Here is a 71,578-nt window from a genome sequence, read left to right as displayed (position 1 = left end):
CATGCACACCGTCACACCCCATCTCTCGCACACTGCCACACAATCACTTGCTCGCAGTTCACACACATACACACTGTCGCACCCTATCACTTGGTTGGTCACACAGCCCATCACATGCTCATAGCCACACACACACCCTCACATCTCATCTCACACTCATTGCAACACAAAGTCACACACTGTCACCTGGTCACAGAGACACAGTCAGACACTCAGAGTCTCTCTCTCTCTCTCACACACACACACACACACAAAGTCACACCCCGTCACTCACTCGGGCACATACCCCAACACTTGCTCATGACCACATACACTGTCACAGCCCATCTCTTACACAATGTAACACACAAGTGATCCATCACACAGGCACAGCCAGGCCTGCTGAGTGGGTGGGGCAGGGAGAAGGCAACTGTCCTGGGGCCCAGCAATTCAAAAGGGCTCAGGGCTCTTTAAATTGCTGCTGGAGCATGGTGTGTCCCTCGCCAGGTGATGCTCAGGGTTGCCTGTGTGGGGGCAGTGTCCCTTCTGCCTGAGGCCCTGCGCCCTCTGGGAGCCTGGCGCCAGGTCCCCACACATGGCCCCGGGCCCGGTCAGTTTGTCAGGCCCCCTGACAGTCACACACACTGTCACTGCCACACATTCACACCCACGCACTCACATCCCATCACACACTTAGTCATGCTCACTGCAAAACCCCATCGCATGCACGCCCGCGCGCGCACACACACACACACACACACGCTGCAACACACCCCCAGCCGCACAAACCACCACCCACTCTCATATGCTCCCAGTCACACCTCTTCACACACAGTCACACACCCTATCTCACTCACCCTACCACACAGCCTCACAAACCATCTCACATGCAGTTACACACACACTTCTTCACACCGTCTCTCTCTCTCTCACACACACAGAGTTCCCCACCCCGTCACAGTCGCACTGTCACACACACTCTGGTACAGGCTCATCGTCACACACTCTTGCTCCCAGTGTCGCATGCGCATGCCCAAACTGGCCGCGCAGGTGGGCTTGTGTGAGCCCTCCCTCCTTGGCCATGCCTAACCCCCTCTGGCTTCACTCGTTCTGCAGCCGTATTGCCCGCACAGGGGCCTGCCCATGGCCAGCCCTGGGACGCTCTGTCCAGTCTCCGTGTTACAAGCAGGCCTGGGCTTTGGCTCTGCCTCACTAGCTGTGCTGCAGGGGGGAGGGCCTGGCAGGTTTGCATCTGCTGCCTGCTACTAGGTCACCGGTGCGGGCCGCCATGGGTGGAAAAGGTAGTTGTGAACTCAGCAGGCAGGTTGAGGCCCCATAAAAAGCTCTGAGACTGGCTGTCACCAACCTCCCTCCCAAACCCCGAGCCTTGAGAGCCACCTGTCAGGCTTCTCTGCACAGGAGGGATGCCATGAGACAGGCCCCGCTGGCAGGAAAGCCCATGCCAGCCGAGCAAGCCAGTGTTAATTACCAGGTAGGCATGGGGCGCGGGCAGCAGCTCGCGGTCACAGCTTGGAGCTGCTCACTCACCCCACAGGCATCCTGCTCGCAGGAAGGAACACCCAGCCCCAGCAGATAAAAGCAGCCCAAAGACGCTCCGCTTGCCTGTCTCTGAGCCCTTGCCACGCACACACTCCCCACCCAGGATCGACTCTCGTCACGGCTGTGCTGGATACACTGGGAGAGGCTGCACGACCATGGCTGGGCGAGGGACTGTCCAGCTCCTCCTCTTGTCTTTAATGCCAGGTAGGCTCCTCTGAGGGACCCCTCTGGCCCTGCACAGCCCACAACAGGGAGCTTGGTCGGGAGGGCCCCGCCCTGGGTCCAGGGTGGATTGCAATGGGTAAACTAGTTGGCTGTAAAGGACTCTGGCTGGATGAGCAGCTTCACTTAGACCTACCTCAACCCAGCATCTGGGGGAGGTGGAATGCCAGTGAACATGGCTGTAACCCCACCCCACTCCTATGGCTTCCAGCATAACAAGTTAGGGTTGGGAAACTGCCCAGTATAGCTGGAGTGGAATAACTTCTGTGCTCTAGCCTGTGGGCCCTTGGAGCAAAAACCATTTTTTTGTTCTGCAGTTGTACGTCCTCTAGCACCAGGGGGTAGAGTCGCGCATGACCTAGATAAATTGGAGGATTGGGCCAAAAGTAATCTGATGAGGTTCAACAAGGAGAAGTGCAGAGTCATGGAAGAATCCCAAGCACTGCTCCAGGCTGGGGATGGACTGGCTAAGTAGCAGTGCAGCAGAAAAGGAGCTGGGGATCACACTGGATGAGAAGCTGGATATGAGTCGATAGTGTGACCTTGTAGCCAAGAAGGCTAATGGCACAGTGGGGTGCATTAGGAGGAACATTTCCAGCAGCTCTAGCAAAATTATTAGTCCCCTATATTACACACTGTTGAGGCCACATCTGGAGTATTGCATCCAGTTCTGGGGCCCCCAGCATAGAAAGGATGTGGATGCACTGGAGCAGGTCCAGCAGAGGGCAATCAAAATGACTAGGGGCCTGACCTATGAGGAGAGGCTGAGGGACCTGGAGTTATTTAGTTTGCAGAAGAGGGAGGGGAGATTTGATAGCAGCCTTGAACTTCCTGAAGGGGGCTCTAAAGAGGAAGGAGGGAGACTGTTTCAGTAGTGACAGATGGCAGAACAAGGAGTTACAGAGGTCTGAAGTTAGAGAGGGGGAGGTGTAGGTTGGTTATTAGGAAAAACTGTTTCACTGGGAGGGTGGTGAAGCACTGGAATGTGTTACATGGGGAAGTGGTGGAATCTCCATCCCTAGAGGTTTTTAAGTCCTGGCTTGTAAAAATCCTACCGGGGATGATTTAGATGGGGTGGGTCCTGCTTTGGGCAGGGGGCTGGACTTGATGACCTCCTGAGGTCCCTTCCAGCCCTCGGCTTCTATGATTCTGTGGGGCCTTGTCCCTCCCTGGGGCAGCTAGGAGCTGCAGTTGTACAGCCCCTAGCACCACGGGGGCCTGGTTCCTGGCTGGGGCACCTAGGTGCTATGTTTATACATTTAATAAATAATAACAATAATAGCTGTGCTGGAATAACTGCCTGGTGTGGACACTTGGGCTGCATCTACACGTCTGCTCCTTTTGGACGGGGCATGTTAATGAGGCAGTTCAGAAGATGCCACTGAAGAGTGGACATGAATATGCAGCACTCCATTAGCTTAATGGCGGCCGTGCACGATTCAAAAGTGCCGCTTTCGGTACGTACGCTGCCCGGGTAGATGGGGGCCTTTCAGAAGGAACCCCCACTGACTTTGAAAGCCCCTTCTTCCTACAACCAAATAGTCGGGGGGTCCTTTAGCAAAGCCTCCATCGACACAGGTGACGTGTGTTCTGAAAGTGGCACTTTCAAATCGCGCACGGCTGCCATTATGCTAATGAGGCTCTGCATATTCATGTCAGTGCCTTCTTAGCATCTTCTGAACTGCCTCATTAACATGCATGTATAGACACAGCCTTAGTACCAGACTAGAAATGAGCTCATTGTGGCATGGAGTGATTATGCTACCATACAATCTCGCACGTTCCATAGCAGTGCTCACATCAGGCAGTTTAACAAGCAGATGTGAGTAGTTAGCTCTCTATAGCCATGTTGTGCTGGTCATTTTACACCTATGCAGTCAATCCCTTAGTGCAGCGCCAAAAGCCTCCAGGTCCATAAGTCTGGCCTGGCTATCTCTTGCATGGAGCAGCAACAGAGACACTTCTTAGGGTCCATCTCCACTGGAACTGGAGGTGTAATTTGCAGCTCAGGAGAGTGTACATGGAACAGGGTTACTCGAGCTAATGTACTGCAGCAGAGGTTCTCAGCCTTTCCAGGTTGCTGTCCCCTTGCAGGTCACCAGATTTGACCCAGGACCCCAAATCTCATGTCACTTTAAAAAATACTTGCTTGCAAAATGAGACAGAAAATACCAAAGTGCCTCAGCCACACTATGACTCAGAAAGTGCCGACTCTCTCATTGCTACGCTATAATTGTCAAATAAAGAGGTAGCAAAATAAATATTGTACTTGGCGTTCCGTGTCGAGCAGGGGTCAGCAACCCCCCGACACAGGTGCCAAGAGTGGCACGTGAGCCAATTTTCATCAACATGTGAGGTGGGCACTCAGCCCTGCGGTGCTTGCTCAAAGCCTGTGGATTAACAAAAGACCAGCTAAAGCTACCAACCATCACCTGAGTGGTAAAGCTCTGCGTCTTCATGTATTTATTAATGAAGCTGTTGCAAGCAGGACTATTGGTGACTTTTAAAACTATCACCAGCACTTGGACCATCTGTAAAGGTCAAAACGTCAAATTTCAGCACTCCGCCTTGGAAAGGTTGCTGACCCCGGTGTATAGTGTGCAGGGCATCACAAACAAGCCATTGTATGAATGTCAGCGTGTACCAACGTTGCTACGTGTTTCCTGCTGTAAAACTAGGCAAGTCTCTAGATGAGGTGATTGACTCTCGGAAGGCCTCTGTGTGCCCCTAGGCATATGCGCATCCCAGCTGAGAACTGCTGAGCTATAAAGACCAGGGTACCTGCCTTGGCTTGTGTGGTATGACGCTCGGGCTAGCTCCTGGAGTGCAGTCCTGCCCAGGCCTTTCTCCAGGTGTCTGGCCCATCCCACAGCCTGTGCAACAGCACTGCTGGATCAAAGCTAGCCTATATGTTCCTGCCTGAGCCAGAATCGAATCGGCGCCTGTCTTCTGCACCTCTTCCCTTGCTGCTCTGCCCAGCTGCACAACACCCTCGAGGAGAGCCCTTTGCATCTGGGAAATGCTGCCACTAGAAAAGTGCTCTGCAAAGAGTCACTAATTAACTACGCCATCAGCAAAAACTGGTGAGGTCCTCTCAGGCTGGTAGCAACATGCAGCTTTCCCAGAGTACCGGGGCTGGGTGCGTTCAGCACTGAGCTGACTGATCCTCGAGCTGCAGTGCAAACACACCCTTAAAGGGGAGCAGACCTAACTCTGAGGACAACGCTGTGGACTAAAGAGGAAAGCTTCTCCCAGCTTCCAGCCACATGTGAGGGACACGGCCAGCCTTCCCTGCGCCTGTTGATCCCTGGCTGCTGTGGGTAACCAGCGCAAGTTGGAGCAGCCTCATTACGAAGCAGTGCCGTAATGACCCTATCCCCCACCCCTTGTTCCCCGCAGGACCTTTGCTCAATTCCCCCAGCAGGGGGTGAAACAGGCAACTTTAAAAAATCATCTGAGGCAAATGGCACACTTCCTCCAAGGGACATCTATATCTCGAAATGGAGATACATACATCTCATGGGACTGGAAGGGACCTCAGGAGGTCATCAAGTCCAGTCCCCTGCCCTCTTGGCAAGACCAGGCGCTATCCATAACAGGGTTTGTTTGGTTTTTTTTAAAAAAAAAAAAAGAAAAAAAGAAGAAACCTGTTTGCACCAGCCCTAAACAGCCTCCTCAAGGATTGAGCTCACAACGTTAGATTTAGCAGGCTACTGCTCAAACCAATGTTCTCTGGTGGCTGGAATATGCTTGGCACAGGCCTCCGCTGCACAGAATTTCCATGTCCCAAGTGTAGTGCCCCCTAGGGGCTGCCTGTGCTCGTTGGCATGAGGTAAGCTCTGACCGGAGAGCCCCTGTGGGACAGCAAAACTCAACCTGCTTTGTTGTTTTCTGATAGGACCACACAGGAGCCTTGCAGCCAGAGGCTGAGAGCTTGGCAATACCAGGCAACAGAGCCCAGCTCCAGTGAAGGGAGCTCATCTGTACCCAGGGCATAGACAGGTCCCTGCCCATCTCTCCCAGTAGATCTACTCAGGTCTCTAACATGCTGGCATTGCAGAGATAACACCCCGCCACGTGGCATCTTCCAGCACCTGATGGGACCCTCCCACCCAGCCCCTCATCTAACAGTCCCACACTGGCAGGGCACTGGACTGGCTCCTGCAGAGCTGGCATTCACGCCCTGCACCACTGATGGGTGGCTCTGGGCACTGCAGGAAGAGCCCAGCCTCGGCAGCAGGCACCTGGGGATTCCTCCTGCTCTTTGCAAACCTTCTCCCCACCACTAGCCTGTCTGTCCTGATGGGCAGCTCTGTCTGTCTGTCTCTCAGCTCTACTGGTGGCAGTGCGGATCAATGCGAAGGGCCAGCAGATGTTGTACCTGACTCAGGGAGACTCTGTGAAGCTGGGTTGCCCCTATGTCCTGGAGCCTGAGGACAATGGACCGGAGCACTTGGACATCATGTGGACCCTTTTGAACAGTGATCATAGGCAGCCGGTGAGTCTGAGTCCTGCCCATCACCCCACGTCCTTAGCAAGGTTCATCAAATGCCTTGTTGGAATGTGTGCTGGGATCGGGATGCTTGAGGTCTCTTTCAAAGCTGGAGAGACTTTGGCTGGGTTCCTGCCACTGACTTTGCCTCAGTTTCCCCCATGTATGGAGGTGGAGGGGGCTCACATGGACTGCTAACTGCTGCCCAGCACAAGTGCACTGGTGGGTTTTACTGTACATGCTTGGATTCCGTCTCCCGTGGGTCCAGGACAACTGCAGAGACCCCTGGGCTCTGCCGAGATGTCTGATAGCATCTGTCACCCTTCCTCCTCCTCGTGTGTGTGCACGTTCTCTCGAGCCTCCTCGCTCTGCCAGTCTGTCCCCTGTGCACAGGCTCAGCAGCAGGGCTGAGTCTCCCCCAGGGCCTAGTGATGTCTCCTGCCCCAGCTGTCCCCTGTGACTCCTGGGTCCTGTGTTTTTACCCTCCACATAATCCCTTACCTTCTCCTTCACGCCCATGTCTGGACACTGAGCTCACCTGGCTTGAGTTGGGTTCCACCAGCCTCTGTATCCACAGTTGGCCCCAGTGGGCCAAGGAGTCTCAAATTTCATTGCACCGTGACTCCATCCTGACAACAAAAATTACATGAGCCCAGGAGTGGAACTGAAACCTAAACTTACCCCAGCTCCACCACTCTGGGCTGAGGATGTTGGGGAGGAGGGAAGCAGAAGGCAGAGGGCTTCAGCCCCATTTGGGGATCTCAGGCTTTGGCCCTGGGCAGTGGGGCTGGGGCTGGGGTCCAACACCAGCTGTGGTGATGCCGTTAAAATGGTGTTGTGACCCACTCTGGGGTCCAGACCCACACACTGAAAACTACTGATGCAGCCCATGCATCTCTAGCAGCTCCCTGTACCAGCTGGTGCCAAGGACTCAGATCATCAGCCCCCAGTACATCTCTGGCTCAGTCTCCAGGCCCCCTTTGCTCACCACTGCTGCTTGCTTCCTTCCTCACCCAGCTCCTGACCTACCAGGGCCAGCAGGTTAGGTACGGCAGCATCCCAGGCCTGCAGCAGAGGTTGCAATTTGTGGCCGAGGACCCAAGCCTCCATGATGCCTCTGTCTACCTGGCAAACCTGCAGCCATCAGACTCAGCCTCCTATGAGTGCAGAGTGAAGAAAACCACCGTCGACACCCACATCATCACCATCAAAGTGCTGGGTGAGTTCCAGCTGTCGGCTGGCCCCTCACTCCAGCCAGGGGTGTACATGCCTGGGGCCGCAGCCAGCTGGGGCCCCAGAACAATTGGCACCCCCACACAAACCTGCTTTACAGCCAGGAGCACTAGGGTGATGGGGGAGGCAGGAAGGAGACTAGATGGCAGGGGTAGAGAGGGGTCTCCACTTGCTCTGGCCATGGGCCCCACAAGCCACTAATCTTCCTCTGATTCTGCCCATCCACTGACCAAACCGTGTCTCCCTGCAGGTCACCCTCACCATGCGAGGCATGTCCCCCCCTCCTGCTGATCCCCTCCCCTGCCCACTGACCCAGCCCCCCCATTGACCTAACCACAGCCATGCCAACACCCACCAAGTCACCATCGCTCAGCATGGTGAGTTCCAGGCCCCACCCACCAACCTGACCCACTAGCCCAACCCCCTTGCCACGACCTGCCTCTGCCTGCTGGTCCTGCCCCTTGTTCCTTGTGGACACATACTGCCTGCAGAGCGGAGCCCATGCACCAACCCCAACTGCAGGCCTCAGCCTTCCAGCCCCCCTACGCTGATCCCGGCCCACCAGTCTGCATATGCTGGTGACAATCCAAACGACCCTGCTCACCAGCACCCCTGTGCTGACCCCAGCCCACCGACCCTGCCCACCAATCCCCATGTGCAGAGCCCTGCCCCCTGACTCTGCCCTCCAGCCCCCCGCATGCTGACTGCTACCCACCAACCATGCCCACTCATCTCTGTCTGCCTGCCCATCAGCACCCCTCCTTCTCTGACACCCCATTTCAGAGAGCACTGCCACCCCGGACGTTGGACCCAGACTTTGCCTGCCTGCCCCTCTCTGAGCACAGCTGTGTCTGTCTGTCCTTCCCTGCTGCTCCTTGCTAGCTGCCAGTAACTGATGTGATTTGTCTCTCCCCAGAGGGTCCGGCTGCCCCTCAGTGCTGGGTGGATGGGGAGCCGGTCATAGACCAAGACATAGTGCTGAGGTGCTACTCTGATGGACGGACTCTGCCCATCTCCTATCAGTGGTCCAAGGTGGGAGGGGAGAGTGCCGCAGGTTGGCTGCCCACTGGGACACTGCAAGGTAAGCAGCATGTGTGTGTGTGTGTGTGGTCCCTGGGAGGTGGGCTGGTCCCTATGGAGAGCTCATTGGGGGTGGGGGTGCCCCTGAAGGGCACAGGGGAAATGTAGGGCTCCCTCTTGTGCTGAGCTGGGAACCTTCCCATGGCGATGGCAGTGCCATGAGTGAGCCTGTGTCAGGGGGGCAGGGGAGTCCCCTTTTCACGGAGGCACTCTTGGGGGTGGACCGAGGCATGGTCCTGATGTGGTGCCAGCGACTAAGGCCCTTCGCTGCCCCAGGGCCACCAAGGGTGCAGGACAGGGTTTTTTTCCTTCCCCATCCGGGGCGGGATAAATTTTGCTATGGGCACCAAGGCCTGCGTGAATGTGCACCGCCAATAGAACCTCCTTTTGTTCACTGTGAGTGGCTGTGGACGCTTTGCTAATCAGCTGAATCTCCAAGCGCTCAGCTCACAGGAAGGAACAGGCGGAGGCGCCGGTGCCACCCGCTGGGGGTACTTTGCATGTGCTCACTCAGGGCTGGGTCTCTCTTCCAGGGCCGGGCCCCGGGGACCTCACAATCAAGAGCCTGTCACAAGAGCACTCCGGGACCTACTGCTGCCGTGTGAGCAACCGCGTGGGTTCCAGCCAGTGCATGGTGCACATTGCTGTCTCTCAACCTGGCTACTCAGGTAGGCCTGGGGGGCACAAGGCCAGCACAGGGGGCAGTGCCAGCATGGCACCATGGGCAGGACCCGAGCACCTGGCAGCAGCTCCTGGAAGCTGAGCCTTGGCCCAGGGTGGGCTGGGAGTGGGGTCACCTGGCACTGAGAGCCACCTGAGGGGCCGGGCATGTCCCGACACCTCAGTGTGAGGGACATCCTGAACCGCGCTCAACCCCCAGCATTCGCCAGGAGCCCTGGAGACCTTCCTGCCCGATAGGGAGCAATGGAGAACTCCCTTCTCCATAGAGAACAATCTAGACCTGCCGAGGGAACAATGGAGACACCGTTCCCAAGGAGCAATGGAGTCGTGGCCCCTCCTGGCTGTGTGGCTGGCACCTCACAGCTAGGGCTCTGTGATACTTTAGCACAGGCATTGGGCAATAGCACTCCAAGATTCTTGGCAAGTGGTCAAGGGCCACACTTTTGGGGGCAGGGTCTGGACAGAGGTTGGGTGCAGAAGGGAGCACAGGGTACAGGACTGTGATGCTGGAGGTTGTGAGGGAGTTTGGGTAAAGGAGGAGGCTGTGACCTGGGGCAGGGGCTTGGGGGTCAGGGTCCAGGGAGGGAGCTGTGACTGGGGGGAGTCCGGCACAGAGCGTTTGAGAGGCGACCTCAGGCTGGGAGCTGGGGTGCAGGAGGGGATGGGGTGCCAGAGGCAGGCTCTGGCCAGGGACCGCTTATCTAGTCAGCTCCTGGCCAGCCACCCTCTAAGGAGCCCGGCTTGCTCAAGCCTGCTCCACAGGGCTCTCTTCTCCAGGCGCCAAGGGCAGGGGAGGCTTCACACGCGGCTTCTGCCCCCACTCCAGCAAAATCTCTGAGCTCCTATTGGCCAGAAACCAGACACTGGCCAACGGGAGCAGAGAGATTTTTTGCTGGGGGGTGGCAGGGTCGGGGGCAGGAGCAGCGGGAGAAGCCTCCCCCTCATCCCTGGGGTGCAAAGCAGAGAGCAGCATGCAGCAGGACGTGTGGGGCAGCCCCCCATGTCGCAGCTTCCTGCTGTGTGCCAGAGGGTCCCCGTGTGATGGTCCCAGGGGCCGTATCTTGCTCCCCCTCTGCTCTGGTGGAACCCCAGTCCTTGGGCTCAGTATGGGGTGTGGCGTGGGGAGGACTAGTGGGCTGATACGCTGGAGAATGGGACCTTCTAGCCCTAAACTACGATTCTAGTCCTCCCTCCCCTCCCCACTGGGACCATGGACTCCCCTCATTTCCCCATAGACAGCAATGGGGACTCCCCACCCCCCATTCCCAGGCTGAGCCTTTTGGCCACCTGCCAGGGAGGGAAGTTTCCTGGGCATCAGCTGCAGCTCCAGGCTAACATACTTGCTCTGCTATTGGCCCTGTGGATTACATGGCCCGGGCAGGGCCTCATGGGTGCCTATGGGGCAGGCAAAGCGAATGAAGCCCGGTACCCGGGAGGCGGGGGGAGGGGGGTGTCAATAGAGCTCAGCAAACAGGAGCCCCCACGGTGCTTCCTGGGCGTGGGCCCCAGAAGAGAAGGTGATGGGTCTGATCCTCTTCGGCAGGCCCCAAGAACGTGGGAATCATCGTGGGATCGGTCCTGGGCGCCCTTTTCCTCCTGATTTTGCTGCTCTCGCTCCTCTGGGCCCTGCTGTGGTACTGCAGGCGGAGGCATTGCCATCCGGGAGTGCCCCTCGATATCAGGTGACGCCCCTGGCATGGGGCAAGGGGGCGTTGTGGAAGGGAGCTGGGGGCAGGGAAAGAAGAAAAAGGGGAGGCAGAGGCTGGAACGATAGAGTGAGGCCAGGCAGGAGGGGGCCCAAGGCTTGACCCCTAGGCAGCTGCCCTGGCATCTAGCATGCCCCTGCTTGTGCCCCCCAGGGCCAGCAGCCTCTGGGAAGGCCAGGTAGGCCCAGCGCTGGCAGAGGGGGCCGGGCGCTCCGGGGCGGGAGGAGCGACCTCACGCTGCCTCTCTCTGCCCACAGAGATAGTGCCGCTGGGACCCCATGCCGAGGCGGCCCCCTGCACTCCTGCCACGGCTGCTCACACAACGTCAGCTACACGCCGTGCCAGAAGTAGCGCCCCAGGGGCGGGGAGGAGAGCTCCCCCTGCAAGCCGTGGGGCTCCCAGCTATGCTCCAGCTCCAAGCAAGACAAGAAGCAACCTCCTCCCCAGCGGGTGCCCAGCCCCAGGGCTCCACCCAGCCTCCGACACTGCTCCTACCCACGTGAAACCCATGAACGATTCCAACTGCTTTGGTGGCACCCCCACCCCCGACGGTGCCAGGGTGGGGCAGGACTCTGGGGCTGAGCACCCAGGGCAGTGGCAAGATCCAGGGACCCAGGGCTGACCTTTCCCAGGGTTGCTGAGCCCCTGCTCCAGTTCCACTTGTGGGGAGTGGGAGAACCCCCCACCCGTAGCAAAGCTGCGGCTAGGGAGACTCCTTAATGCACACACACACACACACACACACGCACACACACACACACACACACACGCACACACACACGCGCACACACACACACACACACACACACACACACGCACACACACACACACACGCACACACACACGCACGCACACACACACACACGCACGCGCACACACACACGCACACGCACACGCACGCACACACACGCACGCACGCGCACGCACACACACACACGCACACACACACGCACACACACACACACGCACGCACACACGCACACACACACACACGCACACACACACACGCACGCGCACACACACACACACGCACGCACGCGCACGCACGCACGCACGCACGCACACACGCACACACACACGCACGCACACACACACGCACACACACACACACACGAAGCCTAGAGCTGCTCACCCCGCCCCTCCATACAGGGGGCAGAGTTGTGTCACGACATGTCAGGACATGTGTCAAGACATGGTCCATCCAGAACCAGCCAGGCACATGTATGGCGAGTGGTGGGAGAAGGGCAGCCAACACCGAGCAGCCTGGGACCCTCCTTGTTTCTCTAGGAGGCCCTGGGGTTTGCCCAGCCTGTCTGGGCTCCAGCTGGAATAACAGGTACACCTTAATCATGGGCCAAAGTGAGGCGGGGGGGGGAACTGAAGGGGGCTCTCTGGGGCCAGGAGTGATGGAGGCAGATGGGGGGGGGGTGTCTCTTTGAGCTGGGGAGACAGGGTCATGTGTGTGGGGGGGGCTCCTTGAGACTGGGATGATGGGGGTGAGATGGGGAGGGGGCTTCCTGGGATCAGGGATGTAGGGTCACATGTGGATGGGGCTCCTTGGGGTTGGGAACAATGAGGTCATATGGGGAGGGGTCTCCTTGGGGCTGGGATGATGGGGCAGAGGGGGAACAGGCTCTTTGGACCAGCGGTCATGGGTTCAGGAGGGGGGGGTTCACTGTTGGGGTGATGGATTCAGATGAGGAGGGGGGTTCTCTGGGTGGGGAGGTAATGGGTTCAGCTGGGAAGGAGGCTTTGCAGGATTGGGATGATGGGGTCAGATGGGGAGGGATCTTCCTGGGCTAGGGTGATGCAGTCAGGTGGGGAGGGGTCTCTCTGGGGCTGGGGGTGAAGGGGTCAGATGGGGAGAGTTTCCTAAGGGTGCTGCAGACACATGTTGAAGGGTATCCCTGGGGTGAGGGGGTTGGACTTCGGTTGGAGGGGCAGTGGGGTAGAAACATCTACACCAATGTTGGTTATTGCACGGCTCAGTCATTACGTTCTCAAGTGGCAAGCAGGGAACCTGGACCCCTGGGTTCTGTTTCCACCTCTGCTACTGATTTGTCCCTGTGTGGGTTTGGGCAGGTCATTTCCCAATCAGAACCTCAGTTTGTGCCTCTGTGGACTGCAGCTGGTGATGCGGCCCTTTGTCTGCGGGCAGAGCTGAACGGTGCTGTTGTGATGGGAGAGGTATCGCTCTGGAGACGGTGTGTGTCACCCAGGGGTACCAGGCTGGCCACAGAGAGCGGTCTGTACAGAGCAGTTCCATTAAAGGAGACAAAAGGACTGAACCGTTTGTGGGAAGTGTCCTGTGACAACGTCAGAAGGAGGGACACCCTGCACTCCAGAGGGAGTCCCAGGGAATGGATGGGATGAGGCCCTTCCCCTCCTGGTTACAGGGTGAGGAGGGTTTGATGGCTGGGAGACCTGCATGGCAGTTGTGCAATTGCACACTCAGCCCTCTCACTGCATGCTCACACACAGACCCCATCGCACACCTGCTGCACGCACGCACGTGCACACACACACACACACACACACACACACACATACACACAGCTGTTCCAAGGTGAGCTCTGGGCTGTGTGGGCACACCAGCTCCTTTCAGACCATGACCCCTTTGTCCCTATGCTCTTTCTCTTGTCCCATCAGGGCCGTGCCACCCCACACAGCCCCTGGCGAAGGGTGCTTCCATTTGCAGACCCAACTCTGAACTGCTGTCCCTGTCACCAGGAGCCCTCCCTGCCTGCCAGCCTTCCAGTCCAACAGGGGCCAGGCCGTGGGTCTGGACTGACCCTTTGAGTTACTGTAAATATTCATTGGCAAAATGCACCCGAGGGCATGGTGGAGTCTCCGTCAGTGACAGCTTTTAGACCAAGATGGGATGTTTCTCTAACAGCTGCGCTCCAGGAACCACCTGGGGGCAGGTCTCTGGCCTGGGGAAGCAAGAGGCTAAGAATAGGTGTGCGTAGTGGTCCCTGCAGGCCTCACAAGCCATGACTCTTATACACTCGTCTGGGGAGGAATGGTGATCAGGTGTTGGAACGTAAAGGCACGATGGAGCCAGCTGAGCACAGGGAGGACAGCGGGAGGAGCAGCGGGGGAGCAGCAGCCCCATCCGCAAATTATCAATGGCCTCGGCACTATCTCCCCATTGCTCCAGTCTGCTCAGCCCACCCCCCACTGCCTTCCGCTGCCCGTCGGGGTGAGGAGACTGAGTCCATGGCAAGGGCTGTGAAAAGGGGTGCAGGTGCCTGAGCTGCTCTTCCTATCTCTGCCACTGGCCTTATGGTATAACCTTGAGCCAGTCCTTTAGCCTCGGCTCTCATCTGTACAATAGGAGTGGCCCTTCCCTGCCTGAGGTGCCCTGTGAGATTGAGGGCTTGTCTACACTTACAGCGCTACAGCAAACATACTACCTATGCCGATGGGAGAAGCTTTCCCACCGGCATATGTACTTCATCTCCTCAAGGGGCAGTCGCATTGTTGACAGGAGAAGCCCCCCACCTGCCGTGTACACCCTAAGTGATGTATTTCTACCAGCACACATTGGCAGCACAGACCAAGCCATTGATGGCTGGGGTTTGGTTGCCCTTCTGATTATCTATTCCAAATAAAGCATGTGCAGTAGAAGTGGGGAATGTAACGCGGTTTGAGGGGTCCCCAAGCGCTACACCCCATCCACAGTCAGGAGTGATTCTCATGCAGCAGAGGGAACTGAAGGTTATCAGGCGAAAGACGCACAGTGTGGTACAGGCTTGCCAGTACAGCAACCAGAAGTGGTCCGTCCCATTCAGATTGGGAAGAGGAGGCCCTGACAGGGGAGCCCAGGCCTGGGGATCCTGCCTCCCTTGCTCCTCTCCCACTTCCAGACTAACCCGCCTAACTACCCGGGCTTCTAATTCAAAACCAGCCAGGTTCCTTTGTTCTGGTTCCTGGGAAGGAAAGTTGTTACCAAACTATGTCTGGTTGCTGTACTGACAAGTCTGTACCATGCTGTGTCCCTGTCACCGCATAAACCTTCTGCTTCACCTGTTGCGTGAGTCACTGCTGGCTGCAGGTGAGGTGTGGAGCCTGGTTACCTTGCCTAGGTTACAAAGAGCCAGGTCTAGGGTTCTTGCCCTTCACCACACTATCTCCCAAGGACCCGCTCCCACACTATCAGTTCCCCCATAACTCTTCTGCCAGGTGGTGCTTGCAGCAACCCAGGCTGATCTAGGAGTGCCTTTTCATCAACTCTGCACAGAACTGGCTCAAGCCACGGAGCCAGGGAAATTCACACGACACCCCGGGGTGCCTCTGAGAAGCAATACGTTCCCACTCACAAGCACAGTGTCTGTGTGTAGAAAAGAAACTTTTAATAAAAGGAGCGAAATAACTCGGCGTTAATCTGGGGAAACACCAAGAACAAGGTTCATAAACATAAACCATGAGTAAAAGACCTACCCTCACGTGGGTTGGACAGTGGCCTTTCACCTCAGGCTTTTAAGTCCGGCAACCAAAAGTCCCCTTCAGGTGCCCAGCTGTTCTCTGCGTACCACTCACGGTTGCTGTCCTGAGCCAGTGCAAACTCAGAATTCAGAGGTGCAGCTGCGAACACACCTCCCGCCACCCCAGACGTGGGAGAAAGAGGGACCTTACTCACGCCTCGGCTAAGGCACTTGTTCATTGCCCCTCTCTGCCAGCCACTCTGCTGGCTGCTCCCACTGGCTGCTCACTACTCTCACTGTGTCTCTCCATCAGCCACCCTCCTGGCCTCTCATTGGGCCTCTCTGCTGCTGCCCTGCTGGCTGCCCGTCATCCCTCACCACCAACCCACCCTTCTTAGCCTCTCTCCACCTTACCAGCCACTCATTCACCTGCTGTCAGTCAGTCTCCTGCTGTTGCCACCTGCCTTTCTACTACAACCTCTGCAGAGCAGTCTGCTAGTAACTTTGAGCTCTTTGCAGACAAGGCAGAGCCACCATTTCAAGTTATTTCAGCCTCCAGCAAGGTGCCCTTAGCAGGGAGGGCAGAAACACACCCCTACCAAAACTGATTTCAGCTCTGAGGTGAGGGAGGAGGAGAAGGTTAAATCAGTCCAGGGAGGACCACTGGGAAGGATGTGCAGCCTCCAGGGTTGAACACCCCTTCCCCACCCCCTCGCCCTTTACTGTCACAGCTGACTGACTTTCAAGCTTATTCTTTCAGCTGAGGATGGCCCCCTCTTCGGCACAGGTTAAGCACAGTCCTGTTTGCTTGTATTCCTACAACAACAACAGCATCGGTAACCGTATTCCCCTGCCTCTGCCTTCAGTATTAAGGTAATTTGCACCCGACGCCAGCTCTGCCGCTGATCACTGGGCCGATGTCTGCACTGCAGGGTTATTCAGAAACAACTTATTTCAGCGTTCTAACATCGAAATAAGCGACTTGTGAAAAGAGCTTTCCCACTGCGAGAACATTTCAGCCTGTAGCGTTCCCACTTGACAGCCCAATTTCGAAATAAGAGCAATGATGAGAGTCCACTTCTGTAAGGCACTGGTCTTGCTCCTGCACAACAATTTCATTCAAAAAACAAGACCGATATAAAATTAGAAAGATGTTGCTTTCAGGGAAGGAGCCCTGGGGCACCATTTGTTCTGGAGCAGGCCCTGTTGGTCTTGTACCCTGGAAGGGAAAGGGCCATCCGCAGGGGGTGTAGCACCTGCTTCACCCTGTTCCTTCTCTGCCCCTTCCCCCCAAGTTCCACCCTTGCTGTGCCTCCATTGCTCCCCTTCCTGCCCCTGCTATAGCCCCTTCCTGCCCCTGCTATAGCCCCTTCCACCTCCCCCAAGTAACACAAACTGGGGATTCCCCAGGGTCTGGTGCATGGTGGCATCAAGGGTTGTCCCCAGGCCAGACTCCCCACAGCAGGTGGAGCAGCCTGGCAGCCAGCTTTGTTCTGCTCCACTCAGTGCTTCCCTCCCAGCCTGCTGCACTGGAGAAGCTGAGTGCAGGGTACCAGGAGGGGGCAGCAGGGTGGGCTAGAGCAGGCTGCTGGACCACTCTGGCTCTCGCCAACGTGGTGAGTGTGGGTGTGGAGGGGAAAAAGGGGGTTGCTTTGGGATGCAGGGACTCTGTAAAAGCCTTGGAGGATAATCAGCAGAACCTGAGGTCCCAGCGCTCTAGCCAAAAGGGCTCAGGCAGTCCTGGGATGCATAAACAAGGGGCTCTTGAGAAGCAGAGAGGCTGTTTTACTTCTGTATTAGCACCGGTGCGTCTGCTGCTCGAACACAAAAATGGCAAGAAGTCCTGTGGCACCCTACAGACTAACAGATTTTTTGGAGCATAAGCTTTCGTGGGCAAAGACCCACTTCATCAAATGCATTTGACGACCTCTGGGGGTCTTTGACCACGAAAGCTTATGCTCCAAAAAAATCTGTTAAGGTCCAGCAGGGCTTCTTGTTGCTTTTGCGGGTGCAGCTATTTGCTTGAACACAACGACCCATTTCAGTGTCCATGATTCAAGAAGTAAGTCGACACATTGCGGAGTGTTCAGAGAAGAGTTGGGAGGATGAGGAGAGGGTTCGTAAGCCTGTTGTGTTGTGCTTTGTAGTCAAAAAGCTCAATCTACTTAGCTTAACAAACTGAAGATGAATGAATGAGTTGATCACAGTCTGCAAGTACCTACAAAAGGAACAGGACTCTTCAGTCTATTGGACAAATGCACAGAAAGATCCAGTGACTAGAAGCTGAAGTGAAGGAGGAGCTATTCCGGAACAGCTTATTTAGAATAACGCCGCTACACACAAAATACATCTCGAAATAGCACTTAGCTATTCCAAAATACAGCAGCTACACACAAAGTCTGTTTCTACACGGGCCACTTCCTTCAGAAGTGACATGCTAATACATGGAGTGAAAGATGCTAATGAGGCATGGATGCAAATTCCCCACACCTCATTAGCATAACGTCACGTGATTTGGAGTCCAGAAGACCGTTCTGCCAGACTCCAAAACGCCGTGTAGAAGCACAGCCCTCGGGGAGCTTCCGGAAGGAAGTCCTTCTTCCAGAAGCCCCTTCTTCCCAAATATTTTTGGGAAGAAGGGGCCTCCGGAAGGAGGACTTCCTTCTGGAAGCGCTTGTACACAGCGTTTTGGAGTCCGGAAGAATGGTCTTCTGGACTCCAAATCCCGGGGCATTATGCTAATGAGGTGCGGGGAATTTGCATCTTTCGCTCCATGTATTAGCATGCCACTTCCGAAAAAAGCGGCCCATGTAGGAATGGCCAAAGAGCCTATTTTAAAACGGAGCTATTGGATGCACCACGGCTTCTTTCAAAATAGCCTCTCTTCCCCGTCTGCACAGCTCCTATTCGAAATAGGAGCTATTCCTCATAGAATGAGGTATACCAATGTCAAAGTAAACCAACCATGACTTCAAAATGATTTTGAAATAGTGATTGTGTTGTGTATACATTACCATAGTTATTTTGAGACAGTGGCTCTTATTTCAAAATAACTTTGGTCTGTAGACAAACCCTAGCACAGTCAGGCCGTGTCTACACTGCAATGATCTCCTGAAAGACGATAGTCCAGAAGATCTCATCTGGAAGATCATCCTCTGGAGGATCGCATCTACCCAACAAAAGGTGGCTCAAAAGAGCAATTTGCCCTTTCAAAGGAGAGCTTCCACCCAGCCCCTGCTCTTTCAAAATAACAGGCCAGGCATCGAAAAATCTGGCACCACTGCTCTTTTGTAAGAAAAGCCTGCAGGGCATCGACACATTTTTTTCCCAAAAGAATCTTTCAGAAAAAGGTGCACGTCGTGATCCAGGAGGGGTAGAGGGCTTCTGGAAGAAGAGCCATGTTCTTTCGATTTTGGATGGAAAGAGCGTCTTTTGTGTGTGACCACTCCATGGGATCTTTCGGAAGACTCCTCTCTTTCAAAAAATCTTTTGAAAGAACTTGGTAGTGTATGTGCAGCCTCAGTGTGGAAATAAGGCACACATTTTTTCAGTGATGGTAAGTAACCATTGGAACAATTTACCAAGGGTTGTACTGGATTCTCCCCATCACTGACCATTTTAAAATGAAGACTGGATGTCACGCTAGTTCAAAACTATTGAGTCTGTCCTGGTATGGCTCTGGTCTGAAGAGGTGGGTCTGTCCCACAAAAGCTCATCACCTAATAAATTATTTTGTTAATCTTTAAAGTGCTACTTTACTCCTTTTTTGTTTTGATAGTACATAGACTACCACGGCTTTCTCTCTCTTACTAGTTCAAACAGGACTTAATTTAGGCAACCCCTATAGCCTGTGTTACACAAGACACTCTATGAATCAATTACATAGCAGTTGAATAGCTACACTGAACGAGGCTCAAGAAATCAGACTAACTAACCAAGCAAATTGATCTTTACATGTTAACACACGCAATACAAGAGTTGGGGCTGGTTCTTTGAGGAGGGGGTTGGACTAAATGACCACCTGAGATCTCCTCCAGCTCTAATAGGCTATAAATAGCTTTTCTACTCATTGTTACCGGTGTCATTTATTTGCTAGTGTCAAACCCTGGGGTTGTTTCCAGGGCATTAACAAAACTGTAAGTATCACAAAATCCCAGGGCTGAAAGGGACCTCAGGAGGTCATCTAGTCCAGCCCCCTGCTTCAAGCAGGATCAACCCCCACTAAGTCATCCCAGCCAGGACCTTGTCCAGCCGGGACTTAAAAACCTCAAGGGATGGAGAAGTACACAAGACACCCCTTGACACAGCCAGACCGTGGTTTGCCCTGCCCCCTGGAATCCACTGTATGAAATATTCCCAGCCTTTTCTGCACCAAGAGCAATAAACCTGAGCAGAAGCAGCCGGGTGGGAGTCATTTCCTCCTGTACCTCCTCACAGCTGTGGTCTCAGCAATTTTATTTCAGGGGAAGCAATTGTGATTTGAGTTGAGAAGAGGAACCAGCAGAAAAATTTGTCTCTACCCAAGTTCTAGCTCCTTAGAGGAGAAACCAGCTCCTACGTAGGTGATATCTACCCTGTCCACTCTGACACTAGAGACACTCCTAGCCTAGCTGACACACACATAACAGGAGCCAATGGAAATATGATGCATTTTAATCGGGATGGAAACTAGCCACTGGACTACAGTTCCCAAGGGAGGGGAATCCTTCATCAGTCAGAGTCTTTACATCAGAACTGGGTGTCATTACAAGTCCTCAGATCTAACAGTGTCATTTACGGAGCTGGGAAAATGGTTCCCTACTGCTGCAGTCCCTGGGTGGGGGGGCGGCTCCGGCCTGCATTAGGCAGGAGCTCAGCCTGAGTGGGTAGAATGGCCCTTTCTGGCTTCAACATCTGTGAGGTTCTCCTTAACATCCATTTGTGCTGGTGAAACCCTGCCCTGTATTTGAATCCACAGACTAGTTATAAGTACACAACATTAGACATTTTGTTGCTTAGTGGAATTAATAGAACTTGTCCAGCCTGGAAAGAATTTGTAATAATGTGGAGTAATCATAGCATGGGCTAGCATTTAAACATGCAATAAGCTCAGATATTATATGTCTTTAGTAACTGAATTACTTACTCGTAACAGAAAAGACCAAAGAAAGCAATGAGTCAATACGCTCATGGCTGCAAATGACTTCCAAAAGAGCCACCTTCTCCTATTCCACCCCCCTAGAGCAACTGGCAATGCTTAGGACGTTACTCAAGGGCTGGAATGCCGCTGTTCTCTGAAATATATTATCAAGGAATCAAACAAAAGCGGTGGTGGCTCTCAGGAGCTCTTTCCCATCTTCTTAAACATGCAACTTCCCATGCATGGAGACAGATGAGATGTAGCACTCACTATGCTGTTCGCTGTGCTCAAAGAGATCATCATAACCATTATTTGTTCCAGAACTAGGGGTTCCAGCTTTCTGAATGGCTGCAGAAAACTAAACACCGATGCCCCTCTCCTGCCCCACCCCTTATCTCAGGGCCTGCCCCCGTGCTCCCTCTTTAAATCCTCCTCTGAAACCCCACCACTCATGGTAGAGAATGTTGCAGTGCATCACCTCAAGAACCCAGAGCACATCAGTCCTCTGTGCCCTACACCAATTCCCTTTAGATATGTAAAGACTGAGGTTTGGACAGCCAGACCTAGTGGTCACAGCCAAGGGGCAGGAACGGATCAAAAAAGCAGGACCTGGGGACCAGTCAGCAGAGCACAGCTCAGCAGCCAGCGTCCAACAAAGCAGCCAACGAGGAACTAATCCAGTTGCACAATCAACTTTCTCTGTCCTTCTGGCTTAAATGGTGCAGCTGGACCAATCAGTGTGGCTGGATGCTGCTCGGTGCCTTAGTGGTTTGCTAGCAACTTGTGCGTTCCATTAGTCATTCAGTCCACAAGTTCCTAGCAAGCCACAGGGTAGCAGCTAGAGGGCACTGGCTGACTGGGGACCAATAGACCTCTTCACTAGCAGTGTGAAGCTGGCACCCACAGGCCCCCGGCCTCTTCACTAGCAGTGTGAATCTGGCACCCACGGGCCCCCGGCCTCTTCACTAGCAGCGTGAATCCGGCACCCACGGGCCCCCGGCCTCTTCACTAGCAGCGTGAATCCGGCACCCACGGGCCCCCGGCCTCTTCACTAGCAGCGTGAATCCGGCACCCACGGGCCCCCGGCCTCTTCACTAGCAGCGTGAATCCAGCACCCACGGGCCCCCGGCCTCTTCTCTGGAAAAACAAGGCACTGGTCTGTTCTCTTCCCAGGACAGAGCAGGGCAGCCCCAGTATGGGCTGGTACCTGCGAGGCACAGCCTAGCCCTATCCTGCCTTCCCTGAGGGGCCAGCCCTGGTGCTGGTGTTCAGTGGAACCCCAGTCTCAAGTTGCTGCCCTGGGCTTGTTAATTACTCCTGAGAACTGCAGAGTGAGCACAGCCTCTCACTTCTGCTTTGAGCTGCCGGTTTGAGTGATGACCAAGAAGAGGGGGTTTCCTGTGGGAAAGTCAGGCTATCCCGTTGCCAGACGTCAACTGGAGCTTTCATTTTCTCTGGAGAAAGCTCTCCGGCAGGCTCTGGAGCAACGAGATGGTGGCATGGCTGGTGCTAGCTCTGCTCCTGTGCAAAGGTAAGAGCTCTTGTCCCTGCTTACCCTGCTGTTCCCACTGTCTCCTTAGACACAGACCTGTAACCAGCAGTGGCTCAGCTGGTCCCTGATGTCAACTCAGCCACAGGACTCACCACTGATGTGAGCATCACTGGACCAAGTCAGATCCACGTGTGTACCAGAGAGGAGGGGACAGGCTCCTTTCACCCATGGGAACAGCCCCTGCCGCTGCATGGCCGGGTAGCTGGGTGAGCCAAGGGAACACATGGGCCCGCGCAGATGCACACGGCTCTCAGTGGGCTGCCGCAGGATCACACGGACAGCTGTAATTTTTATCGTGGATTATTTGCGTTCCCCTGGAACACCTGGCAGCCTCAACCATGGACCTTGACTTGCTGTGCTAGGTGCTGTACACAGAACAAAAAGACAGTTCCAAGCTCCCACCCCAAGAAGCTGATGATCTAAATAGGGACATGAGGGTGTGGGGAGGTAACAATCTCTTTTATTGAACCAACTTTGGCTGGTGAGAGACACAAACTTTCTAGCTCACACAGAGCTCTGCCTCCAATCTAGGAAAACAGTCTACAAAAGTGCTCAGAATGTCACAGCTAAATATCAGGTGGAACATAGTTTAGCACAGGTACTTCCAAGGGATGGTTCAAGGTGAAAGGGGGCTGTTACTCACTCTCCATTCCTAAGGAGGAAAGGTGGGGGGGAAGCAAGGGAGGCAGCTAGTGTGTAATAGTGCTGTAATGTGCCATAAGTCCAGTCTCTCTAGTCAGTCCATGATTGTAAATGTCTAGCAAAGTTACGAATGTCAGTTCCCAGGCTTATTGCTTGAAAGTGGCCATGTAGATTTGCACTGAGGCTGAGGACTGAGAGGCCAGATATGTGGCCTTAGCTCTCTGAAGTATTTTTGCCACCTATCATTTTTCTGCATGAGTTCAGTGGAGAGTGTAGTGATTGTCTGGTTTCACCCACATCCTCCTAAGGTCTCTTCCTGGCCTACGATTCTCTGATTTATATAGCTGTTACTGAGGCATTTAGTGCACTGGATGTGGTAAAGCATTTCTAATACTAGGCATACATGGACCCAGTGAAGGGACCTCTAAAGGTTTGTGGATGGTGTTGATCGCTGCAGCAGTGGAAACAGGCCTGTAGATTTTGCCAGTATTGTTCTGGTAGGGTCTGGTGCTGCTTTGAGTTGGGGTGTCCTGGTCTGTGGGGAGCTGGCTTCTGATGATGAATTGCTGAAGTTACGTGAAGGCCCCTGGAAGGAAAGGTTTCCTTCTCAACGTGACACCCATCAAGAATGGATCGTCTTTGTTGGCTGATACCCCATAGGGGGTCCAGTGGGGTGAGGTCAGTGGAAATTAGAGGTGTATGGTGGGGGGCAGAAGAGGTTATTTCTGTATCAAAGAAAGTTCATTTGGGGTGGCCATTCCATAGTAAGATCTACTTTTCTGGTGGAGGGAAGGCAGCATTACATGTATTAAGATATGTGTTCTGGACTTACTCTTCAGAGCCTCTACTATGGTAGTGGAGGGTTTGGCTGCAGATAATAAGTTTCTTGTGGGTTTGGAGTGGTTACTGGATGGTAGACGTGGTGATCCCTGTGTTACTTGAGTACATTGGCTGTAGGATGTTATCTGTCTGAAGCTGATTGTGGTGGCAGGAAACTGATGCCGGGAGTGGGGTTGGATTGTTTTGGCGAGAGTTTAACAAATATCTTAGTGAGAATGTTTGTTTGGAGACCTGGATTTTTTTGTGGAGGGGGGTGGGGGAAGGGGGAGATGGGCGAGGGCAGGGGTATCTCTATTTACAACGTTTAAATTTAAAAGGCTATGTCAGTTAAATACCTGACACCAGCAAAGCCAGGCAGAATCTGGAGCAAGCAGGAAACTGCTCCGTTGGTTCCTGTGTCACCATAGCAGCGGCCATGTTGTTTCCAGCTGCTGGAACATTTGCACAGGGATTTAAAATGGGGCCTGTGACCTTTTCAGATTCTTTGTGGTGGAGAAAGAGCCTGGGAGGTGGTGGGACCAGGGGAAGGAGAAGATGGAGAGGGTTGGAGTTGGGCGTGGGGGAGGGGAGGCGATTAAAATTTTGCAGTTGGTGGTTCCTTTTTGCCTCGGGTCTCGTTTTCGCCTGGCAGGGCAGGTTACTGTGAGCTTCCCAGTGGGTGCCACTGCCTGCTAGGGGAAGACCCTAGCAGCAGGTCTTTGGCATGGATGCCTTTGTCCTGGCAGCCTCACCATCCCAGGTGGGCAAGGAAGAGCGAGCATGGGAAGGTGACATCAGAGAGGAGGGCTGTGCCAACCCTGCGCTGGCTACCACAGTCAAACCAGGCTCAGACAAAGATGCCCGGGGAGCAATGAGACAGCTGTCTGGGGTGTTGGCCCTGGAGAGCTGTTGGGGTTTCCAATAGGCTCCTTCTATCCCAGCTCCTTCCACAGCCCTGACATGAAGGTGTCTGCCTGTTGCCTCATTCCAGTCCCACCGGCTGCAGCTCATACCACCGTCCACGTGAGCGGAGTAGTAGGGAGCGCCGTATTGCTGGGAGCGGACGTCCCCCGGGGGTTCCAAGTCAGGGAGGCCATCTGGAGGTACCTGGCACCAGCAGAAGAGCTAGTGGCCACCTACTTCAGAGGCTCAGCAGAGACTCTGTACCAATGCCATTTCTATGGGCGGAGCCGGCTTCACAGCAACCTCACCCTGGAGATCCGTCAGGTGGAGCTGGGAGATGGCGGCACCTTCTCAGCCCTGCTGGTGAACACGCGAGGACAGACGGAGCGGCGGGTGCTCCACCTGTCAGTCTACGGTACGCTGGGTTTGGTGCCTGTTCCCTCCCCACTTAAAGGCAACGTGCTTGGAACAAGGCCAAATTCTCCATGGAGGAGCACGCTGGCCTGAACCAGCAGGCAACAAGCTGCTGTCTGGTGCCGCTCCATCCCTGCAGGCTGCCAGGCCTAGCCCTGACTCTGACAGGGGCCCCATGGCAGAGCTGGGGCTGCTGAGCTACCCTGAGGCCTAGGACATTTTATATTCCTTTACAAAGCTCTGAGGAAAAAAAAATTCTAGAGCCCTGCATGGGCACAAAATTTATATCCACAGATATCTGCATCTGCACCCACAGCTGTGGATCCCTGTGGCTAGCAGGTAGCTAGCCATGGATTTTCAGGGTTGTACAAGCTCCCTACGGGCCTGGCAAAGGGACATCAGCCTACGGTGGAAGGGCCTGGCCCAGCCCCTGCAGTGGGGAGTATAACTCATGACCCAAAGGTTACAAGGCCAGAAGGGATCAAGTCCGCCCTCCAAGGAGCATATCACTCCCTGCGTCATTTTGGGAGGCAGCTGCTGCTGCCTTTGTGGGGGAGCCAGAGCCAGCCTGCCCCAAGGAGGTGACTGTGTGTCCCATTGCCCTGGTCCTGGGCACCGGTTGGGCAGGTCCCAGAGGGAGGATGGGAGACCAGCGCTCATCTGCTAACCAGGAAATGTTGTCGCAGTCACAAGGCAGCACAACGGGAACTTGAGGCTTTTTGACTTCCCTGTTGCCTTCATTTCTGTTCTTACAAAGCACCTGCGATGCTGGCACAAGTGTGGGAGTCTCTCTGGTCTTGCAGGAAGCGGGACCAGTGGATGAAGCTGCCCCCGCACAGGCTGTCACGGTATCACCCCCTGGTCCTCTGCCTGCACAGGCATGTGTGTGTGTGTGTATACACACACACACACACACACTCTCCTAGGGCTGGAATGCAGCTCAGGAGGTCATTGAGTCCAGTCCCCTGCTTAAAGCAGGATCAACCCCAACTAAGTCCTCCCAGCCAGGGCTTTGTCAAGCTGGGACTTAAAAACCTCCAGGGATGGAGGTTCCACCACCTCTCTAGGTAACACATTCCAGTGCTGCACCAGCCTTCCCGGGGAAATAGTTTCACCTAAGAGCCAACCTACCTTCCTCCCCTGTAACTTTAAACCACTGTTCCTTGTTCTGCCCTCCATCACTACTGAGGACAGCCTCGCTCATCCTCCTCAGAGCCCCTCCCTTCAGGAATTTGGGGCTCTTAAGGCTGAAGTTTGAAAGCCCTGTCTGAGCACCACACCAAACACCTCGTCAGCCCAGTAGTTCTAGGGGCAGTGAGTGAGAATACAAATGGGTGTACGGGTGCTCTAATACCAGGTGTGCTAGTGTAACAGGCAGGCCCGCCGGGGTGTAGGCTTTGACCATCCATCCAGGCGCCACTGAAGATTTTGACCCCTCTGCTGCTCTGTCTCCAGAAGTGGTTTCCCAGCTGGCGCTGCAGGTGTTCACGTCGGAGAGCAGCCGGAGTGGCTCTGCTACGGCCTGTGAGGCGTTCCTGACCTGCGTGGCTGCTAGTGGCACCAATGTGACCTACAGCTGGGGCAGGCTGGATGGTGAAGCTCTGACCATGGACAACCACTCGCTCTTTGAGGCTGGCCGGGTGCTATGGGCTAAGCTTGGCCCCTCGGACAGGCAGATGGCCTATACCTGTACTGCAGGCAATGCTGTCAGTCAGAGCACAGCTACCATAACACCCTGGGACCACTGCCAGAGGGAAGCAGGTATGTCACATTTCCCTTCTCTCCCAGGCCCAACTGCCTAGCATCAGGCCATGGCCCAGCTGGCTGCAGCCGTAAGGCTCTAGGGTCCCCCTGCTGGGAGACTTATTTTACAGGAGAGCATTTATTTTCAACAGCAGATTTGCCTCCCTGTGAAGGGGGAGGAGGCGGAGTGGGTACCCATTGCACTCCAGGGCAGAGGTACTGGGGCAGGCCAGACCCCCACAGCAGCTCAAGCTGTGGAAGGGGCAGCAGTGCCAGAGGGCAGCTCTTGTTTTCCCCAACACAAACACTCCATTTAAAGGTCAGGCATTGGCAGGCAATATCATTCAGCCCCCCAGCTGGCATTACAGAGGAAGGGAAGGGCCACATTCTGCTCTTGTCTCCACCGCTGGTTGCTCCAGAGTCAGTCCCCTGCAATCAGTGGGCCGCATTCTGCATTTTCCACCAGCTTAGCTGACAACAGAATCTGGCCCAGGCACAGGACAAGATTTACTCTCATCACGGGAAGAGTCCAGGGAAGGGCCAGGAAATTCCACAAATGTTCCAAAGCTGCAAGAAATCCTCCCTGCTGTGATTGCTGAGCAGAGGAACTTTGGTTTCCCTTGCGTTTCCTGCTGCCTCAGCCTATTCTTGGCCCTGTGGGGAGGCGGTGGATGTGGAGGTGGGGGGATGTCCACACCAGTCTCTGTGACTCTTCCCAGCAGTGCAGTAGGAAGGCTGGGGAGCTGCAGCGGGGGTGGCTGGGAATTCGAGCTAATGCGCAGACAGGCCCTCTGAATTTCCCTGCGACTCTCAGGCTCTGTCATGTCCTCTTGGCTCATGATGTGGGAGAGGCTTTTACAAGGCAGCAGGGGGCTGGGCATCCTGCTCCCCACACCTGTGCCTACGGCTGACCTCTTCCTCTTCCTGCCCAGCTACGGATGACGCTGTGTACGACTACAGGAACATTCTGCTCATTGCTGTGCCCATCTCTGTCCTCCTCCTGGCCATGGCTGTCTGCGGGCTCCTCCTCTCTCGGAAGCACTCAGGTAGGAGCACTAAGCGCTGTTCTTAGCCCGGTACTGAAGAACTCCCCTGTGAGCTGCGCACGCCTGCAAGCCAGACAGGCCCCGCCAGGGGGAGGCAGAGTGAGGGGGTGGGCATGGTGTAGATCCCCCAGCAAGCACGTAGGAAGGCTGCTCTGTCCTTGTTTCCTCACACAGAATTCAGCTGCTACCACTTGGAGGAGGTTTCCAGAGGCTGTTACACGAGCCCTGGGTGCCCTTGGAAATCAAGGCAGGAACTCAGTATCTCTGACCCCCAGCCCCATCCATGGGCCCTCCAGGAGCTTTGGGTCTGCAGTACAAGCAACAATCTGATTTTCACCGCTCTGCACACAGGGCTGCCCCTCCCCTCTGTGCTGTGGGGGGACTCAGCTGCCACACTCAGATGTCTTCTGCCACTCGCATGGCTTGCAGCCTCTCTAGTCCTGCCAGCCTGAAACCTATGCCCTGGCTGCAAACATCCTCCCCCTAAGGTGCTGTCATTAGACTACTAGGCCAGCCCCAGTCAGTGGCTCCTCTCACACTGGAAGTCAGGGACTGGCTGCAACCTTGCCCCCGTGAGAGAGCTGCAGGGGGGTGTTTCCAGGCAGCTTGGAGCTGTGGGGGAAAGGGCGCCTGGGAAAACGCCTGCTGGTTCCTCGCAGCAACTTGCTTTTGGCTCTTTGTCTGCTGTCTCCCCCGCTGCAGCAGACAGGGAGCATGGAGAGAATGCTCTTGCTGTCTGACCAACCTTCTCTTCAGGTGACTCAGCCAGGGCAGTTCTGAGCCCTGCAGGGGCAAATCAGCCAGACTGATCCAACCACCGAGACCCAGGAGGTTGGATCTTTTGGCCGAGACCTTAAAGCAGGTGTCAGCAACCCCTGGCATGGGTGCCAAGAGCAGCACGCAAGCCAATTTTCATTGGCACCCAAGGCAGGAGCTCAGTGTCCCCCCCCAGCCCCACATGCAACCAGGAGCTTGCTCAAAACCAGGCCACCTGTGAGTTAGCAAAAGACCAGCTATTGCTACTAACCACCCCTATGCAGTAAAACTCTGCCTCTGAATTTCAGTCAATGAAGCTGTTGTAGGTAGGACTATTAGTGACTTTAAAAAGTATCACCAGCACTCGGACAGTCCATAGATGTCAAAAGGTCAAATTTCAGCACTCCGCCTGGGCAAGGTTGCTGACCCCTGCCTTAAAACCTGTCCCGTTAGACTAGACAGTGTGTGTTCCTAGGGCTCCACTAGCGTAGGAGCTTTCACCATGATCTTGGCTAAAATTCCCCTTGTCCCCCCTGCAGTGCTGGGTGTCTGCTGTCTCCCTGGCCATAGCTGCCTTTCACCGGCAGCACACATCAAGGGCTGGTGAGGTGCTACCCGAAGGCTAAGGTGCACTTATCCCTTGGGGAGGGTCTGAGAACAAATACAGTTCTGCCACTTTGGGGAGAAAGGGAATGATGATTGTTTTCCCCCTTCGCTAGGGAGGCAAAGAATGAAATCGCTGTCGGATGTCTCTGAGCCAGATGAATCCCCTGTGTAGGAACTGATGCTACGTACAGCGCAGAGGTGTGCCTACCGTGTTGACCCATGGTCTCTTCTTCTGGAGAACGTCCAAGGGACTGGCAACTTCCATGGCCCATGGGCAGCCCAGTGCCTAGGGGCATCCTTGGGGGGCTGGATCCAAGCACAGGCTTGCTTTTGGCCACTGAACATTAACCAGCCCTTTCTCCCTTCCAGTTTCCTGCTTTTAAAAACCACATGTAACCACCACCAGACAGACTTGAACCTGGGATCTCACTACAAGCACCTCCACAGTTTGAGCTACAAGCCATCTGCTCTCCACTAGGCTGTAGAGAAGACCCACTCTTTTGCCACGTAAGTGGTTGAGGTGCCACTCCGTAGGACAGTGACCCATACATGTGTGTAGGTTACACATGCAGACACTTGAGTTGCCTGCCTCTGCCTACAATTTTCATCAACAGTGCTGCATCGTCCTGAATAGTCCTCAGCTTGGCAGCATCCACTGGGGAAACTCAGACCTTGCCAGGAAACTAATTTTAAGGCTTTGTCTTTACAGACAAAAGAGGGGAGCAGGGGGAGATGTCCTTAGCTAGAGTTTGCGGGCTCAAGGTGCACCCTACAAAGGCAAGGTCATTTTCACACAAGTTGGCTGGTTGAGTGAAACTCTTCGCCCTACGAAACTCAACCAGCCAGCTTATGTAAAAATGACAAATGGCCTTGTCTTCACAGGGATTTTACCTCTAGTTCATAGTCATAAATTCTAAGGCCAGAATTACCACTGTGGTCATCACATCCAACCTCATGGGTAACATGGGTCAAAGACCTGCCCCACCCACATGCTTCCAGCTTGTGGTAGAACAGATCACTTAGAAACTACCCATCACATTAGGGACACCTTTTTATTGTGTGACATGCAAGTTGGGTGCTGAGTGCTCTTGAGATCTTGGACTGCTAACCGAGACTGGAGCTTTCATGAAGATCTGGCTCCAGCTATATAGCTGCAGCGTTTGGGGCAATCTGGTCCTTCTTCCAACTATATCCTTGTTACCAGCCTCAGCGTTTTGCAAAGAGGGGTTGAACCCGAGTACGAAATACAACGTTATCTTCAAGCTGTTTGGGGGAGTTCAGAGACCTGGAATCCACCCTCAGAAGGGGTACATTAGCACTGGCAAAGGAATGTGCCATTACACACACACACTCAGCATTATTTTATATGATTGTATCTTCAGTAATTGCAACTGAATGTGACCAGAAAGAATCTTCACAAAACAAAAAAGCCATCCTGCAGCACTTTAAAGACCAACAAAATAATGTATTTGGTGATGAGCTTTGGTGGGACGGACCCAATTCTTCTTCAGAAAGTACCTGCTCATTATGAGCATTGTGTGATTTTTTTTAAGCTATATGAGCACATGTAAAATTTCTGGAAGCGAATTTAGTACAATGTATAAGAGTCAAATTACAAAAGTCTCTGCCCAGACTTGTAGCTGAATGTTTGAAAGCACGACCAAAGGTTTGCAGTTTTTCCAAGAATGAGTTGACAGTAAATGAAGTTCAGTATTATATACACCATCTGTGTTCCTTGTACTTTGGGCATATTAAACGCCACCCAGCAAAACAGCTGGCTGTGGAATGTTCTAAACAGTTAATGCTGCTTTTCAGTAGCTCTTGGAACACTGAGGATATTCAAGAGGACTGGGTAGAAAGCACACATACCTTCTAGAACAGGAAGGGATGTCATCTAGTCCAGTCCCCTACCCTCTTAGCAAGGCCAAGCACCATGCCTGACATCTATTTGCCCCAATCCCTAAATGGGCTCCTCAAAGACTGAGCTCACAACTGTGGGTTTCGCAGGCCAATGCTCAAACTACTGAGCTATCCCTCCCCAAAGGCAGCCTTTACCCCAGATGGAACTTGAATCTACAAACCCTAGCTCAGAAGGCCAATGCCTTATCCATTAGGCCACTGGAGCACAAATTTTTTTATAATTAGAAATACACATCTCCTAGATCTGTGCAAATATCTGAAAAGAGTCCAGAGGACAACCTGTGTAATTACAGACCTGTCAGCCTGACATCAGTTACAGGACTTGATTGATAAAGAGTTGCAGGCAGGCAGGCAATACAATTAATGCCAATCAACATAGATTTGTGGTAAATTGATACTGTCAAAGTAACCTGATAGCTTTTTCTGGTGAGATTAGAAGCTGGTATATAAAGGTAACAGTGCTAACATTGCACACTTGGAGCACTACAGGGTGTTTGACTTGGCATGACATTTTGATTAAAAACTAGCACTACACACAATCACCACAACACCCATTGGGTAGATTAAAAATTGTCCAACCAACAGGCCTTAAAAAAATGTGTTGATAACTGGAGTTTCGTCTGACCAGCTGTGTTTCTGGTGAGGCTTTGCAGGGATCAGTGCATGGCCCTTTGCTATATAACATTTTTATGAGTGACCTACCAGAAAATATCAAACCCTCACTGATGATGTTTGCAGATGTTTCAAAGATTGACAGAGGGATAAATGATGAGGACTGGTCGCTGGAGGGTAATATAATAAATGCCAGTCAACATGGTTTATGAAAAATATATCCTGAAACCAAAAGGAAGGTTTTTGCTATGCCGTACTGAAATGATTGGCTAAAACAACAGCACATGGCCATCGCGCAAAGGAGTAGGCATCCTGTGACAATGGCTGCCAAGTAGACACAAAACTACGGAAGAGACCCTGCAATTTGTCCTGGACACCCCTGTAATTAAGCAGCTCACAAAGAGATGTTACATGGGCAAGGTTGTAGAAACTCAGTTCCCTATTTTAAAATGGTGCATCTGTCTGTGAGTCTGTTTGACCAAGGACTCCTGCTAAATAGTAGGACCACTAAATTTGGTATGCGGCCTCCTCTTATCATAAACTTAAAACAAGGTGAGGGTTTGGTTGCACCAGGAAAATGGGAAGTGCCTGGAATTCAATTGGTTCTAATAAACTGGAAAGGGAGAGGTCAGGAATTGGGCACTGTCAAACTGGGAATAGCAAGCTGTGGGCAGGGATCTGGTTGTTGCCAGTCACCTTCCCAGCCAGCCCCAGGGCATTTCCACCTAGCCTGAGTGAACTCCTGCCCAGCCCCACCATGCCAGGTCCAGGAAGCAGCAGGGGGCAGCTTGCATGGCCCTCCCCAGGTTGGCCCTGGGAAGAAGCTAGAGGCCAGGGTAAATGGTGCCCCCCAGGAAGAAGCTGGTGGGTGAAGTATGTGGGGCCCGGGCAAGAAATTGATGGCCCACCAGCCCTGAACCCCTCCTCACCACCCAACCCTTCCACACACCCCACATCTCCAGGCCTGAGCTGCCCCACATCCCTAAGCCTCTGCCCTGATTCCTTCACCCCATATACCTCCAGCCATGAAGGGCCCGATCAATACCGGATAAGTCTTCTGGTCCACAGAACTAGATGTTTGGTTGTAACTGATGCGTGAGAACCCAGAACCAAGCAATGAGAGCCACAAGAGCATGGCAACACATGACACCAGAACCAGCAGGACAGCGTCCATCATTCCCGTGGCAGGGCGCCAAGGAGCAAGTCACAAGTTGCACCTCTTGCTTACCCTTAACTATTTCTATTTGCAAATGGCAAGTGCACATGGCACCCAGCCAACACTCTTTTGGCTTAAGAACTCCAGCAAGGTTTCAAGCACAATTCAAAAGGTGAAAATTATTCCTTATCTGTGTTTCACCATGACACCTGTCAGCAGGTGAGCAATGATTCTTCAAAGGTCTTGGAGACTTTGCCTGCCACCCCCATGAGTACACCCCTTAAACAAGCACTGTGCCTTAGTACGTGCGTTTGTGTAATGGGTGTGCTGACAGGGACCCACAATGTCCTCACTGATCAAGTTGTAGAGCTGTTCTTTGATATGGTTTGCAAGAGGAGGAGCCCAGCAGTTCTGTACTAGTCTGGTCATATAATACCTTACCCCATACCAGTTGGGGGTTCTGAGCTTATGCAGAACTTGACATGTCTCTCCCCAGCAGAAGCTGGTACATTTAACGATACATTGCCACAGCCACCAGCCTCTTGAATATCCTGGGACAAACAAATGCAACAATAGCATTCCTGATTATATATGAATATTTGAAAGCCAAGAATGTGAAAGATTCCTAAGGGTTCAGGATCAATGGTAAATGTGCCACATGTTCTGAAGACAGCTGGGTTTGATTTGTAACTCCCTGCTTTCCCTTCTCTGACCAAAGGGAGGAAAGAGACAACAAAGAGACTGAGAAAATAAATGGGTGGAGACCATGAGTTTGACCATGTGATAATGATAGCACATTATGGCTAAGATGGTTAGGCATGTTTTGCCACCAGGCAATTGATTGAAATTATGAGAAGTGATAACCCATTAGGGGGTCACTATGATACATAGAATAATAGTAATAAAAAGGCTAGATACTAAAGTCCAGTTCTCTGAAGCCTTCTGAGAGACTTCTTCCTGACACCATACTCCCCAGTGAGAAAGCTGCCTGCCATTGAAAGAGTACCCCAAAAGTGAGGAGTAAAAATACAGCTAATTTGCAAAAAAGAAAAAAGGTAATTAAGTAGAAGTCAGTGTATCCTTCTGGAAGCCTACTTGGGTAAAATTACAGGTGTCACAGCCTCATTGTTCTCAAGTATCTGCAAGCAGCCATCTTATGGCTATCTATGGTTAACCACCTGAGTTATCATAGGGCTCCATTACTTTTCCCACACACAGGGCATATATAGTGACAAACCCCTCATCTGCCCCTTAGGGGTCCTGTGCTTCCAGGCAGCTCCTTGTGTGCCTCAGAAAGGCCCTTTTGTTGCCCTGGAGCTTCCCAAGAGCAAGGGTCTCCCTTTACTAAGCCATTTTCATCATAGGCCAGTCTCAAGTGAGGGTTGAGTATGATCCTCTCCACCAGACTCAGGCTGCCCTGAGTTAGCTACCACTCCAGGGGAAGGGTGAGGGGAGTCCAGTCCCACCCACTGCTCTGGACTCTGGCCCAGTGACCTTAGGAAGGAGGGGAAGCTAGCAGGGCTTTCAACCCTGCCCCATAAAAGCAACTTTTCTGCAGGCCTCTGCACCCACCACGTCCCTCTGGTACCTGGCATCCCTTAGCTTCACTCAGCCAGTCCTGCTCTATCCTTTGCCCAGCCCTCCAGTCTCCTTCTCTCAGAGCACTGCTCTCCCTCCTGCTACCTGGGCAAAACCTTTTATAGGGAGCCTGGAGGCCTTAACTAGTAGCAGGTGCTTCATTGCAAGCAGTGAGTGGCTGACTCCTAACAAGCCCCAGCTGCCTATCCAGCCTGCAGGTCTGCACCCTCTGGGCACTTAGGAGGGGAACCAAAAGGCCTTCCTCCAGAGCCTAAAACATTCACCCTCCATGAGGTATTTGCTGGCTGCCGCAATACGCACATACACTTGTTTGTGTATTATATACACACATACTATGCATTTATATTTCAAATGTGGAATTTCAACATAGTTGTAGCCTTCATTTATAAAGCTAAAGAGTGACCAAATTAAATACAGGAGTCAAATTACAGAAATTATAAAAAGACAAAAAGGTGAAAACATATTACACGAAGTTATACAAAAATAAAAAGTGCATCCCGCCAAGCCTTTTCGTAAGCCAGAACAGCAGGGGTGAAACATTGCAGAGAAGATGGGGGAGCCCATATTCCCACTGGATTCCTCTGAGTTTAAGTGCCTCTTTGAAACTGCCAGTCACAACAGTCACACTTTATCTTTGGATTCTCACACTAAGAACCCCAGTGACTTCTAGAGCAAGGACAACATTGTGATAAAAAATTTCTCAGGTCAGAAGAGAGAGAAAACACACACACACGTCTCAGTCCCCATCAAACTCAGCTCACCATCCTGACTCACAGCTCTTCCAGCACAGCCTGTACCTCCCTCTTGCCATAGGGTTTCCACAGAGGGCCCTCTGTCCCAGGAAGAATAGAGAACGCTTGCCCTGGCCACCCACCTTCCTGCTGCTCCCGCCAGAGCAGAGGAATTACCTGAGACAGAGTAAGTGCTACTGTCTTCCCTGCCCTTGGCTGAGATGCTGGGTTTCCCCTCCTAGCTAGCTGGCTGGCTGCAGGTAAAGAAAGTCACATGAGACCATTCAAATGCATCCCCTCAGCACATAACCCTGGGCAGCAGCCCTGGGTGGTCAGGTCTAGGGCTGGTAGTGCCAGCCTAGATACTGATTTTGACTGAAAAGGTGTTGATGCAGCTACTCAAAGGTTTATTCTTTGGCAGGGTCACTGTGCTTGTTGGTTATTATTTTTTTTAATTGTGGCTGCCTGATGATTGGATAATTGCACATGTAGCTGGGCTTTAGCAAATTGCAGTACAGGTTTGCACAACTGTTAGTGGGGGTGATGAAAGTAGCGAGCAACTAAGAGCTTTCGGAAATGGTAGGTGAGGAAAAAGCACAATATTGTCTTTAAAACACTTGAGTAAAAGTCTCAGTTTCGTGGAAATAAATTACTTGAGTAAAGTGAAAATCCTGAAAAAATGTACTTGGGTGGTGAAATGGAGCATTTCTACTTAGTAACCTTCCACTTCTGCTAATTACTCCATACCAACTCAGATATTAGGTCTTTATTTGGGATGTTCTAAACCTATTGTTTATATCAGCGTGTGCTTAAATCTAATACACGTCAGTTTTATACACACTTATACTTATCAATCTTTCATAAGCCAGAAACAGTATTCCCGTTAATTTATTCTTGACTTGAAAGAGTTAAGTTCCATTGTTTTGGGATCTGAAAACCCTGGGCAACAGATCTGGCATGCTAGTTGGCAGGTGTAGTGGAGACACAAGTAGTTTGTTTATTTGCTTGTTTGCAATAGGGATGGTGGAATAATGTCGCAACCTGTAATTTTCCATGTTTTAGTTTGTGGGTTGATTGATAGTCATATTCTAATAGTGATTCCGGGCACAGGCTGACAGCCTGGTTGGGTAAGAAGATATGTTAGAAGGAAAGGGAACATCTGGAGAGAAAGAATAGCTGGAAATAATTTCAGGACTGATCAGCATGACTGAGTTGGTACAGGAGCATGGTAATGGTCAGTTGAAAACTGGGAGCGTCCTGCAGCTCTCTAGGCAGATGGTAGCCAGGAGAGAGGTAAATAAGTTAGAGACAGAAATAGAGGAATTAAAAAAAGATAAAACTGAGAAAAACAAAGCGCTATGGAGCCAGAAGTCTGAGTCACATGCACTCTAGGCTCAGGCAGTGGCAGTGCAGAGACAGGGACGTGACACAAAGTAACTGGGTGGTGTAGAAAGTGTCCAGAATGAGGTCAGGTCTAAATTAGGAGGTTAGGTGAAACTTAGGTGACTTAGGTCAATTTTCTAAGCAATTGATTCACACTAAATGGTCCCTTATGCCGACTTTAAGGGCTCCTAATGTCAACTTTGGTATCCCTGTTTTTTAGGAGGAGCAAAATTGACCTTGCATAGTCAACTTTAGGGTAGTGGAGACAGAACATTGTAAATTTGACATTCTTGGCTTCCTGGAGGTGTCCCACAATGCCCCAATGTGACCATGCTGGCCACTACTCTCAACTTCACTGCTCTCCAGATGCGCAGGAAACGGTCAGGAAAGTTTGACTTTCATTTCCTGTTTGGCCAGCGCAGCAGGCGGGGCACCTAGGCAGCACGTCTGGCCATGAACTTCTAGGATTGCAGATGAGCTCCAGCATGGAGCGTGCAGAAGATCCAGGACCTTATTGCTGTGGGGTGAGGGTGGGAGAAGCTGTGCTGGCAGAACTATGAAGCAGCAAAAGAAACACAGACATCTATGCTAAGATCTCAGAGGGCATAATGGAAAACAGATACACAAGGGATACCCAGCAGTGCTGCATGAAAATAATGGAGCTGAGGCAGGGGTACCAGAAGACAAAGAAAACAAAGGGATGCTCTGGGTCATCACCTCAGGCCTGCCTTATTCTGATCACCACAGTAAGACACCTTTCCTTTACCAAGCCTATAGTAAATAATCTGTTATCATTGCACTACAGAGCAGTGCAGCATGCTGACCAGCCTTCTGCCCACATTCAGTCAGCACTCGTTCCTTATCAAGGTTTGTTATTCTAAGCAGGCTGAAATCTCTCATTGCAACCTAAAGGAAGCAGGGGAAAGAGCAGTACACTATTAAGCACAAGCTGCTCCACCATGACTGGACCACCTGCCTTCCTGTCCCTTCCCTTCCCTTGACTCGTGGGAGAAGGGAAACTTTCACAGTCCCAACAGACCAGGGAGGAGAAGGACATGGTGACCACAAAAGCCACATACACAGCCCGGACGAGGAAAGCACCACAGTGTCATGCCTTTCATTGTTCCAGTTGGCGGGGGAGGGGAAGCATGCAGCGACTGCGAGAACCACACTGCCCCAATAGCACAAGCCATACTGCCATTCCTGCCCTGCTTCCTTTCCCAGGCTCGCTGCGGAAGGGAAACTGTCAATGCCCCAGCAAAGTGGGGAGGGAAAGCACGCAGTGACTGCCACTGACACACCTCCAAAAGCCACACTCCCCCCTCCCTGGCTTCCAGCATGCACAGCTGCAGAAGTTGCTTTTGGAATCACAGGATTGAAAGCACACACCCAAGCTATGCCATACCATGACTGGAAGTGAACTAGGTCAAGCAGGCCCCTTAATATCTCCGTGTAATAGCTGCAGTACAGAAGATGCTTAAAGGCCAGAATTTGTCCTTGTACATAACACATCCCTATTGTTTTCCATTAAATTCCTGTGTGTGTTGTAAAACTTATCTTAACTACAATACATATATCACCCTAACATCTGGCCTTCACTTATGTTTTGTTGAAGTGTGCTCAACAGTGGTTTTACTGACCACTGCTTCACCCACCTCCAGCTGTTAGACTGGACAGATCAGAAAGAGAAAATGCATGTGGAAAGGTATATTCCAAGAGTACATGCAAGCCACCTGCATGGACAGGGAACAGTTAAATGCATGGAGGGGAACCATGCTGGCTGAGAGGAGTGAGGATTGGGACAATAGGAAAGCTCTCAGAGAGTGTGAAGTCCAGATGCAGAAGGAGATGATGAGGCAGCAAACAGCTTCTGAGGTGCCTGGTACCTCACAGAGCCCCACTGCAGCCCTTGATGAACCACATGCCTGCCTCCCCATGTTTCATACTCTCCCCCAGTTGGCACCCCAGAATGCAGGGTGGGAGTGAAATCAAGGGCAGTCTTGCTTTCCACTCCCAGGGATGCTTCTGAGACCAAAAGGTTGACATTCCCCCATCTGCAACAGCCTTATGCCCTTGCTCACCACTACCAAAGCCCCTGCCATGAACTCCTTTACTCTCCCCTGAATAAAAAACAATTACATTTGCAAAAACAGTGTCTTTATTGCTTGTGTTGAAGGGGTTGGAATTTACAGGCCAGCTCAAATCATGCAGGAGGCACCTCCTTAAGAGCAACAGACATGACTGTTATGTTGCTGTCTGGTTATTCATAAAGCTGTTTTTCAAAGCCTCCTTGATTAGCACTGCCCCTCCTCATTCCCCTGGTGTCTGGCTGCTCATAATTAGTGGCCAGGTGATCCACCTCTGTCCTCCAGCCTCAAATGAAATTTCTACCCTTAGTTTCACATAAGTTATGAAGCACACAGCAGGCTGCCATCATGAGGTGAATGTTGCTTTCAGTAAGGTCTAACTGAGTCATGAGGCTCCTGAACCTGGCTTTCAAATAGCCAAATGCACATTCTAATGCCATTCTGCACCTGCTCAGCCTGAAATTGAACTGCTCCTTACTGCAGTCCAGGCTGCCTGCTATGGCTTCATGAGCCAAGGAAGCAAGGAGTAAGCTGGATATCCCAGGATCCCTACTGGTGTTTCCAACGATGATTTTCTGGTCTGGGAAGAAAGTTCCATTCTGCAGCTTTCTGAACAGACGAGAGTTCCTAAAGATGCGTACATCATGTACTTTTCCTAACCGTCCCATGGTAATGTCATTGAAATGACCTTTATGATCCACTAATGAGGAGGTTTTGGAACAAACTGACAAATTAAACAGTAATAAGTCACCAGGACCAGATGGTATCACCCAAGAGTTCTGAAGGAATACAAGTGTAAAATTGCAGACCTACTAAGTATGGTTTGTAAACTATCCTTTCAAATCAGCTTTTGAACCAAGTGATAAGGGGATAGTTAATGTGATGCTAATTTTTAAAAAGGACTGCAGAGGTGATCTTCTCAAGTACAGGCCAGTAAGTCTGACATCAGCACTGGACAAACTGGTTGAAACTATGGTAAAAACAAAATTGTCAGACATATAGAAGAACATAAAGAGTCCACATGACTTTTGTAAAGGAAAATCCTGCCTCACCAATCAAAAGGAACTTGTTCAGGGGGTCAATATGCATATGGATAAGGGGAAATCCAGCGGCTTTTTAGAAAGCCTTTGACAAGGTACCTCACCAAAGGCTCTTAAGCAAAGTCAGCTGTCATAGGACAAGAGGGAAGGTCCTGTCATGGAGTGGGAATTAGTTAAAAGATAGAAAACAAAGGGAAGGAATAAATGGTCAGTTCTCAGAATGGAGAGAGTTAAATAGTGGTGTCCTCTGAGTCTATAATGGGGCCAGCTCTATTCAACATATTAATAAATACCCTGGAGAAAGGGATAAACAGTGAGGTGGCAAGGTTTGCTGATGATAAAAACTATTCAAGATAGTTAAGTCCAGGCAGACTGCAGAGAGCTACAAAAGGATACCACAAAACTGGATGACTGGGCAATAAAATGGGAGATGACGTTTGATATTGATAAATGCAAAGTAATGCATATTGTAAAACACAATCCCAATACAATACACATACAATGATGGGGTCTAAATTAGCTGTTATCAGTTAGGAATGAGCTCTTAACACTATTGTGGACAGTTCTCTGCAAATGTCCACTCAATGTGCAGCAGAAGTTAAAAAAATCTAACAGTGTTGGGAATCACTAAGAAGGGAAGATACAAGAATACAGAAAATCTCATAATGCTTCTATATAAATCTGTAGTATGCCCACATCTTGACCATAGCATGCAGATGTGGTCACCCCATCTCACAAAAAGATATCTTGGCATTACAAAAGGTTTAGAAAAGGGACACAAAAATTATTACGAATATGGAACATTGCCAGTATGAAGAAAGATTAATAAAACTGGGATGTTTCAGCTTGGAAAAGAGACAGCTAAAGGGTGGATCTCACAGAGATCTATGAACTCATGACTGGTGTAGATAAAGAAAATAGAAAATGGTATGTACCCCTCTTAACACAAGAATTAGGGGTCACCCCTTGCAATTAATAGGAAGCAGGTTTAAAATAAATACAAGGAAGTACTTTTTCACACAACATACAGCCAACTTGTGGGACTCCTTGTCAGAGATTGTTGTGAAGGCCAATAATATAACAGGGTTAAAAAAAAGAACAAGATGAATTCATGGAGGTTAGGTCCATCAATGGCTATTAGCCATGGTGGGCAGGGATGGTGTCCCCTGACTCTGTTTTCCAGAAGCAGGGAATGGATGACTGGAGAGGGATCATGTGACAAATACCTGTTCTGCTCACTCCCTCTGCGGCACCTGGCATTGGCCACTGTCCGAAGACTAGATGGACCTTTAGTCTGACCACTATGGCACTTTGTACGTTCTTAAACCCTGGAAGAGCTGCAGACTTCCACACCCATTGCACCAGTGATGAGGAAGGTTGGTTCTCAAAGGTGTAACCAAGAAGGAGAAGAATGGTCTGAGGCTGCACCCTTGACTAGGCTAGAGCTGCAGAGAAATGTGTTGGCCTATTAGCCTGGAGCACAGCCTTGACAAACAGTGGAAATGTAGCACTTGAAAGACTAACAAAATGATTTATTTGGTGATGAACTTTCTTGGGACAGACCCAGTTCATCAGATCCTCACTAAGTCATTCTCCACACACATATCCCCTATATCCTGCTTCTCTCACTCTCTCCTTCCCCCCGCACACACTATTTTTCTTACTCCCTCTTCATCTTATTCTCCCCATGCCCACTTTTTCCCCCTTTTGAGTGTGCTTTTTGTTTGGAACGTGAAAGGTTAACTCCACAGTTGGCCTCGTTTTACTGAAAATATTTTACTGCCCTTGCAGATCTTGTTGCCAAGCACTAAGGAATGTTGTTGTTGATCCTACTGATTACTGACTGGAAAGCAGTTTTGAGAAAAGCAATAAATTAACCGCCCCCTCCCCCCGCCACAAAAAAAAAAAGATTAAACCAAAGATTGAAAAGTTTTATATCCACATGAAACTACCTTGTTTAAAGCAATCCTTCTCCTAGGTAAGACAAATGAGGGGATCAATGAAAGAGAAGTGAGATAGACCCTACTAAAGTCAGGGAAGAGCCTCTGCTCCTTAGAGGGTGGAAATTTGGAGACAACTCCTGAGGCTTCTCCACGCAGGAATTTTTGTTGAGGCTGGCTGAGCATGCAGGGTAGAACCCAGTTGCACCATGGAGGGAGGCTATGTGCCCTCAGCCCACCCCTCATCCTCTGACATTAGCACAGTTGGACACTGAGGGGATGGGGAGGTTTATGTGAAGTTTGAAGAAGGGGCATGTGGCAGGAATTTGTTGTTAGATGCAGACACCACCTGCTTCTCGGTCAGAGCCCAGAATGAGAACCTATTGGAGTTAAGGCCTTATAGGATTTCACAGGGCATAGAGTGTTGCTCCTTTTGACAGAGATATGCTGTATTGGATAGGGAAGAGGAGAAACACAAGGGCAATCTGACTTAATGGATTTGGGAGGAGACGGGAGCTTGGAAACTGACCTTTTCAGAGAATTAAGACCATTAGATGAGGTATAATGGGACACACCTGCTTGCACACCCTGAGAGCCAGCTGAGATTTCAGCAAGTTCCTGGCTAGCAGCCATTCTAGCACCTGAAGAGTAGGATGGCTCGAGAATTCCCAGCAATTGCAGAAAAGTACCAGCAGGTGCAGGCCAAGACAGAATGTGATGAAAATTGATACTGAAATCCTAGTTACAAGCCTTGATCCAACAGTGGTAGAGGTGCCCAAGGGAGGCAGAAGCCAACCTGAAGAAAGTTACTGATGGGCTGTTAAGCCCTGGGATTTCAGTGGAACAGTCAGTGCCAATAACATACTAGGGCTGTGTACACACAACAGAATAACTTGGATGTTGCTTACTTCGAAGTACAACTTCGAAACAACAGACTTGAACGTTGAGCGTCTACACACACCCTACTTTGAAGTTAAAATCTCGGGAATGGAGTAAGGACTTCAGAGTTGGGCTCCCTACTTTGAAGTTAACTTCGAAGTAAGGGAAAATGTGTGTAGACTGTCTGCAGGGTACTTCAAAGTAGCTCCTAACTTCAAAGTTGACTTCAAAGTTAGCTCCTAGAGTAGTTCCTAGTCTGGCCAGAGAGGTTTTACAGTGAGACTTGGAGGCCGCTAGTTGATTTTCTCCCTCTTAGTAGGGTAACACCACTAACGGTCCTCTCTGTGGCTAAGTATCAGGAGGAGATGACCTCCATTATGAGTGTGGGCAGTGATGATGTGAGAGGGGAGGAACCTGCGTCTGCACTGCTTTTGAATTTTGGATGTGGCCAAGGTTTTCTTTGCTATCCCTTTCTCTCAGGACAGCTATTGCAGATTTGCTTTTACCCCTCAAGGAAAGCAGTTGTGTTTTGCTAGGTCCCTAGGGTCTGGGCCAGTGTTTCTCATGGACGGTGTTGCCAGATTTTTATGCTTATGCAGGAGATGAGGAGCTCTGCCAGCAGCCCCAGCTGTGGGAACCCTGGCTGGGGGAGAGGGGACCTCAGCAGCCCCCTGGCTGGGAGCCATCTGGGGCATGGAGCCCCACTGGAAGCACAAGCCGACGGATCTGGGGGAGACCTCAGCAGTTCTGTGGGACATTTTTGTGTAAATGCGGGATGTGGGACTGCCGATTGAAATGTGGGACCATCCCACAGATTGCAGGATGTCTGGCAACCCAAACACAGGGTGAAGATGCTGTCTGGGGAGTCAAGCTCCCCAGTCAATGGTCCCACACGTATTCCACCCCTGCCTCCACGCTGCTGAGGCCCCCACTTCCCATTTTCTCGCTCTTCTCTTCCCTCCCACTCTCTGCTCACCCCTTCCAGGCAAATTCCTGAACCCAGATGTAGCAAATATTTGAAACAACAACAAAAATACTTTTCTAAACTTTTTTTTTTCCTAAAGAAAAAGGGGCACGCTTTCCACTGAATGCCAGATTGTAAAGACTGGACATGCAGAAGGTATCTAAGTAAAAATGCTATATATAGGGGTAAAAAATGTCAGTCATAGGTTTCAGAGAGATAGCCGAGTTAGGGTGGATCTTCAAAACCAACAAGAAGTCCTGTGGCACCTTACAGACTAACAGATATTTTGTAGCATAAGCTTTCGTGGGCAAAGACCCGCTTCATGAGAGGCATCTGATGAAGCAGGTCTTATGCTCCAAAATATCTGTTAGTCTACAGCACTTATTATTCTTTTAGTCATAGGTTTATTCATATATAGATATATAGATAGATATATAGATAGATATAGATATAGATATATATACTCTGAAGTTTGTCAGAGATTTATTTGCAGAATTGTTGCAGTAAGGGCAAGTCAGTTATCCTGAGGAATATAGCATTAAATATTATGGAATAAATGATGCAGCTCTTCTGTTTTACATTTTCTTAATCAGCATTTCTAAACTGCTTTTATATTTTCAATGTACTCTCAAGGCTTCATAAAGTAATCATCCAGATCACCAAATATTTTTAACACAATGAAACAAAGACATTATTTTAAACTAATCAGACTCAGAGCCTCTTAGAGCGTTCGTGACACAGTTCGTTGCTTTTAGAAGAAGGGAACAATAATTTATTGTGTGTGATCTTCATAACCATAGGCATGTTCACGAAATTGCACCAGATGTGTGTTAAAAATATGTTTCCAAAGATTTTAAGCATAACAAAGGACTTTATAGCTTAGTAAGGTACCGATTTGACAGAGGAGTTCCTTAAAAATAGTTCATCGACTAGAAGTAAACAAAGGTAAACTCATTTTTCCAGCTCCCTGGAGAAAAGGAAGCTTTTCCTTTTAAGAATTTTCTTCAGCAGGGGGGGCATGAAAGAAGAGGAGGGATGGATAGAAAGAACGGGAAGACTTTGGCAGCAAGTTTTTGCACTGCAGTAACTATTAGTATGTTTTAGATAAGGGTGGTCTTTTGAAGAATTTATTTTTTAAAAAAGCTGTGTCCGAAGATCTGAGCATTTAAGGCATTGTGCATCTAAAAATCTATGTGAGGATTTTTAAGATGTGATTTTATACTCTTCAGCAACAAGCAAATGAAATATGTAAAGCAAATTTTAAGCTAAGATCCTGTAGTCAGTATGCACAACTGTTTTTGTCCGGAAATTCAGGGCTGGCACGTGCTTGTTGAATGACTTCATTTACCACTTACATGGCTCTTACAGAGGTTCATTGTTATGCTAGTGGGTCTGGCAAGCTGGAAGGCTTTTCACATGTCAGTTAACAGAGCCACTTCTGGGAGAAGACTTGCCAGTCTGCCAGCTGCGGCAGCCTTCTGTGGGTTCCTTCAGAAATGGTCAGAATAGGGATAGAAAGAGGGGGGAAGATGAACGCTAAGACCCAGGGGAGGCATTGCCTCCCTTTGCCCCTTATACCACCGCCCATGATGTTCTCGTTATTTGTCACTCCCCTGTAGCCAACAAGTGCGATGGAAGTCTTGAGAGAGAGTATGATGTCTTATGTGGATGACAACCTTCTCTGCACTCAAACCAGGGAAGGGAATTTGGAAGTACTGGACAGGGTTTTACAGAAGATTCAGGAAAACCCAGCAAAAACTCAGCTGTGTTCCCAGTCTGTAATCTGTGTCTACACTCACATTCCTCTTTTGAAAGAGGCATGCAAATGAGGTAAATTGAAAATGCAAATGAGGTATAAATTTGCATATTTGGCCCCTCATTTGCATATTCTAATTTTGAAAGAGCTTCTTTCAAAAGAAGAAAGCCAGTGTAGATGCTGCTCCTTCGAAAGTAAACACCATCTTCGAAAGAATCCTTCTTCCCTTTATTTAATGGGAAGAAGTATTCCTGTGAAGATGGGGTTTACTTTCAAAAGAGCAGCATCTACACTGGCTTTGTTCTTTCAAAAGAAGCTCTTTTGAAATTAGAATATGCAAACGAGGGGCCAAATATGCAAATTTATACCTCATTTGCATTCTGATTTATTTTATTTGCATTCCTCTTTCAAAAGAGGAATGCAAATGTAGACCTACCCTAAGTGACTTTGGGGCAGAAGTATCAGAGGGGAAGCTCCATTAGTCTGTATCTTCAAAAACAACAAGAAGTCGTGTGGTACTTTATAGACTAACAGATATTTTGGAGCATAAGTTTTCATGGGCACAGATAGCAGGGGAAAGTGAGGATCGGCTGAAAGTCATTTTTCTGGAATACTGTATCACAGCCCCCTCTTATTGAAAACATGCTGACATTTTCGCTATGTATGACATGTGAAGGTTTTTTTACTTCATTAGTGTGGGGGCAGAGCAAGGGTGGGGAAGAGGTGGGAGCTGGGGCGGAGAAGGCGGTGTCAGCCCTTCCCCAGGCTGGGAGGCAGGGCACATGCTGGTGGTGGTCCCCAGAGGTTCCCTCACATGCCACCTCTGCCCACAGGCCCAGATTTACAAATGTATAGCAGCACCTACCTCCCATGGCTTTCCAGGGAAGTTAGGTATTACCCAGGCTTTTCTGACCCAAAGCTGTGGTCACTGTTTCTCTCCAGAGAGTGTCAGAAGTAAATCAGTGGGAACACAGCACTTCCAGCTGGTGAAAGGCTGAAACCAGTAAGCATCCTCTTATCTAAAACTAATAGTGATTAGTAACAGAGAGGTCGCTATGTTAGTCTATATTCTAACAAAACAAACCAGCAGAAATGTGGCATTTTAAAGACTGACAAAATGATTTATTTGGTGATGAGCTTTCCAGTACAGACTGACATCTATAAGTAAAGAGGTCCAAAAAAATTCCAATTAAAACTGACAAATCAAGTATATAGGACTGAAGGAGGAGGATGAGGGGTGGGGGATGTTAAAGTGTCTTGCCTGAGATCATTACGAGCATCAAAGAAAGGGACACAGTCCTTGTAATGTCTGAGGTAATTGTTGTCTGTTCATAACAAGAGCCAATGTGTCAAATTTGAATATGACCTCCAAATGACAACCTTCTCCACGTAATGTTTTTAAATTTTTTGTTCTAAGACACAAAGGCTGGGTCTACACGTGCCCCTTCCTTTCGAAAGAAGCATGTTAATGAGCAGGTTCAAAATATGCTAATGAGGCGCCGCAATGAATATGCAGCACCTCATTAGCATAATGGCAGCCACGGCTATTCAAAAGTGCGGCTTTTCAAATTGTATGCCTCCATGGAGATGGGACCTTCTGAAAGGACCCCCCCTCTGCAGTTTTTGAAAGCCCTTCTTCCGATCACCAGATAGGAAGAAGGGCTTTCAAAAAATGGGGGGGGAGTCCTTTCGGAAAGTCCTGTCTCCACAGGTGGCATGCGATTCGAAAAGCCACACTTTTGAATCGCCGCAGCTGCCATTATGCTAATGAGGCGCTGCATATTCATTGCAGCACCTCATTAGCATACTTCGAACCTGCTCATTAACGTGCCCCTTTCGAAAGGAAGGGGCACGTGTAGACCCAGCCAAATTCTCACATTGATTAGATGTGAGCACACATGGTAAATGGGTTTAGACCATCTCAACGAATCCCCTGAAATCTGAGGTGGAACGGAGTTGTGGAGAAATTAACGACAGCACAGGAACCAACTTTTCGCTTTGCCTCAGGGTACTCTACTCTGGCTCAGCCCCACAGTTCTCCTCTGGTCCCTCCCTTCCATCAGCCTCTGTCTCTTCCTGCCCCTGCTCTGCCTCAAGCCCCATTGCACCTCTTCCCTCCTCATTCCACCCCATGCCATCTCTTCCTGCCCCGTTCCTCCCCATCCCCAACCCCGCTCCTTTCCTCCCCTCTGGCACAGTGCAGATTAGCTGATTGTGGCAGGTGGCCAGTGCTGGGAGGGAGAGACTAACTGGCAGCATCACCTGTGGATGGGAGGCGCTGGGGGAGGTAAAAGGGAGCTGGTCCCCAGTGCCAATTTTCTTTTTTTGAACACCCATGGAGTGGGCACCTACAAGCAGCAGGTCAGCAGTGGATGGCTTCTTCCACCCCTGGGAGTACGGCATCAGGAAAAGCCTCTCAGGATAGCTTCAGGGAACTACTTGGAAGAACACTCGAAAATCTTGCCTTTTCAAAACTAATTTTTACCAAACACGAAGCTCATGGCGACCTCTGCTGGGCCATCCCTTCTCCAGACTTCAGTCAACTGCCTCGCAACAAAACATCCTTACCCGTTTTAGCCATAATAAAGGTTCTGTCTCAAAGTCACCCAAATGGAAGGTCTCCATCCACTTATTTTTATTTCAGTATCCCTCTGTAGACTCTCTTCTCCCCTCCTTGCACAGCAGAAACTGCAAGCATACCACTGGCAATGACCATGCCTCCAAAAGCCCTCCTTCTCTAAATTAACCCTTAACGATGTCGTGCTCTATTTTAATCATTCATTTTGGCTGAATGCTCATAATAGGGCTTGCCAGAGTTCTGGGTTAAGAAACCCCTCATCTGCAGGGGAATACTCCCCTCCTTTAAGGTTGCCTATCCTTAATTTTAAGACCTTGGGCTATGCAGAATGAGGTTGGTGGCTTATTTTGAAGGCCCAGCATGAGGCTCACACCTCTCAATGGAAACCAAGCACGATTCTTCTCATGGGCACAGTGCTATAACTAGCTAATTTTGTGACAGAGGCAAGAATATAAAATTGTGCCCCCTCATGTTTATATATTCACAGTAGTTATTTCATAGAAAAAGGGAAAATACATGATAACAATAATAATAACATGTTTATTTATTATAGTTATGAGATTTGCATAATCAGTTAACACACACGCACACGCACACACACACACACCTCATTCACCACACCCTTGTTTGTGCACAGCACAGCACTGCCTCCCTAAGACTTCTTCCCTTGATTTTGTCTCTTTAAAGACCAGACCGTATGTACTTTTCTTTGGGGAGTACCCCGCTCTCTAGAACCATCCTTATCCAGCACGTCAGAGGAAGGAACACAATTAATGTCTCCTGAAATTTTTGAATCACTGCAATAGGTTGAAAGAATCCCCCTCCCCGTGGGGGCCAATCCCAACAATCTCTCCCATCATTTGTACTGCAAAGCTTTGTGAACCCTCTCTGGCTCTTGTTTCATCTCATTAGCATGGTGGAATAAAACCATGGCCTGTATACCTCCTGCCTAGCAACAGGTAAATTAATTCTTTAAACAGGGTTGCTCAATAACATTTCTCCAAAAATCAAATTCATTCCAAGGGATAGAGGCACTACATTAGAGTATCAGGTGTAATTTACTCTTAATTGGCTGTATTTCAATTCAGGCACTTGAAATTCAAGCTCACATCTCTTAATAGCTTCAATTAACGAAAACGCTTATTTTCATAGAATCATGGATTATATTGTGCACATAATTAGGAGCATAGGGCATCAATTTGGAAAGAATACACAATTATTACCCACAAACAACCACAAATTCATTTGCAAAGGGTACTGACAGAATTGGCAGGTATCATTGCAGAGCCTTTGGCTATTATCTTTGAAAACAGGTGGAGACTGGGAGAGGTCCCGGATGACTGGAAAAAGGCAAATGTAGTGCCCATGTTGAAAAAAGGAGAGAAGGACAATCCAGGGAACTATAGACCAGTCAGCCTTACCCCAGTCCCTGGAAATATCATGAAGGGGGTACTCGAAGAATCCATTCTGGAGCAGTTGGAAGTGGGGACAGTGATCATGAGTAGTCAACATCGATTCACCAAGGGCAAGTCATGCCTGACCAATCTGATTAGCTTCTATGATGAGGTAACTGGCCCTGTGGACATAAGGAAGTCAATGGATGTGATATACCTTGACTTTAGCAAAGCTTTTAATACAGTCTCCCACAACATTCTTACCCATAAGTTAAGGAAGTACAGATTGGCTACATGGACTATAAAATGGGTGGAAAACTGGCTTGAGGGACAGGCCCAATGGGTAGTGGTCAATGGCGCAATATCTGGATGGCGGTCTGTTTCAAGCTGAGTGCCACAAGGCTCAGTTCTGGGGCCGGTGTTATTCAACATCTTTATTAATGACCTGGATGAGGGACTGGGTTGCACCCTCAGCAAGTTTGCAGATGACACAAAACTAGGGGGAGAGGTAGATATGTTGGAGGGCAGAGAGAGAATCCAGAGGGACCTGGATAAATTGGAGGACTGGGCCAAAAGAAATCTGATGCAGTTCAATAAGGAGAAGTGTAGAGTCCTGCACCCCGGGGCGGAAGAATCCCAAACACTGTTACAGGCTGGGGACCGACTGGGTCAGCAGCAGTACGATGGAAAGGGACCTAGGGGTTATGGTAGATGAAAGGCTGGATATGAGTAAACAATGTGCCTTTGTAGCCAAGAAAGCTAACGGAATACTGGGGTGCATTAAGAGGAGCATTTCAAGCAGATCTAGAGGAGTAGTTATTCCTCTTTATTCGGCACTGATGAGGCCACATCTGGAATATTGTGTCCAGTTTTGGGCCCCCCAGTATAAAAAGGATGTGGATTTGCTAGAGCAGGTTCAGTGAAGGGCAACAAAAATGATTAAGGGTCTGGAGCACAAGATCTATGAGGATAGGCTGAGGGATTTGGGCTTGTTTAGTTTACAGAAGAGAAGACTTAGAGTTGATTTAATAGCAGCCTTCAACTTCCTGAAGGGGAGCTCTAAAGAGGAGGGTGAGAAACTGTTCTCAGTGGTGTCTGATGGCAGAACAAGGAGTAATGGTCAGAAGTTGAAGAGGGAAAGGTGTAGGTTAGATATTAGGAAAATCTTCTTCACCAGGCTGGTGGTGAAGCACTGGAATGTGTTACCTAGAGAGGGGGGGATTCTCCATCCCTTGAGGTTTTCAAGTCCCGGCTGGACAAGGTCCTGGCTGGGATGACTTAGTAGGGGGTTGATCCTGCTTGAAGCAGGGGGCTGGACTAGATGACCTCCTGAGGTCCCTTCCAGCCCTGTGATTCTGTGATCTAATTGGCACTGTTTCTGCTTAAGTTGGAATAATGATTCCTTTAGACTCCCACTCAACAAAACACAACAAAATAATCATGAGTGAGCCTCGTTATCAGTTCTTCTCTGCTTGGTCATGGAATCATAGCATCCTAGGGCTGGAAGAAACCTCAGAAGGTCATCAAGTCCAGCCCCCTGCCCTAAGCAGGATCAACCCTAACTAAATCTGTCAGGCAAGGTAGATGAGGTAATATCATTTATTAGGTTATAGATTCTTGTAATGTGACCTCAGTCCTAGGAACTCACACAGCAAGATGGTGAAAGAGAAAAAACTCATATCCCTGATTTTCAGGGGAATCTGCAGTACATCTTCAAAGACAAGCCTGGGAGCTTAAACTGATCTCTTTGCTAAGCGCTCAGAATCACGGCCCGGATACAGCCGCTGGATTTATCAGTGATTACAATAGTCAAGAACCTCATAATGACGTCGTCCTCCAAGGATTTTCTCCACTGCCCACAGTGGGAGAGCAACTTACAGGTCCCCATAGCTGTGAATGCTTCCTTGATATTAAAAGACCTTAAACTAGGGGCTGCAGGAGAAGGTTCCCTGAGGGAGGCTAGCTCCCTGTCCCATCTCTTCCGTTAGCCCCACCCAAACCCTAGCCCTGCTCCTTCCCTGTCCCCCCCGATTCCAGCCCAGGACTCACTCTCCCCTTTCCCACTTGTCCCCCTCCAACTTGGGCTCCCCATAACTGGTCACCTCTTTCCTCCTGTCCTCCCCACCACAAGGGCCCACACCATTTTTCAACCCCTTCCTCCGCTAAGACCCTCTGCATCCCTCCTTTCCCCTGAACACTGGCCACTTGCATCATTACGTGCCTTCTCACCATCTGGGCTCTGGGGGTGGGAGTCGGCATGTGTGGAGTGGCAGGCAGAAGGGGCTCGTGGGGATGAGGGAGTGAGAAGGGACACAGTGGGTGGGGGAGTCTTGCAGGGAAGGAGGTGGAGGAGATGGGGGATGCGGCATGTAGTGGAGCTGAGGCCTGAGGTGGGACTGGCCAAGCAGTAGCTGGTAGTACAGGAAGAAGCACAGCAAGGAGGGGAATAGGCAAAGTTCAGATGGGGGCCACCAGGGCTCAGCCATCCACGGTGGGGCAGTGGTGGCTGTGTTGGGGAGGCTGAGCCTTCCCAGCCTATTATCCCACCACTCACGTGCTAAACATTCTGATCCACCTTCTATTTAGCTACGACACCGAGCACTTGTCCCAGAGTCGAAGCAAGACCCTGTCAAAGTACAAAAACCTTTGTCTTGGGAACATTCACTCAAACACAGCTGGATTTTAATTGACGTTGAACTTCTCCTTAATGTGGTTCTGGTGCGCAACATAAAAAATGGGGATCATAACACATGGAGGATGTTCTAATGCCTCAGGGCTCTGGGTATCAAAGCATGTCACAAACACTCATTAAGCTTTTTCATAGCCAAAGCAGTTGAGGATTATTTTATTGGTCGCTTGATACTGGAAGACGCCCTTCTTTTTGAAAAAAAAATAAAAAAAGACTGACTTTAAAGAAATGTGTCAAGGTGATCCAGACTGTTCTCTTAAGCTGGTCATGACTGGTAGCTAACAATCTGGGACTATTTGGTTGCTGTTAAAAACAAATTTTGTGCTTGCTTTTACTGTTAAGAATGTCTTTTTCAAGCGGAAGGGCATGTGACCAGTTGGCACAAGGCTGCACAGCTCTGTGCAATTCAAAGGTGTTCAGTGCTTTTCAATCCAAATGATGGTCCTCCCCCTTACCTGATGAGAGGAACATTCATTGACAGGTATGTTAAACCTTTCAGTGTCTTTCTCATCATGGTAGACAAGCTTTGTGCAAACTAACAGTACTGCAACAAGCACGCGCCTGGTCAGATTTTCATTTACTCTTAGCTTAGCCCATAGCCTTGGCCAGAGCTTTCTTTTTCTCTGTGTTTTATCTGAGGCTTTATCAGTTGTATTTCTTGGCTGTTTTTGGATGGAGAATGCTGCTAATATTCCAGGGTCCATCTTAAAGGCTTTATAAAAGATTGGAGTGCGTGTTTTCAGCCATCATCTTCCCTCACCTAACCAAAGCCCAACCCTGCCACTAGAAATGCAGTGAGCTTCTGCTGTTGATGACCATCCTGATCTCACAGGATTGGTGACATAATGGAGGTGGATTAGGTACTGAATTTCTGAACACCATAAAAGGAAATTCATTCATTCATAAAATGGCTCTATGTCTGGCTGGTGGTTGGTTTCAAATGCAGTGCCCCAAGGATCGGTTCTAGGGCCAGTATTGTTCAACATCTTTATTAATGACCTGGATGAGGGAATAGATTGCAGCCTCAGTGAATTTGCTGATGACATAAGATAGAGAGACAGGTAGACATGCTGGAGGGTTGGCATAGGGTCCCAAGTGACCTATATGAATTGGAGGATTAAGCCAAAAGTGATCTGATGAGGCTCGACAAGGACAAGTGCAGAGTCCTGCACCTGGGATGGAAGAATCCCAAGCACTGTTACAGGCTGGGGATGACTGGTTAAGTAGCAATACAGCAGAAAGGACCTGGAGATTACAGTGGATGAGAGGGTGGATATGAGTCAGCAGTGTGCCCTTATAGCCAAGAAGGCTAACGGTATATTGGGGTGCATTCGGAGGAGCATTTGCAACAGATCTAGAGAAGTTATTATTCGCCTCTATTTGGCACGGGTCAGGCCACATCTGGAGTATTGCATCCAGGTCTGGGACCCTAATACAGAAAGGATGTGGATGCATTGAAGTGGGTCCAGTGGGGAGGCTCTAAAAAGGATGGAGAGAGGCTGTTCTCAGTAGTGACAGATGGCAGAACATAGAGCAATGGTCTCAAATTACAGAGCGGGAGGTGTAGGATGGTTATTAGGAAAAAAGCTTATTTCACCAGGAGAGTGGTGCAGCACTGCAATGCTTTACGTCAAGAGGTGGTGGACTCTCCATTCCTAGAGGATTTTAAGTCCTGGCTTGACAAAGTCCTGGATGGGATGATTTAATTGGGCTTGATCCTGCTTTCAGCAGGGGGCTGGACTCAATGATTTCCTGAGGCCCCTACCAGCCCTAGGATTCCATGATTCTATGATCCTGTGATGGGTTCCCTAGAGTGCAGCCTCAGCCTGTGGAACCGATGTGGCCTCTTTAACTCACCAACCTGGGCTGTCTCTCACAGTGATTTGCGAGTAACAAGCAGCAGACCCCTCCAGTCCTTGTTATCACTCAGTACAACTGCACATGGAGCCTCACATCCAGCTGCTAAATTGCATGAATGTTCCTAGAGCTACTAATAAATCCCTCAGAGAAAATCTCAGACAAAACTCAGCCCCCTCCACCCCCCAGGAATACAAGATCTAATTCGTTAATTAGCTCACCATGTCAGCTATGGGAGGTGGAAATACACCAGCCTGAGCAAATTTACCAAACACTTCAGGCAAACTCACTTTTAAACAGTAAAACAAGTTTCTTGAGCATAAAAGATAGATTTTAAATTACCCTAAATCCACCTCTACACTACAGAAATCTTTCGAAAGAAGCTCTTCTGGAAGATCTTTTTTGAAAGAACCTCTTTCGAAAGAGAGCGTCCACATGGCCCCTGCTCTTTCGAAAAATGAGCCAAGGATCAAAAAGCCAGGTCCCACGAGGACTGCTCTTTTGACAGAAGGGCCCAGCAGAGTGTTTACATGCGTTTTCTTTTGAAGGAAGCTTTCCAAAGAAGGCACTCTTCCTGAAGCGGGAATGGAAGAGCACTTTTGAAAGGAGCGCCGCGTGGTTTCAACTTACTTTTGCAGGAACGCTTTTTGGGATCTTTCAAAAGAGCCCCCTTCTTTCAAAAAAATCATTTGAAAGGACTTGCTAGTGTAGACACAGCCTAAGTGATAGGCAAAAGCTCAGAGTGTGACCAAAAGAAAGTAAGCCACATTACACAGGGTGACAACTCTAGATGAAGCAGTTTTTCTCAGCTCACTGGATACTGTAGTTCTAGGGTTACCATATTTGAACTTTCAGAAAAGAGAACACCCTTTAGAGAGAGTATATCTGTACCAGTATCTATCAACTCTCATTGTATGAATGTGTTATATTATATATAGTACATTAATACAACAAGAGTTGGTACAAGAGATACGGATGCAGATACGCTCCTTCTCATGGGTCTCCTCTTTTTTCATAGTTCAAATATGGTAACCTATGCAGTCCTTCATGTACAGATTTGTCCCTTAAACCTGGGCCAGTCTCTTCTCTTGGAGTATCCAGTCTTCTTCTCGGTGTCCTGGGTGTTTGCAGCATAGGATAGGTCAGGAGAAAGGCCAGGCGTAGGACCCCCATGATCTCTTTTATACCTTCCATCACATGTGATTGGAGACTGCAAGTCCAGGCATGTCTGGTGGGCACTGCTGAGTCTCCAGGTAAGGCTGAGCATTCCTCTGGTGTGGTCTCATACAGGTGAGTCATTGAATTGTAGCTCCTTTGCTGACAATGGCTATTGATGGTTGTTTTGCTACCTGCCCAAGCATTGTTTACTCTCCTTGTTCTTGTCTCTGGGGAGCTAATAAATGGCCAAGTCTCCCATTTACAGTACATTTTAGTGACAACTGAACAACACAATTTCATAACTTCAGTTGCGCTAAAAATATACCTGTTTAGATAGAAAAATGACTTTCAGCAGAGCACAACCTTTCCACTGATACCTCACATGACATGATTTCTGTACAAGATCATAATTATCTACAAAGTGAATCATATGGAGTTACAGGGGACTCCTCAAGGTACAGACTGTCTGACACCCCTAAGCCAAGCCCCAGTACACAGGCTTATTCAGCTAGGTCCCTGTTAGTGCCTCTCTTGAATGCTTCAGAAGGACTTCAGTGGCTCGTAGGCTTTACACCATCTGCTTCCAGGGCAAAATTCAAATCTTGCAGCCTGAGAGAAAACCTACCCAGACCCATAACGTCCATTGACTTCAGTGGGCATGTTAGCCGATGGCCAAGGATGTTTGGTGAGGTGCCAGCTATGCCCGTTTTATACCATCCGTGACTTTAACCACTAGGACGCACTGTCCCTTCGCGGCGGGCAGCCTGGGCTAGGCTGACGGATGCCCCAAGGTCCTAAACACCCGTGACTTTAACTGCTAGAGCTCAGAGCTCCTTCGCAGTGGGCAGTCAACACTGACTGACAGGTGCCCCAATGGCAGCACTAAGAGCCTTTCCACACCCGTGACTTTAACTGCTAGAGCTCAGAGCTCCTTCGCAGTGGGCAGTCAGGATTGACTGACAGGCGCCCCAAGAGTTTGCCTTGTGGAGGCGGCACAACTCAACGCTAGGCTCTTAGTACTCTCACCTAATGGCCAGGCTTTATAGCCAAAACGGCTGAGGTTCTTTAATTGTGTTGGCTGCTTTACAGTAAACCAGAGAAACAAGTCAGGCTTATGCACAAATGGTTACCAAAATTTATTAAACTAGATTCTAATCATGTGGTTACAAAATTGCTAGTGCCTACTTATTTAAATGTATAGATGTTACACACACAAACAAGTTACAAAGCTGAAGCCACAATCCCAAAGAAAGAAAACAAAAGTATAGAGCTCTATTTCAAAATATGTGTACACTAAAGATAGGAGATCAGGTGTGGGTGCTTCTTACCCTCCTTGCATCTCTCGATTCCAGCGGTGCCAAGCCAGGATCGGTCACTCAATTCCGCGGAAAGACGAATAAGGGACAAGGCTCAGGGACCCTCTTAGCTGCAGAAGCCTTGGGAGGCTGTCACTTATCTGACCAGCAGATAGATAGTGAAAAGCACTCAAAAATCATGGTGCTGTAGGTCCCATACTTATACCTCTGTACTCCTTTATTCTCTTTCTCCTTTCTTATGCCAAATTGGGGCTGGTCTGTCTGGGCGACGCCAGCTCTCGCAAGAGTACTTTACACTTGCAAGGGAGAGAAACAATAAGTTTCGACTACTGGACATTCCTTTTATTAGGGTAAATATTTTCCCACCTAGGATGTGGGTGTGTGTGCATCACGTTATTTAGTAGGGGCTAAGAGCCATGTCTGTCACAGCTTCTCTGTCTGCTGTGAGCCTAATCGTTGTATATGTTCCCAGAGGCACATTGTAGCAGCACACCTGTGCTTCTCACAGCTTCAAAGGCTGTGCTGGAATTTATGTTAAGTGCCCTGTTGTTTTGGCTCCCTTGTGTTCCCAGCAATGCTGGTCTGAGAGGGGGCTGGCTGTCTGGCTACAGGGCATAAGAACCAAATAACCTAGGGGTGTCAGATTCCGAAAAATGCCCTCTCCCTCCTCGGGAAGAACTGTGCACTTCTACCAACACCTGCCTACATGGCTTAGCAGGGCCGAACCGGATTGTTTACCTAACAGCAGACTGCGCACCTGATACAAGCTCTGGTTATTTTTTATCTACACTACCACTTAACTCCAAGGGAGTCACTAGGATTATACCAGAAAGGAATAAAACCCATAAACCTTTTCAGATTAAAGAAACCAATAAGTTCTCTCATGTGTCATGCCACTAAAGGCTGAGAACACATGGTAATAATCCTGAAAACAAATGCTGGCAATTGAAACAATGCCATGCACAGCAAAACGTGTTTTCTAAGTAATTAAGACCTAAAGCAAAAGGATGTCTTGCATTCCCCAGGCAGCCTAAACAAAAAAAAAAGACATATAAAAGCGTTCTTAACTCTGGATTCTTCAGACACTTCTATTGACTTCTGCTCCATGGATATCTGGGTATGTCCCATATGTCTCAATCTCTCCAGAAGTATCATGTCATCTTAGTGGCAGTTTTAATTTAGGGCTGAATCCTGCACATAGCTTTGTAATTATTGGCTATGTAAAGGGTTTTCCCACTATAGCAGCAGTTGTTAATTTGCTGACACTGGCATAGTCATGATTTAAATGTAAGAACTGCAATTTTCAGAGGTGCCTGGACATTTGGGACAGGAGTTGGTGTTTCCTTCAACTAAGAGTTTGGTAACTTTGAAGAATTTCATATTTACCTTTTTCAAAATGGGCGTTAAGAAGAAATGTTCCCAGTTTACTCATAACAGGCCACTTCTGTCCTCTTTACTGGGTAGTAGCCGGTATGCGGCAAGATTTCACACAGAATAACCAATGAGATGGAGATTGTCCACCATGGAAATGTCAAAGTTTCTATCCGCACCAATGGTGGATAAAATTCGACAATTTAAAAACATTTTAAAAATCATATTTTTTATTTTTAATTAATTAAATACTAGATGTCTCTTGTTTTCAAAATAACAGTTACAATTAAATCTTGTCACAGACATGCTAAACCTGCATTTGAAGTCTCATAAAAATTAAATTAATGGCTCTAGTCTGTCCAGCCTAAGTACCAGCTCTTGCTTCGCAGATGAAAGTCACACGTGTAAGGAAAGCTGCAAGCTGGTTAGGACTGTTTCTGTCTGTGCTTATGTGGTGGTGGAACTTGGCCAAGTATGGCAGAGTAGTTAATTAAGACATTGCCTTAATGACAGAAAGAAAATCCAGAGAAGGGAGGCAACACAGAAAGGAACAATGGAGTGGACTGGAAGAAAAATGGAAGACATTGTTCTGCACACACAGAGTTTCCTGTAATCATCCCTCCACCCCACACTTTTGCCAAAGAAAAACTGTCATGGTTTCTGGGTGTAAGAGAGAACCTGACTAGGACCATTCTAAAGAAATTCATTCCCTGGGTAAAAGGAAAATAGGTCAAGTATAAGCAGTACAACAAGGAGATTCAGGGCCTACTTGCAAGAATGAAACATCATAAGGAAAACGGCTTATTGGGAGAAAATTATGTGGATAAATACATGGATATGGCTCTACTGGTTAGTTACTTCAATAATTCACTTTGCAATGTATCATTCTTCAAGATTCTCTCTATGCACTTTAATATGTGTGATTTGACAAGTAAATTCCCAAGCTGTTAGTTGTGTTGGATGATGCTTGGAAAAACAAGTGTAGGTTAGCTGATAGTTATGATGTGGTTAATTAGTTAACTAGGTTTAGAATCTATCACCCAAGTATGCAGTATGGAAACCTTTAATAAGAGAAATCTCATGCTGCCAGTTGCCACTGAATGTCATTTTTTTTATTTTATGTTACACTAGAAGATTTACCTAGTGTTGCTTGGGTCCTTCAGGGCAGGAGCTTGGAAATGTGAGGGCTGAAGGAGTCAGGATGGAGTGTGGTGATGCAGAAGTCAGAGCAGGTGGCTGGAAGGTGTCGGGGAGTTCAGAGCATGGGGTAGAGATGACTGCTCCGCAGAGCTGGCCTGGGGCAACAGGGGCCGTGCTGCAGGTTGCCAGTGTTGCTCCCCAGGGCCGGCCAGAGGGCGAGGGGCAGATGTGCTGGCCAGCAAGTGCCTGCTGCCCTGGGCCAGGCCAGGAACAGTGGGTCTGTACTGCCTAGATGGTGGCTGCTCTGCAGCTCTCCAGGCCTTTCAGAAGCACACTTGCTTGCTGTCCCCAGTGGTCATTCTGTAATGTAACTGTCCCTTTCTGTTTGATAAGAAACAATTGCATTCCAGGCACATCCCATTGTCCTGGCACAACCAAACCCCGACCTCACTTTAAGTTATGATAAGCGGCAGCTGAGTACCAAATTTCATGGTCCTCGCCATTACTGTTTAGGAGTTCTTGAGCAAACAGATTCTTAGATGGACAGAGGGACACACAAGCAGACAGATGTACAAACTCTCTCAGATATATAGTAGATAATGCATCCCCCTTATTTTGGAATATCATGGCCACAGGCCATAATGGTAATTCCATACATCTATTGTCTATTATACATCACCATAATTCAGCTGTCTATATTGCTTTCAGAGGTGGGAAAAAGTACCCAAAAAGTTATTTAAGTAAAAGTGCATCTGCTTTCACTTCTGGATACTTGAGTACAATCTAGATGTGATGTGTGTGTGTGTGTGTGTGTGTGCTTTTTCTTCAAGTAGTTTTCCAGAGGGACACCAGTATCATGTACTTAAGTATATTCCCCCAAAGCAGCGGCATGTTTACTCAAGTAACTTTTTAGGTACTTTTCCAAACTCTATTCGTTTCCTTAAAAGCCAGAAGGGATAGTGAGTTTAGTGGGGCTTACTCCAAAATAAAGTGCACCCTAAGAGCAGTCTGTTAGCCGATGGCCAGGTGAGATGCCACTTATGCCCTTGTCTATGGCAGAGCCCACCAGTGACCAGGCTGAGAGCAGCTGAAAGCAGGTGGGCTTTTTGTTTGGTGTTCGGTTTGCACAGTAACAGGAGGGGTCAGGTTACCACTTAATCAATTACTTTGTTTATTTATCTAACAAGTTAATCTCTTACTGTTACAATGGTTGTTTGTTTACCTAGCGAGTTAAGCTCTTGTGGTTACAATTGTTACAAGGTTTATACTTTGATTACAAATAGCTAGCATACACTGTAATTCATAGATCTATACTTGTTAAATGCACGCAAAAAATGAAAAGCAAAAGATAAAATACCTAGCAGGTCTTATTCTTACCCCTGAGTTACCAACGTGGCTTGGCCAGTTTTTCTCTCAATCCCTTGGGAAGAAGTCCTTTGTCCCTTTTTCTCCAGGAGTCGGGCGTCCCCAGGGACCTGGGGAGACCCCCACCCTCCTGTCCGGCAGGAAAGATGATTGGAGCTCAAATAGGGGGTCTGCCGGACCCCTCTTTTATACCCTTTGGGTCACGTAGGCTTCTTCCTTGTTTCAATTGAATTAAACTGCCTGATGCTGGTTCTCACAGGGAGTTCAAGGGCGTAGTTCACACCTGTGAGGTAGGCAATTGAGGGCATTTGTTTTTTTAATGGGCCAGAGATTTTCCTCCTGTCTGGGACCGTGTGGGCAAATCAACTGATGGTAATTAGCCAAGGGCAGTCTGAGGCCCGGCTGTTAATTAGCCCATTGTTCTTAGCTTCAAAGACCGTGGCTAAGATAAGCCCATCTGCACTCGCTCTTGGGCATTCCAGGGCTGGGCTATTTCTTTTAACCCTTTTGTGCTCTGAAGCACCTAGGGAAGGCAAAAATGGAGTAGAGCAAAAGGGGTGGGGGGTTCTGTCTGGCTACACAGTCTTAGGCCAGCTCTACACTAGCGGATAAAATCAATTTTAAATAGGCAAATCCCACTAGGAGAACTGTGTAGCTGGAGTTGACGTATCTAAAATCAACTTTTGCTGCTGTCCCCACAGTGGGGAGGCTGATGGAAGAAACTCTCCCTTCAACTTCCCCTACTTATTCCTTGCAACTGCCAGGAGTACCAGGGCCAATGGCAGCGCCATGACAGTTTGATTTCGCACAGCCCCACTAAGCATGCTAAATCAAACCTTGGAAGATCGACTGCCAGCGCATCGATCCTCCCATAAGTGTAGACATACTCTGAGCTTGTTTGATAATTTAGAAGTGGATCTGCATTCTTGCTGAAAAAATTAAATGGTTAATTGAACAACAGAGTGAGAAGAGCTGAGCAGAACCCCTATTCAAAATCATTTTTGAATTTTGATTCAGTTTAAGAGACGGACTGCATACAACTCCAGAGTTGGCCACTGTTGGCAGACAGGATACTGGGCTTGATGGACCTATGGTCAGACCCAGTCTGGCTGTTCTTATGTTCTTATTCCGGTTCTTAAGTGCTGCAATTTAACATATTTCAGACAACATAAGTATCAGAAATAGGTAGATGATTCCAAAAATCCAGTAAAACCACCACCCTGGATGGAAGGACCAGCAAATATCAGCAAGACACCACAGATGAAAAGAGTCCTCAGTTTCTTTACAGCACAAATTCTCATTGTCGCATTGCTAACAATAAACACCTTCATTGACATGGCTGAGTCCTTATGACTAAACTATACCACACCTAGTACTACAGACACTGGTGGAAGGTTGCTAGATACCATTATGACAGGAACATGAACACTGGGCAAGCAACAGGGGAATTTGCCAGTTTAAGCCTTAATGAGTGGAACAACATATGCAATGATCCAGTAATATGTACCAGTGTGACAATAGAAGATGCGGGTGTGTGTCTTTCACAAACAATCAATATATCAAGAAATGCTCACACAACAGAATACGGAAAACTCTTTCATATCCAACATCCTATCATCCAGAACTCTCAAATAACCGGGTTTTTAACCATAAGGTACGTTTTAGTTATGTTTTCCATAAGTACAGTATCTTGAAAGTAAACACAAATAAATACATCAAATACAGTATAAGTTTACCATGTACGGGTACTACTGTTGTTGGTAAATAAAGTACTCTGTATACATTTTTGTTTGTTTCTTAATACTCATCTTGTTTTTCTTTAGCATTATGCATTGCTAGGTATACCTCTCAATTATCCAGAATATTTGAATGCCTGGCAACCTTCCAGTCCTGGGGCTGCTGGATATAGAAGAGTTTACTGTATTTGCAAGAAGAGGCAGTGAAAGCTGTAATAAACTGAACAATATTTCCAGTGTCACATAACACAGTTTTGTCATAGACATTGCTGCAAATGTAATGAGAAGATTCCTAGATTAAGAAAGGGAAGATTCTCCTTACTATCAGAGCTGTTGTGCCCATTTCATGCATATTGCAGCCAAAGCCTTAAATAGGTCTTCTCCAGGAATAAAAGAAGACGTTGTTGAAGTCACAAAATGCTTCCCTAACAACCATTTTACTTCAGCTTCACTGACGAGAGCAGGAGATTCCAAACTATGTCTCCCTCAAGATCATCAGTGGAATTTCGTGGTTGCTGGTTTTGAACATTTTTTTAATAACTGGCCTAATCTGATAAAATGCTGCGAAGAAAACCAGGATTAAAAAGATGGAACCATTGTTAGCCGACGGCCAAGGATGTTTGGTGAGGTGCCAGCTATGCCCGTTTTATACCATCCGTGACTTTAACCGCTAGGACGCACTGTCCCTTCGCGGCGGGCAGCCCGGGCTAGGCTGATGGATGCCCCAAGGTCCTAACCACCCGTGACTTTAACTGCTAGAGCTCAGAGCTCCTTCGCAGTGGGCAGTCAACACTGATTGACAGGTGCCCCAATGGCAGCACTAAGAGCCTTTCCACACCCGTGACTTTAACTGCTAAAGCTCAGAGCCCCTTCGCAGTGGACAGTCAGGATTGACTGACAGGTGCCCCAAGAGTTTGCCCCGTGGAGGCGGCACAACTCAACGCTAGGCTCTTAGTACTCTCACCTAATGGCCAGGCTTTATAGCCAAAACGGCTGAGGTTCTTTAATTGTGTTGGCTGCTTTACAGTAAACCAGAGAAACAAGTCAGGCTTATGCACAAATGGTTACCAAAATTTATTAAACTAGATTCTAATCATGTGGTTACAAAATTGCTAGTGCCTACTTATTTAAATGTATAGATGTTACACACACAAACAAGTTACAAAGCTGAAGCCACAATCCCAAAGAAAGAAAACAAAGTATAGAGCTCTATTTCAAAATATGTGTACACTAAAGATAGGAGATCAGGTGTGGGTGCTTCTTACCCTCCTTGCATCTCTCGATTCCAGCGGTGCCAAGCCAGGATCGGTCACTCAATTCCGCGGAAAGACGAATAAGGGACAAGGCTCAGGGACCCTCTTAGCTGCAGAAGCCTTGGGAGGCTGTCACTTATCTGACCAGCAGATAGATAGTGAAAAGCACTCAAAAATCATGGTGCTGTAGGTCCCATACTTATACCTCTGTACTCCTTTATTCTCTTTCTCCTTTCTTACGCCAAATTGGGGCTGGTCTGTCTGGGTGACGCCAGCTCTCGCACGAGTACTTTACACTTGCAAGGGAGAGAAACAATAAGTTTCGACTACTGGACATTCTTTTATTAGGGTAAATATTTTCCCACCTAGGATGTGGGTGTGTGTGCATCACGTTATTTAGTAGGGGCTAAGAGCCATGTCTGTCACAGCTTCTCTGTCTGCTGTGAGCCTAATCGTTGTATATGTTCCCAGAGGCACATTGTAGCAGCACACCTGTGCTTCTCACAGCTTCAAAGGCTGTGCTGGAATTTATGTTAAGTGCCCTGTTGTTTTGGCTCCCTTGTGTTCCCAGCAATGCTGGTCTGAGAGGGGGCTGGCTGTCTGGCTACTACCATCTCATCCAAAGTATCTAACATTGGATTACAGAGGAATGTAGAGGATGTGCTTGGTATACTGAAGTCCATAGCCTTAAACAAACTTCAGAGAAATTGCTGCTGCATTGCTGATGCTCTCAAAATTAGAAAGGGGCTTCAAGAGTTCATCTACAGGCAATAAGGAAGTGAATGGATCAAACACTTAACTCCCCTCATTTTCTTGTGAACATTCTTGACCCCAGATATAAAGGTAGATGTCTACGTTCTGAAGATGCTACTGTAGCTGCCATGGAATTGTCATCTCAAAACACTTCTCAGTGATGTCAGTCATAATAAACACCAGAGCTGGAGCGAAACGATTTAATCAGTCCGTCGAGGTCTCACATGGAACCCGCAAGGAAAATGCAAATGAGGAAGACCATACAACATGGAGAAGATCTACTGAGACTGAAGGACAACAACTGGGGTGCTCCTGGCATCAGCTAGAGTTTTGTCCTGAGACAGAGTGAAGTGGAGGAGACTTGTAGATGACCTGTGCTCCACCTGGAGTACAAGGGTTAAGTAGTAGTGGTGGTGTGTTTACTGATGATGTTTTGAACAAAGTTTCTCCCCTGAATTGGTGGAAATCATTAACCAGGCACCTTGGATCAGAGTTCCTTCAGTTGCTAAGCCAACTTTTCACAGCAGTCGCTTCCTCTGTAAGCACAGAGGGAATATTTTCATCCTTTAGTATTATTCACTCAAAGCTAAGAAATCAGCTGGGAGTTGAAAAAGCAGGAAAACTTGTATTTCTGTTTCAGTTTATGAATTAAAATGACAGTGGGCATGGGGAACATGAGAGTTAGCTGTAGAAGCTGTAAGGACAGAGTACATTTAGCATTCTGATGCCTAGTCTGTTACAGTTAATAAAATCTGAAAATTAAAAAAAAAAAAAGTTTAAGGACAGCTGTCAGCTAGCAACTCAGAGGTCTGCTGCAATTACAAACGGGAGACATTTATGTAACTTTTAAGACATACTTTAATCTACTGCACATTTTAGAGTTTGTTTGTCTGTTTGTCTTTTTGATCAAGAACTCCTCCTAAATGGTGAGAGGTAAGACCACCAACTTCCATGTGCAGTTTCGTCCTATCGTAACTTAAAGCACTGCAAGGGTTTGGTTGTGTCAGGAAAATGGGATGTGCTTCGAATGGGATTGCTTCTCATGAAACCAAACAGAAAAGAGACAGAATCACCAGAGCAACTACAGTCCTCAAAATTGCCATCGCTGAGTGAATGTTGAAAGAGATTGAACCAAGATGACCCAGAAAAATAGGGTGGGCCTGGAACAGGAATGCATCTCAGTCAGCCTTACAGAAAAGAAATAAAATGGAGAAATTTGGGGCAGTGCTCTGTTTTGGTACAGCTACACCAATGCTTAAGTCTTATAAACAAGAAGAAAAAAATTAAATGGAAAATTTTTAACAATCCCTTTTTTAAAGAAATCCAAAACAAAAATTAACAATCAAAACAACATTGTATTATTGAACTAAATAAAGCAAGTTCTTCTTCTTATTATTTTCCAGAAACAAAACAAACCCCTTAAACCTGACTTCACTAGAAAGCTGCTGGGCAGCTACCTGATTGCTCCTGCCTAGTGTGAAACTAACTGCTCATCATCACCACAAGACACAGACTTAAACCCCTGACACTTCAGACACACCTATTCTCCCACCGCACTCTGCTCATTTATTACCTTGCCCTCTTGTGAGTAAATGCCTAGCAGTCCTCACTCGTGTACACTTGTGTTGGGAAATAATCAGCCTTGCAAGGGACACAGCCCAGTCCTGTAAGACCACATTGCACAATGCTTGGCTGTTACACAGCCCTGAATATCGGCAGATCACACAGGGCCTTGCAAAGGAGCCCAGAGTCATTTCTTTCATTTACAGCAGAGCCAAATGAGGACCCAGGGAGGGGAAACAACTTGACCAAACCACTCAGCAAGCCAGGGTAACCTTCCGGTTCCCCAGCCCAGTGTGAGGTTATTCAGCATAGGGGAAGCCTTGATTTCTTACATAACCCGGGGAGAGTAGGCCTGAGGCTCCTTGGTGTGCTCTGTGTTGTGTATTAATGTGCGCGTACCTCAGACCAGACCCACTCAGACAAACCTCCAAGAAAAGGTTTTATTCTGTAATAGAATATCTTCTCAGTCTGCAGCCTCCTGGCATGCTGCTTCCAGCTCCGGCTCTGCTGAAACCCTGCTGGGGGCAGAGGAACTAGGAAGTTCTCCCAGCAGGCTGCAGTTTGCAGTTCCCCAATTGTTCCCAGGGCTGCTGTTGAAATGCACTGGTCCTCGGGCTACCCCAGTTCAGGAAGAGAACTCATGCCTCCTCAGGGCCTGTTCTGTGCTCTACCCACTAAGCCATTTGCAGCAGCCATGCTGCTTCCATGACCTCTTTAAAGAATAAATTCCACGAACCGACTTCTAACATCTGAGTTTTTCTTGTGGCCTTTGACATTGCTGCACTTGGCTTGGGCATCCACACCATGACATCAAACCGACCAAAAACAAAGCATGAAACTGGCTAATCCACTTTCACCCTCGGGGGCAGGGTGGTAAATGCAAAGATCAAAGCCAGCAGGGAAAAGAGTTTTTAAACATCACCTGTTTTTAAATCTGTCTGGTGTGCTAGCAAGGCAGTGAATGTGTTATAAATCTGTGGGGACAGAGTTACCAGCACAAAGCAGCAGCAAACCCAGTGTGGCTGGCTGGTTGAACTGGGTTTTTGATGCATCTTTCAGCTAAAAACAAACCAGCAAATCAAGAAAATGACATAACCAAAGATAGCTTCTCCAGCCAGGTCCCACAGCACAGCCCAGCTCCTTCCAGACTTAAACTAACCAGCCCCCTGCCAGGGTCGGGTATGTAGGGGTCAGATTCAGTGCTTTTCTGGCCTACGGTTTACTAATAAATGCAGGACTGAAGCTGGATCTACACGAGCATGCCTCTTTCGGAAGAGACAAGCAAATGAAGAAGACTGAAAGTGCAAATGAGGCGCAGATTTACATATCTAACACCTCATTTGCATATCCTTCTTTTGAAACAGCTTCTTTTGAAAGAAGAAAAGCAGTGTACACATGACTCTTTCAAAAGTAAGCCCCATCTTCGAAAGAGCCCTTCTTCCTTATTTTATTCAGGAAAAAGGGTTCTTTTGAAGATGGGGATAACTTTCGAAAGAGCCATGTTTGCACTGCTTTTCTTCTTTTGAAAGAAGACTATGCAAATGAGGTGCCAGATAGGTAAATATGTGCCTCATTTGCATTTTGATTTGCCTCATATGCATGCCTCTTTTGAAAGAGGAATGCTAGTGCAGACACAGCCTGAGTGTGGCCTAGGGAATAGGAAAGGGACCAGCGTTCCCTGTGACCTGAGCATTTGGACAACCACCCAGGAGAGATTCAGGTGCCGCCCAGCTGATTAACAGAGTGCTCACAGCGGGCAGTGTGTGTTTCTTTTGTGGGTGCACATCCGCACATGCCTTGGGGCACATAACAAAATTTATTCTGCCCATGAATGGAAAAAATTAGAGGGAACACTGACAAGGGACCTTTCCCCAGCTGATGATGAGACCAAGCTGACTTTCCAAATAAAAGCATATGCGCCTTGTCCTCTTTCCTTCCATTGTTTGTGTCCACACACCATCATCTGCCTGCTTGCAAGAAAATGACCTCTGGTTTTGGAGTCTGCTGGTGCAAAGGCAGTGGGGGAGGACAGAGCCTGACAGCCAGGCTGTCAGTGAGCTGAGCGATCTGTCACAGCAGCTGGTTCTCTGCACAGGAGCAGCACACACCCTGCTGGGGGGCTATGGAGGGGCAGCGGGGCTTGCTTGGGGGGTGAATGGGTACAGCAGGGAGAGGACAGTGAGAGGGGATGGATAGAAAGGGCTGAAAGGTGGGCAGCAGCAAGGAACACAGCCTGCCACTGCCAGTTCACGCTCACCAACTGCTGCAGCAAGCAAGCCAGTGCTGGCTGGCAACGGGACAGAGGGCGAAGGAGGCCTGCCAGCCAAGGTGAGGCACCACAGCAGGCTCTGCACTGATGGACCAGCAGGTGTGTGTGTGTGGGGGGGGTGATGTGGAGGGAGGGCATCCAGCCCTACATGCTACAGCTGTGCCCATCCACAGCTGTACACTCCCAACCCCAGCATCAGCCACTGGACCCTCCTGCCTCCCATACACATGGCTGATAGGTGGGCAGCTGGTGAGCAAGGCAGTAGCACCCGCCAGTACTGATGAGAGGGAAGAGACAAAATAATGGAGCACTTTGCCCCATTCAAAAAGAAATAGTATGGGCGCCTGCAGGAAGACTTAAACCTGGGATTGTCCCTTTAATAATGAGCCATCTGGTCACCCTATAAAGGAAGCTATAAATTCTATTGTGTTTGTGTGTGTTGTTTCGTTTTTACCATTCCTCATGTACTGCAGCTGCCAGACCCAAGTAACGAATGCGATGGCCTATTGCCTAAATGAATAAAAATGAAGTTATTGAAAACATTCACACAGGGGATACATGCCCAGATGATGTCAAGTGATTTACTGAGCTGTAAATGGACATGTTTGAGTGACCAGATTTGCACCGTGGTTTAAGAAATATGTGAAGACGTATCAGTGGGAAACCTGACTTAAAACATTTTTTTTTTCTTGGTGACTTAAACTGTGGTTTACATCAATGATTTAAACCACCTCAGTTTAAATCATAACAGAGAGGTCGCCGTGTTAGTCTCTACTCCAACAAAATAAAGCAGCAGAAATGTAGCACTTTAAAGATTAACAAAATGATTTATTCGGTGATGAGCTTTCGTGGGCCAGACCCACTTCTTGGATCTGAAGAAGTGGGTCTGTCCCACGAAAGCTCACCCTCCCGAAGAAATTATTTTGTTAGTCTTTAAAGTGCTACATTTCTTCTGCTTTGTTCAGATTAAATCAGTTCTCACACTGTTCCTTGTGCAGACAGAGTGATGCAGATTCACAGCTAGGGCAAAGTAGCCTGGATCCTTGAGCACAGCTGATTCCAAGGGACCAAAGCCCCTGGTTCTGAGCACCCCAGTACATTCAGAGTCTTCAATGCACATAAAAACTAGCTTTAAAAAGGGCCAGATGAACAATAGGGCAGAAGCTGCAGCTTCCAGGGTTGGGGGTAAATGGCACAAAAAGGACCAACAGCACCAATTCTGAACAACGCAGACGCGTTGGTACAAATACCACGCCACCTGCTGGGTTTGAGGAGCAATTGTTTGCTATAAAGAACTGTTCAAAGATTCTCTGTTTCTTGGACATTTCATACAGAAAACAACTTTAAAGATCGAGTGTTTTGTTTCAGAAACAAGATACTCCAGAAGAGAGGGCGATGACAGAAACACGGGTAGATATTGGAGAAAGTGATGAAGAACAACTGTTCCTAAACTTCCATTTTAGTGTGTTTTTTATGAGTTTGGCTTGTGGGTGCTACACCCCCAAACTCTGAGGGAGGGTAATACATTTTCTTGAGCAACTCCACTATTTCTGATCTGTTATGTTAAAACAAATATATGTCAGAAAGCACGTTTGTCTTTTTGTTTTTATTTAATACTGAAGCAAGGTACCATATTTCACATCAAAACAGTAGTATGTGAAGCAGCTATACAAGTCTTTTGCATTATGCTTGGCACCTTAAACAATATCCAGAATTTCTGACCCTTTAAGAAGAGGCTTTGTCATGTAAAAAGTTTATTATCTAGTGTATGACCCCTCCTACATGCCATTTGGCCAGTTTTTTGCTGACCCCTTATCTGCAAGGTATATACACAATGCCAGTGGGTTTGGTATCTCTGCTACCTCGCTGATCATAAAACATGAGAACTGGAAGATCATTGAGTCCAGTCCCCTGCCCTTACAGCAGGACTCAGCACCATCTACTCCATCCCTGATAGATGTCTATCTAACCTGCTCTTAAATATCTCCAGTGATGGAGATTCCACAACCTCCCTCGGCTATTTAAAAGGCAAAGGTCAGAAAACAGTAAGTTTGGATATCCTGCTACAATGCCTCCTGGGAGCTGTAGTCTGGTTTCCTCATTCTCCTTTGTGGGCCTGGTACCCAAGCTGGACTACCACAGAATCACAGAACACTACAAACTGAAAGGGACCTCGAGAGGTCATCGAGTGCAGTCAGTTTGACAACGTTGGTTACCATTTAATTGGATTTGTTAAGCTGCTTCTATGTTTGGCATTCAGACAGAATTGAATTTAGGATCCATGCCACATTCAGTTTAGAAGAAAACCTCTAATCTGTTTAAATATTTCTGAGCAATCCCAAAACATACAATTGTGGCAGCTTGGACTGAGAACATCTACCATGCAAGCGGCACAGTTATCAAAAAGTTGTCCTTTCAAACGTCAGTAAATGGGTTCTTACCACAGTAGCCCTAATAACGTTGGACATAATGCCATCTTCACAACTTGGCTGGTCAACCTCCTTACTTTTTAGTCTTTCCTTCCGACACCCCAAAATCTGGCTTCAAGCAAAAGCATCAGTGCATCTCCTACTCACCCAACCTGTGATCCTCTACCATCCCAACGTGGGTGGCTGTCAAAAAACAGACATGCCCATTTTAAGCTCATATTTATACTGATTTTCTCATGACCATGACATGCGTCTGACGAAGTGGGTCTTTGCCCACAAAAGCCTATGCTCCCATATTTCTTAGTCTGTAAGGTGCCACAGAACTTCTTGTTGTTGTGGTGGTTTTTTTTGTTTTGGTTTGGTTTGAGTTTTTTTTGGTAAATTAACTCTTTTCAGTTCAGGGAGTGCCAGGAATAAATCAAAGAGAACACAACACTTCCAGCCACTGACAAACTGATACAAGTATCTGTGCTTTTATCTAAAATTGATCTTCATTAGATCTGAGCACACAGAGATGTAAGCAATGTGTTTACAACATCACAAATAATTACCTAAATCTGAGATAGCTGCAAGTCTGCATTGGAGAGTATGAAAAAAGTGTAAGGATTGTCCAAGAGAACTGCTCCCGTGTAGGGTATCTAGTCTTTTTATGCCTATTTTTTCCAAAGCACATAGCGACCCCTACTGGGACATCACCTAACTTCACTCAACTACCTATCAAACAATCTAATAATCTTAGCCGTAATGAGCTGCTATGTCAAAGGTGCCCAAACTCAAGGTCTTCATGCACTTATTTTCTTTCAGTCTCACTTTCTTGACTCTTCCCCCTCCTCCTTCTCTGGTTAGCAGAAACACACTGGGAAGTTAATATTTGACCTTGCCTCCATAGGTCCTAGTTCTCCAAATTCACCCATTTCTATAATGGTAGTCCATCAATCTGATGATGACAAATTTGTGCAGATCATCTGTTATTGGTCTCATGGTGTGCCCTCTGGCGACTGTATAAGCCAATTCTAGAGGTGCACGTTTTGCTACAGATGGTGCATGGGAAGTTTGCAATCTGTGGGTTGTGCGTTGCTGATGCTCTGTGACGTAGTTCGCGTGCCTCTTGTAGATGCCAGCAGCGGTCTTCCTCAAAGGCAATGCAGGTATTTCTGACTGTTGCACACCACTGTGTTCTGTCACTGGCAGCGTCCTCAAGGTCCCTAGGTTTGATACTGCTGTACTGCAGCTTGGCTTTGATGGTATCCTTGTAGCATTTCCATGGGCGACCTATACGCCGGATGCCCTGGGAGAGTTCACCATACAGAAGCTGGCAAGGGATTCTGTTGGCATCCATGTGGCTGACATGACCGGTCCAACGTAGCTGTGACTTCATAATCATCATTTCGATGCTTGTCATCTGGGCTTTCTTGAGGACCTCAAGATTGGGCACTTTGTCTTGCCAGTGGATCTTCATGATGTTACGGAGGCAGAGCATGTGGAATGCTTCGAGCTGCTTGATGTGATGCCTATATATACCCATTTCTATACACCACTCTATTTCAGTAATTCACAGTGGCTGAATGCAGACAGCATGACTGCAATTAGCTTGAAATTTTAGGGTGTCACACCCCTGATTTCTGGAGTAACATTAGGTACCAAATTAGCTGTGTGATTT

At 48.9% G+C, this 71,578-nt stretch overlaps 2 protein-coding genes across 2 annotated transcripts; both read left to right on the top strand.

The window, feature by feature from the left end:
* Positions 1-1,694: 1,694 nt before the first annotated feature.
* Positions 1,695-11,304, top strand: VSIG8 (V-set and immunoglobulin domain containing 8). The gene is made up of 7 exons (XM_074981152.1): positions 1,695-1,743; positions 6,093-6,259; positions 7,271-7,472; positions 8,403-8,567; positions 9,100-9,234; positions 10,791-10,929; positions 11,211-11,304. Exons 1-7 carry the CDS (start codon positions 1,695-1,697, stop codon positions 11,302-11,304), a joined length of 951 nt encoding a protein of 316 aa, XP_074837253.1.
* A 10,444-nt stretch (positions 11,305-21,748) lies between these two features.
* Positions 21,749-30,703, top strand: SLAMF8 (SLAM family member 8). The gene is given in 6 exon segments (XM_074981032.1): positions 21,749-21,926; positions 21,928-22,030; positions 24,504-24,830; positions 26,285-26,590; positions 27,505-27,618; positions 29,094-30,703. Coding segments are annotated over 6 exon segments (960 nt in total). The 5' UTR covers positions 21,749-21,875; the 3' UTR covers positions 29,153-30,703.
* The last annotated feature ends 40,875 nt before the right edge of the window (positions 30,704-71,578 follow it).

This window comes from Carettochelys insculpta, chromosome 30 (genome assembly GCF_033958435.1).
Source record: "Carettochelys insculpta isolate YL-2023 chromosome 30, ASM3395843v1, whole genome shotgun sequence".
Classification (NCBI taxonomy): Eukaryota; Metazoa; Chordata; order Testudines; family Carettochelyidae; genus Carettochelys; species Carettochelys insculpta.
Note: the sequence above shows the minus strand (reverse complement) of the source record. Positions and strands in the feature narration are given on the sequence as shown.

Excerpts from the sequence above, each read along its gene's own strand:
- VSIG8 (XM_074981152.1), top strand. The coding sequence starts at position 1,695 with ATGGCTGGGCGAGGGACTGTCCAGCTCCTCCTCTTGTCTTTAATGCCA. Across the intron at positions 8,568-9,099 it reads GCCCACTGGGACACTGCAAG|GGCCGGGCCCCGGGGACCTC; the intron begins GTAAGCAGCATG and ends TCTCTCTTCCAG. Across the intron at positions 9,235-10,790 it reads CTCTCAACCTGGCTACTCAG|GCCCCAAGAACGTGGGAATC; the intron begins GTAGGCCTGGGG and ends CCTCTTCGGCAG.